The sequence below is a fragment of the Nicotiana tabacum genome, chromosome 19 (genome assembly GCF_000715075.1).
Source record: "Nicotiana tabacum cultivar K326 chromosome 19, ASM71507v2, whole genome shotgun sequence".
NCBI classification, from domain to species: Eukaryota; Viridiplantae; Streptophyta; class Magnoliopsida; order Solanales; family Solanaceae; genus Nicotiana; species Nicotiana tabacum.
The window spans coordinates 4,859,082-4,931,170 of record NC_134098.1 but is presented as its reverse complement, the minus strand read 5'-3'; the positions used below and the strand labels follow the sequence as shown (position 1 = coordinate 4,931,170).

At 36.8% G+C, this 72,089-nt stretch overlaps 1 protein-coding gene, 1 long non-coding RNA gene and 1 pseudogene across 2 annotated transcripts; 1 reads left to right on the top strand and 2 right to left on the bottom strand.

The window, feature by feature from the left end:
* Window positions 1–27,310: 27,310 nt before the first annotated feature.
* Window positions 27,311–33,958, top strand: LOC107761542 (5-methyltetrahydropteroyltriglutamate--homocysteine methyltransferase-like). The gene is made up of 12 exons (XM_075239554.1): window positions 27,311–27,554; window positions 28,556–28,909; window positions 29,023–29,110; window positions 29,887–30,014; window positions 30,111–30,502; window positions 30,953–31,116; window positions 31,271–31,351; window positions 31,446–31,612; window positions 31,873–31,978; window positions 32,061–32,311; window positions 32,398–32,599; window positions 33,376–33,958. The coding sequence occupies exons 1-12, from the start codon at window positions 27,367–27,369 to the stop codon at window positions 33,742–33,744; spliced, it is 2,490 nt and encodes an 829-aa protein (XP_075095655.1). The 5' UTR covers window positions 27,311–27,366; the 3' UTR covers window positions 33,745–33,958.
* On the bottom strand, window positions 33,372–36,683 carry LOC107761543 (uncharacterized; annotated as a pseudogene).
* A 13,329-nt stretch (window positions 36,684–50,012) lies between these two features.
* Window positions 50,013–52,621, bottom strand: LOC107798906 (uncharacterized). Its single transcript, XR_001651019.2, has 2 exons — window positions 52,461–52,621; window positions 50,013–50,595 (listed from the first exon to the last, which is right to left on the bottom strand). It is a non-coding gene; the product is annotated as an uncharacterized LOC107798906 (long non-coding RNA).
* Between the last annotated feature and the right edge of the window lie 19,468 nt (window positions 52,622–72,089).

The following is a 72,089-nucleotide window of genomic DNA, read 5'->3' as shown; positions in this document are numbered from 1 at the left end:
CAAACCTCCCTTAGAGGTGAGTTGTAGTATTTATCCAACTATGCACAAGTACATTATTATGCATAATCTTTATCATATATATATTTTCACATTCACTTTCAGGAATGAGTATGCAATCTCAATGTTTATCACAAGTCACATTCTCTTCAAAGAATTTCTCCCTTTTTATAATTACTATAGTGATAACTATTATTATTTTGGCCTTTCGCACGCCCACATTCATTGGTCAACCACTTGTCTTTATTTAGACTTATCATGCACTGCTATCACATTCACTTCAAGAATGGAGCAAAATTAAGTGGGACAAGCTTCATGCTTTTTCATAAAAATTACATTATATTTTCTTTAGTTATTATTATTATCAATATGGTGCATTATGACTCAAACCCAATGTCTTACCCATATAAAGACATGCTAGGCCATAATGCGTTGGAACTTGAATCCAATGTCTTTTCATCAACATAATGCGTTGGGATTTGAACCCATTGTCTTACCCTCAGACTTGGCATAATAGGCCAAAATTCACTAGGACTCGCACTCGAGCCTTTAAAATATTATTATTTCATAATTATAGGCATAAGTAAATTAACTTTCAAGAAGACATATATAACTATTTCAATCTTGAAACAGTTCCTCTGCAACAAAAATGCTAGTTAGGATATATGCCATTTTATTTTCAAATGATACAATCACTTTTACATTTTAATAAATTAATTAGGGAAAAGGTGCAGATAACCTATAACCACTTATATTTCAAAGACTATAAGAACTTCACCAAAAAAATCCAATACGGAGGAATGAGCCTTATGTTTCCAGCAAAAATATTTAAGGCTTAATGCATAACTGTGACTATTATAAATTATAACTATAATGAGTTTATATTGATTGTATATTCGAATGTCAAATTTGCAAGGTACTGTAAAATCGCCTACATATTTGATAATTTTGCTTTCAATGAAATACATCACGTGATGGTAAAAATATTATTACTAAATTACCTTAATAATTATCTATCATAATATGTAAAAGGTCAGAACATATATATACGTTAGAATATTATCTTTGTCCTATAAGAGATGTAGCAAATAAAGACATACCTTTTCAGTTCTTTATTTCACTGGATACAATTGAAAAAAATATTTTTACTAAACACTGCACATAAAGTTAATGCAAAGATATGAAAATATGAATGGGTTTAGATGGATGTAAAACTTATCTTTGTATTATCATCCAAGATATTTTTCATTGTACTTGATCTCATTGCCTGCTTATAACTTACATAGTCTTGACATAGAAGATTATGAAATGAGCAATTCGTGCTGATAACGTGTTATAAAATAAAAGCAACTTAGTAAAATATGAAAAAGACATGTTGTTATGAAATAAAAGCAATTTAGTAAAACATGAACAAGAAATGGAGATAGAGAGAAGGAAGAGATTTTCTTCTTCAATTGTGTGTATTTTCCTATCTATTACAAGGTCTTTATATAGGCATGAAAAGTGAAGAAAAATATGTCATTGAATATGTCATTAAGCATAGAAATATGTCATTGAATATGTCATTAAGCATTTGAGAAGATCATGGAGGAAGAGTAGACATCTACCATAATTTGATTTTTCTTATAACACATCTGTTCCTTTTTAAAAATCATATTTCATTGATTTATTGAAAAATTCAAGATACAAAGAAGAGAAAAAGCTTTGTGTAATTAAAATGACAACTGCCCAATCACTTTTCTGAAAATATTTGAAACGAAGAGCTAATGTTCATTGAGTTCAAAACCCATTTTGTTTTTATTTAATTCTTAAAGAAATATGTTTACAACATTAATTATTAGAAGAAAGATAATACTAAAAGGGCAAATTAGGCAAGATAATAACCTTTTACATTAATAATAAATATGTTAATGAAAGTGTTACGCAAAAATCGGGAGGTAAGCATAATATTGTAAACCAGAAGGAAGGTAAGTGTGATGGAGTGAAACCTAGAGGGAGGTCTCTGGAATTATCTCTTTTTAAAATCCCTTTTCACTGATTTATTGGAAAATTCAAGATACAAAGAAGAGAAAAAGCTTTGTGTAATTAAAATGACAATTGCCCAATCACTTTTCTGAAAATATTTGAAACGAAGAGCTAATGTTCATTGAGTTCAAAACCCATTTTGTTTTTATTTAAATTTTAAAGAAATATGTTTACAACATTAATTAATAGAAGAAAGATAATACTAAAAGGGCAAATTAGTCAAGTTAATAACTTTTTACATTAATAATAAACATGTTAATGAAAGTGTTACACAAAAATCATAACAAAGGAGGTAAGCGTAATATTGTAAACCATAAGGGAGGTAAGTGTGATGGAGTGAAACCTAGAGGGAGGTCTCTGGAATTATCTCTAAAATTTATTATCAGTTTTACTACGCTAAAGGGCATTACATTACAATTTAGGGCACAACATAACACTAAAGGGCACTAAACAACAGTAAAGTCACATATTAATATACGTACAATATTTAAATCACATATAACATTAATTATTCATAAAATAATAATTTATCTTTTTTACTAATTTTTTAGCACATAAATAATCTAATCCGGATAAAAAATAACAAATTAATTAAATCACAAAACGATCACAAAAGACATAGACCACAGTAAAAAACAACTACTAAGCGCATATGGGGTTTTGGGTGTGCTGCTGGTTTCTGATCGGGGAAGGAGATGACCCGTTTTTTTAAGTAGGTATAGCGCATATATAGGAGGCGCTATAATATAGCACCTCCTACATATGCGCTATACCTCACGCCAATTGTGAGTTCAAATATAGCGCGGTTATTCACTGCGCTATACCTTAACGGACAAACGTGTAGTTAATTCACCGCGCTATATATAAAATAATAGTCAATTTTTCTTGACTTATTTTTGTCGTTTGATTCCAAAAGAACCACACTTTGATTCCGGACTCAGTGTCCTAGTCCCGATAACTAAACAACCCCTTATATGTTTCTAACAATTTAAATTTATTTGGCCTTCCAAGCATATGAATTATTAGGGGTGATTGTACGGGCTCGTTTGGTCATAAAAAAGTTTTTTTTTTTACTATTTTTATTTTTATTTTTCTAAAATTAGTGTTTGGCCATGAAATTTTCGATTATCACTTGAAAATGAATTTCGAGAAAGTCATGGACGAGAAAGTCACAAATAAAAATAGTTGGGCAAGGATTGCTGAAACCTTGGAATCTAGAGTTCGATTTTAGTAAAGAGCGTCTTACTCATAAAGGAAGGGGAGCCTTGGTGCAATTGACAAAGTTGCTGGCAAGTGATCAGGAGGTCACGAGTTCGAACTGTGAAAATAACCTCTTGCAGAAATGCAAGGTAAAGCTGCATACAATAAACTTTTATGGTGCAGCCCTTTCCCGGACCCCGCACATAGCGGGAGCTTAATACACCGATCGAGGCGGACCCACATTGGTTCAAGGGGGTTCAACTGAACCCGCTTCGTAAATATTTGTTTACTATTTATGTGTAGAAATTATTTGTTGAATAAAAAATATGCTATAAATATAAAGCAGTTGAACCCGCTTAACCTAAGATGTGCCTTGGTCGGATGGTTCCAGTGGGATTAGCTTCTGCAATTGATCGCGTGTTCGAACATAAACTTCAGCATTATTTAGGTTCTTTTCACTTTTTCAAGCTCGTTATCAGCACTTCTTCTTAGTCTTCTTTTTTGTTAAATCATGTTTATTTGTTAATTCAATATCTCTTTTACTGTCGATTATTTTTAAGGTATGAACCCGTTTGTATACCGTCGATTATTTTTAAGGTCCGAACCCGCTAGAAATGAATGCCACAAAAGCTCTACTTAATGAAATATATGATAGAAAATGGCTTATGAATAGAAACAAGAGTATTGTGAAAAGTACAAACAAGTAGGCTATACTTGTGCTATGCAAGGAAGACCAAAAAAAAGTAATTTGTTGAGCAGCCCCTAGAGGAAATGAAGTAAAGAAGCCCTGAGCTAGATCTGGAAACTTCCCTATGTTGGAATCTGCCTAACCTAGGAAATCTATTCCAGTCAGGAATTTGGATGGTATGGCATAGAAACCACTATGAAGTTAATATGGTATATTTGGATGCTCAACTTATCCATTATGAGATAAAAGGGAGAACAAACAATTTGGAACGTGCAATAACAGTGATGTATGGGTTCAATACCGTTGAGCAAATGAGAACTGTATGAGAGAAGTTGGATGTGATCTCTCACATGCTTGCTAAGTCATGGCTAGTGTATACCCTGCATTTGGCTGTCTAGTGTGTACCCGTACCCTTAAGTATCGGTACCGGTATCGGACCGTACCGCTCTGGTTGGGGTAGGAGTGGGGGATTTGGGTGAAGGGTATGGGTAAAGGTAGGGTACCCGAAATAGTATCCTTAGTACCGGTACCTAATTTATTTTTTTTTTGAATTTAAAATCTGGTCGTTTTTGCACCGTTAGCCATCGTCTATTTTTGACTCCCTGGCCCACCAACATCCCCTACCTCCTAATTTATGTTTTTAACCCTAAGTTTGTTCAAATACACTTTGGCCCTGTTTTAAAACTATAAATACCTCATTTCATTTCTTCAATTTTCATTAAAAAACTCTCATATCTACCGGAGACAGTGGGGACGCAGAAGAACAAGTGCTATCAATTTCAAGCGAAGAACCAATAGAAATTATTGAAATATTTCGTAAATTATTAAAAAATATATGTAATTTTATTTTTATAAGTATTGAAATAAAAGTATTGAATTCTTTTAATTGCCCAAATATAGGCAGCCGACACGCCTTTTGCCTATCTCCAGAGAACTTCTCTAGGAACCTTGTCATACGCTTTCTCTAAATCAATAAATACCATGTGCAGATCCTTCTTTCTTTCCCTGTACCATTCCACTAACCTCGTAATAAGGTGTATAGCTTCCGTAGTAGAACGATCCGGTATGAACCTGAACTGGTTGTCGGATATAGACATCGTCCTCCTCACTCTCGCTTCAACCACCCTCTCCCAAACTTTCATGGTATGACTCAGTAATTTGATACCCCTATAATTGTTACAACTCTGGATATCACATTTGTTCTTATACAATAGAACCACCGTACTCCACCTCCACTCTTCTGGTATCATCTTCGTCCTAAAAATAACATTAAACAGCCCAGTCATCCACTCCAAGCCTGCTCTACCCACACACTTCCAAAATTCAATCGGAATTTTCCCTGACCCGGTCGCTCTGCCCCTACTCATCTTACGCATAACTCCCACGACCTCCTCAACCTCGATACGTCTGCAGTCCCCAAAGTCACGGTGACTCTCGAAATGCTCCAGTTCACCTGATATAGATGTTTGTGATGCATATTTCTATAAGAAGACTTGACATATAACCAAAGAGGAAGTGATTGTAGTAGCAAAGTAGTTCTTCAAAATAGAAAAGCTATACAGAGACATAATCTGCAGTGCTATAACACCAGTGCCAAAAACTAAGGATCTAGTGAAAATGAATGAATATAGACCTATTACATATTGTACAATTCTCTATAAGATTGTTTCTTGCATCTATGTTGCAAAAGGTGATTTCATTAGTGATAAGTAAGGGACAAACAAGATTTATCCCTGAGAGAAAGATATCTGATATTATCATATTGGCTCATGAGTCGGTGAAGGATTACCCAAGAAAACATATATCTCCTAGGTGCATAATAAAAATTGACTTGCAAAAAGCCTATGATTCTGTAGAGTGGATTTATATAGAGAAAATCGTGGAAGAAGTGGAATTTTTAAGGAGGTTTATTGATTGGATACTTGAAGGTGTGAAGACATTTAACTATACCATCTTGATTAGTGGTAAACCAATAGAACCTTTCAATGCAGCTAGAGGATTGAGACAAGGAGACCTCATGTCTCCTTTTCCTTTTGCATTGGCCACGGAATACTTGAGTAGAAAGTTAAATAAGCCAAAAAAGTAAAATAACTTTAAATATCATCCTAGATGCAATAAATTGGGGGTGACATACTTGTTTTTTGCAGATGACTTGTTGTTATTTGCAAGAGGAGATTTGCTCTCGTGATTTATCTTAATCAATGTTCCATAGAATTTTCAGCTGTATCGGGCAGCAATAGAACTTGGGAAAAAGTTTAGTAGACTTTGGCGGTGTTAACCTGAGTGAAAGAGAGAAGATACTACAACATGAGCCCCTTTACTAGGTTGGGAAAAGTCTAGCGCGCAACGGCTGATGAACAACCAACAAGGTGTGCATGGGGTGAGAAACCTTTCAAATATCTAGGTATCCCCTTGTCCAGAGGCGGATCTAAAATTTCTAGAACATGGGTACACCACTAAAGAAAGAAGGAGGAAAAAGTATAAAGTTGGAATTGATATGTGTTTCTTTGAGTACATAATTAAGTATTTAACCAAGTGCACTATTTAACCTTTTTGGAGCATAGGTACCAATACATAATATTGGACTAATTTTAGGAAATACATATATAAAATACCTAGTTTATGACGGAAGGACCATGGGTACACGTGCCCCATAATTAAGGCTATAGAACCACCCCTGCCCTTGTCTACGAAGAATATATCACTATTACAATTATAACCAATAATCAGTAAGATTGTCTCTAAAATATCCTCTTGGACTACCAAAAAACTGCAAGTTCTATTAGGTATACAGTTTTACTAGTCCAGTTGCTCCTGATCCCTACCAAGGTCATATTTTAAAAGTTACCTTTAGTTAGGTGAAAATGTGATACAAAAAGGTCTTTTCTGGCTTGGGATAAGGTTTGCATACCTAAATCAGCAGAAGGTATAAGGTTGATTAATTTAGTGCTATGGAACCAAGCAGGCATACCTAAAACCCTAGTGGGGTTTTGCACATAAGGAAGATAAACTATGGATCAAATGGATTCATATCTACTACTTTAAGAGGCAACATATTGAAGAAGCTGTAATATCACAACAAGCTAGCTGGATGGTTAGAAAAATCATTGGAATGAGAGATCAACTAGTTTTGGTTCATGATAGTCAACCTAAATCAGGAAGCTTGATCAGACAGTTTTACATAAAGCTAATTGGAGACTACCGTAGAATATCATGGAAGCACTAATATTCACAGTGGAAAATTGAGATCAACATTTAAATTAGGCAATCAACAATGCTAAGGGGAAAACCAAAGAAGCATAAAGATTCAATATGGTATACATTGAAGTTATAAATAAGAATCAGAGACTGTTTGAGAAGAAGATCAAGAAGATAAATAGAATCTAAATAGCTTATGTTTGCAATGTTAGAGCAACTGCCAAGACTAAGAGCATAATTCTGAAGTTTTTTTTTCTAGATCAATTGGTTGGTAGTGTAGGAAAAGTATTTGTATAATTTAGATAGCTTATTGAGTTTTATTTAAGCTATAACTTTATAAAGATTTGCTCTTGATGATTAATAAAAGTTGTTAGTTACAAAAAAAAGGGATAATAATATTTTTAGTCCCTCGATTTTCTTTTTTGAATTTTGATCCCTGAGATATAGTAGAAATTATGTTACATTTTAGAAGTATACAGTTAAACCTCTCTATAACAGCCTCGTTTGTTCCGAATATTTTTGGATGTTATAGCGAAGTGCTGTTATAGAGAACATATATTATAACATAACATGTAAATTGATTCCCAAAAAGCTTTGGTTAACTGGATGACTATATATATATATATATATATATATATATATATATATATATATATATATATATATAAGCAACCAGGCATAGGTACATTATTTTCAAGGGGATATGAATTATGGGTTAGGATCAAGAGTATTAATATTACAGTCCAAAATAAGATGTCTGCCCAAAAAGCTTCATTTTCAAATACTGGAGGAACTGTTGTTCTACCAAAAAGATTTTTCTTTGCACCCTCATTTGCCATCAAATCAGCTACTTTGTTCATCACCATGTAGTTGTACTTCACCAACACGTCTCCTAATCTGAGGATGATTGACCAGTATTCAAAAATAATTGAGTCAAAGACATGGTTACTTGAATTAAGCATTCTTATTACCTCTGTTGAATCTGTGTTGATTTCCACGGGGATGAGTCTTCTTTGCTCTGCAATTTGTAACCCATGCAACACTGCAAGTAGTTTAGCTTGGGTGTTTGTGGTGTGAGGCAGACTTTCCATAAATCTCATTACCCAGTTGCCACTGGAGTTTCTGAAAACTCCCCCCACACCACCCTTCCCAGGATTCACTAAAGTATCCCCGCCGGTGTTGAGCTTGTAATGACTTGTTAACGGGGGAACCTATTTGAACCAAATGGTCTTTTATTTTGTAGGTGTTTGACTAACTAAGATTCTGATATACTCAGTAGCCTTAGACAATACAACAGAAGTAGGGACACAATCCTTTTTATTGTTGAAGAGGTTGTTATTCCTAGTAATCTACAACTGTCAGAAGTTAAAGGGGAAAAAGCCTTCCCAACTAAGAATGTTGTTGAATGGTATTCTTCTAAGGGTTGACCAAGTGCTAGACCAGGAACTACTTGTGAAGGTAGGGGATTGACTCTGGGTTGTTGTAGTGCTTTGGGAGGTTAGTTGATACCAGAATGATGTTGCATTAGGGCACTCAAAGAAGATGTGGCAGATGTCTCAATAGCATTAGAGTAGAAGCAGCACATTGGGCTACAGTGAACCCTAATTTTTTAGAGATAGGCCCCTGCGGGAAGCCTTCCATGGTATAAAAATCATATGAATGTTTTGATCTTATTAGGCACCTTCAATTCCAAATCCACATGTAGCTATTATTTTCCTCTTCCACTTTCTTGGGAGTTTTGTTAGCAAGAAGGCTATAGGTTGATTTAGTGCTGAAGAGGCCATTGCTAGTTCTGCCCCAAATCATTTTGTCCTCCTTTATGGGATTGGAAGGAATGGAGAAAGTCGAGAGATGGTCTTTGATGTTAGGAGGGATGCTCAAGGATATGGAGGAGGTGTCCCAAGTCCCATTGTTATAAATGATAGCTACTTTGGCTGAATGGTCAGTTTGTGTAAGGAGGCCCTCAATAATATTCCTTATTGGTGGGTGGTTGGGGAACCAGAAGTCATCAATGCAGTTGACTCTTTCATTTTTGTGCACCATCCATTTTATGGCTTTCCTGCATGTGTCCCATCCTTTTAGAATACACTACCATTTAGAGGATTTGGCTTTCTTGGGAAGGGGGAGGGGGGAAAGGGTGAGCCTAGTTACAGTGCTTGATAATCAGAGTCTTTGTCTAAAGATAGAAGGTGTTATGAAAGAGTCTCCATGTAAGGCCCGATTGAATAACTTTGTTTTTAAACTCAGCCTTTTGTATTCCCAATCCTTCCTGGTTTTTAGGCTTGGCAATAGTATCCCAACCTACTAGGTGCATTTTTTTCTTGTTGGTTGTTGTACCCCAGATGATGTTCCTCTGGATTTATTAATTTCTTTAGTGGTTTTTTACGGAAGCTTGATGAATTGCATGACATGGCTTGGTATGCTATTCATGGAGGATTTTCCTAGGATAATTCTCTCAGTCATGTTTAGGAAGCTCGTTTTCCATCCAGCCAATTTAAAGTGCATGTTGTCAATGATAAATTGGAAGTCACTATTGTCACGACCCGCCTTCGGGATCGTGATGACGCCTAACATTTTCCTTGCTAGGCAAGCCAACGTTAGAACATAATTAGCCATTTTAACAAAATTTTAAAATTTATTGATAAGAAAGAAACAAATGCGGAAATAAAATCTGAAATAAGGTGAATAATCTATAATAATCGCGATATCTAAATACCATCCCGGAACTGGAGTCACAAGTGCACGAGCTTCTAGAATAATACAAATAAGGGTCTGAATAAAATAAAGCTGTCTGAAAGGAAACACACAGCTAAAATAAAGTAGACGGGGACTTCAGAACTGCGGATGTTGTGCAGTTATACCTCAAGTCTCCTTTGGGTAGCTGAAATCCGAGCAAGTCTATAATACGCCAATGAGATCAACTCCGAAATTTGCACAAGAAGTGCAGAGTATAGTATCAGTACAACCGACCCCATGTACTGGTAAGTGTCGAGCCTAACCTCGACGAAATAGTGACGAGGCTAAGGCAAGTCACTTACATTAACTTGTACGCAATCATAGTAATAACAACAATAATAGAAATAAAATAATTATCTCATTTCAACATTTGTAACCAACTCGGCAGTCATAATCAATTATTATTTCAATTAATTTTTATTGCGGCGTGCAACCCGTTCCAACAATATAATTATTCAATAAATTTCTATTGCGGCGTGCAACCCGCTCCAACAATATAAACTTAAAAATAAATCCATTGCGGCGTGCAACCCGCTCCAACAATATAATTAAACAACTCTTAAATGTAAAAATACTCCAATAAATACCACATTTAATAAGAAATTATTAGGCAACAAAGCATACAATTATTATGATTTATTTAGAAAATAAGTAATGACAAGTAGCAATTAATTATAGAAATTAAGGATGAATTAGGCATTTTTTATATTTAATATGCTAAATTTTAAGTAGCAATTAAGACACATAAATCAAATAAGCATGTAACAATTATTGCATGAAATAAAAAATTGATATTTGACAAGGAATATGAGAGAAACGATTATTATAACAATTAATTCGTGTCTTAAAATAATTTATGATATTTAAATAATTATGCAAACGATTAATTTGACGACGTATGGACACTCATCACCTCACCTATACGCCGTTCACATGAATTTGACATAATAAATAATTCAAGAATTTTATTCCCTCAAGTCAAGGTTAACCACAACATTTACCTCGCTTTGCAACCAAATTCAAGAATCCAATAAACCTTTACATCGTGAATTCGTGTTCGAAATCCTCAAATCTAGTCATAAACAATTCAATATACTCAATATAGATCGTAGGAATTAATAATATATGAATTTACTAATTTTCCAGATTAAATCCGAAATTTATCTCAAAAATCATCAGTGTGGCTCACGACTCGAATCCCGGAAAAACTTATGAAATCCGAACACCCATTCCGAGACGAATCCAACCATACATAAATTATCAAATTCCGATGTCAAATGGACCTTCAAATTTTAAATTTTCGTTTTTGGAAAGTTTTACAAAAAAATCAATTTCTTCCATCTAAATCCGAAATAAATGATGAATATAGATATGGATTTATGAAATATAATTACTTTTAGTTATAGAACACTTACCCAATTCAAAGTCGTGAAAAATCCCCTTGGAATCGCCTAAATCCGAGAATCAAAACTCTAAAATGAGTAAAAATGGCTAACTTCCGAATTTATGGGTTCTGTCCAAGCCTTACTGCATCTGCGGACACTTGACCGTATCTGCGGAAATAGGGCCTCTTCTGCGGGCGGTCACGCTTCTGCGGGCTGGCACGCTTCTGTGGACAAGAGTCCGCTTTTGCGAAGTGGTGTCCGCTTCTGCGCAAGGCTGCCCCTTCCCCCTTTCCCGCTTCTGCGACGTGTGGGTCGCTTCTGCGGCCTCGCTTTTGCGATAGCCCGTCCGCTTCTGCTAGGCATGGCTCGCTTCTGCGAGCTCGCACCTGCGGTCAAAAATCCGCAGGTTCGATTGCACTAGAAGGCCAAAATTTTCACATTTCCTTAAGTCCAAATTTTGATCCGTTAACCATCCGGAATCCACCGAGGCCCCCGGGACCTCTACCAAATACACCAACAGGTCCTAAAACATCATACGAACTTAGTCGAGATCTCAAATCACTTCAAACAACATCAAAATTACAATTCACACCCCGATTCAAACTTTTGAGTTTCACACTTTTTAATTTACAAAACTTGTGCCAAAACATGTTAAATGAATCCGGAATTAGTTCAAATTTGGCACACAAGTCATAAATGAAATAACGGACCTATTTAAATTTCCAGAATTTGATTCTGACGCCGGTATCAAAAAGTCAAATCCGTGGTCAAACTTTAAAAATCTTTAGCCTTTAAATTTCTAGTTTCCGTCTAATAGCCATAACTTGAGTTAGGGACCTCCAAATTAAATTTCGGACATACGCGCAAGTCCCAAATCACGATACGGACCTAGCGGAACTGTCAAAATACTGATCCGGGTTCATTTGCTAAAAATGTTGACCAAAGTTAACTTAATTAATTTTTAAAGCTCTATTTCATATTTTAATCCATTTTTCACATAAAAACTTTCTGGAAAAATTTACTGACTGTGCACGCAAGTCGAGAAATAATGAACAGTGCTTTTGAGGTTTTAGAACACAGAAATAATTATTAAATTTAAAGATGACATTTTGGGTCATCACATTCTCTACCTCTAAAACAAATGTTCGTCCTCGAACGAAATTAGAAAAGTACCTGAGCTGGTGAAAAAGTATGGATATTTACTCTGCTGTCTCAATTGATTGACCTCTCCATTGCACCCGAACTGAAGGATAACTCTTAGATCTCAACTATCGAACCTGCCGGGCTAGAATAGCCACCGACTCCTCCTCGTAAGTCAAATCCTTGTCCAATTGGACTGAGCGAAAATCTAAAACATGGGACAGATCACCATGATATTTCCAAAGCATAGACACATGGAATACCGGATGAACTTCTGATAAACTAGGTGGTAATGCAAGCCTGTAGGCTACTTCGCCCACCCTTTCAAGAATTTTGAAGGGTACAATATACCTAGGACTCAACTTGCCCCTCTTTCCGAATTTCATTACACCCTTCATAGGTGAAACTCGGAGCAATACTCTCTCTCCCACCATGAATGCAATGTCATGGACTTTACGGTCGACATAACTCTTTTTCCTAGATTGAGCTGTGCGAAGTCGATCCTGAATAATTTTGACTTTATCCAAGGCATCCTGTACCAAATCGGTACCCAACAATCGAGCCTCTCCCGGTTCAAACCAGCCAATTGGCAAACGACATTGCCTTCCATATAATGCCTCATATGGATCCATCTGAATGCTCGACTGGTAGATGTTATTATAGGCAAACTCTGCAAGTGGCAAGAACTGATCCCAAGAACCTCCAAAGTCTATAACACAAGCGCAAAGCATATCTTCCAATATATGAATAGTGCGCTCTGCCTGTCCGTCTGTCTGTGGATGAAATGTTGTATTCAACTCAACCCGCGTGCCTAACTCATATTGTACATCCCTTCAGAAGTGTGAGATAAACTGCGTACCTCGATTTGAAATAATAGACACGGGCACACCGTGAAGGCACATAATCTCAAGAATGGAAATTTCAGCTAAAAGCTCTCAAGAATAGGTAACTGCCACTGGAATGAAATGTGCTGACTTGGTCAACCTGTCCACAATGACCTAAACTGCGTCAAATTTTCTTTGAGTCCGTGGGAGCCCAACAACAAAATCCATAGTAATACGCTCCCACTTCCACTCAGGAATCTCTAACTTCTAAAGCAAACCACTAGGTCTCTGATGTTCGTACTTGACTTGTTGACAATTTAGACACCGAGCTACATATGCAAATATATCCTTCTTCATTCTCCTCCACCAATAATGTTGCCGTAAATCTTGATACATTGTGGCTGCATCTGGATGAATAGAATACCTAGAACTGTGTGCTTCTTTAAGAATTAATTCACAAAGCCCATCAACATTAGGCACACAAATATGACCCTGCATTCGCAGAACTCCATCTTCCCCCACAGCAACCTGTTTGGCATCATCGTACCGCACCATGTCCTTTAGGACAAGTAAATGAGGATCATCATACTGCCGCTCTCTGATGCGCTCATATAAAGAAGACCGAGCGACTGTGCAAGCTAGAACTGGACTAGGCTCAGAAACATCTAGCCTCACGAACTAATTAGACAAAGTTTGAACATCTGCAGCTAACAGCCTCTCACCAACCGGAATATACGCAAGACTGCCCATACTCACAACCTTTCTACTCAAAGCATCGGCCACCACATTGACCTTTTCGGGGTGATACAAAATAGTGATATCATAGTCCTTCAACAACTCCAACCATATTCTCTGTCTCAAATTGAGATCCTTTTATTTGAACAGATATTGTAAGCTATGATGATCAGTAAATACCTCGCACGAGACACCGTAAAGGTAATGCCTCCAAATCTTCAGCGCATGAACGATGGCTGCAAATTCTAAGTCATGAACAAGATAATTCTTCTCGTGAACTTTCAACTTCCGCGACGCATATGCAATCACCCTGCCATCTTGCATCAATACTGCACCAAGCCCAATACGAGATGCATCACAATACACTGTATAGGATCCTGAACATGCGGGTAATACCAACACTGGCGCCGTAGTCAAAGCAGTCTTGAGCTTCTGAACACTCAACTCACACTCGTCTGACCATCTGAATGGGACACCCTTCTCTGTCAATTTGGTCAATAGAGATGCTATAGATGAAAACCCCTCCACAAACCGGCAATAATAACCTGCCAAACCCAGGAAACTCCGGATCTCTATCGCTGAAGTAGGTCTAGGCCAATTCTGAACAACCTCAATCTTCTTAGGATCCACCTTTATACCTTCTGCCGATACAACATGCCCCAAAAAGGCAATTGAGTCTAACCAAAATTCACATTTTGAAAATTTTGCATATAATTGATTATTTTTCAAAGTTTGAAGCACAATCCGAAGATGCTGCTCATGCTCCTCTCGATTGCTGGAGTAAATAATGAACGCAACCACAAAAGAATCAAAGTAAGGTTTGAATACCCGGTTCATTAAATCCATAAATGTTTATGGGGCATTTATCAGCCCGAATGACATCACTAGGAATTCGTAAAGCCCATACCGAGTCCGAAAAGTTGTCTTAGGGACATCGGATGCCCTAATCCTCAACTGATGGTAGCCAGATCTCAAATCAATCTTCGAAAATACCTTGGCACACTGAAGCTGATTAAATAAGTCATCAATCCTTGACAATGGATACTTGTTCTTGATGGTGACTTTGTTCAACTACCGATAATCTATGCACATCCTCATCGATCCATCCTTCTTCTTCACGAACAACACAGGTGCACCCCAAGGCGAGACACTAGGTCTAATGAATCTCTTATCAAGCAAATCATGCAACTGCTCCTTCAATTCCTTCAACTATGGCGGGGCCATACGGTATGGCAGAATGGAAATGGGATGAGTGCCCGGAGCCAAATCAATACAGAAATCAATATCCCTGTCGGGTGGCATCCCTCAGAAGGTCTGCAGAAAACACCTCTGGAAACTAACGAACAACTAGTACGGGATCCATGGAAAGAACCCCTGCACTAGAATCATGAACATAAGCCAAATAAGCTAGACACCCCTTCTCGACCATGCGTTGAGCCTTCATATAAGAGATAACCTTGCTGGTAGAATGGCCAGGAGTCCCTTTCCACTCTAAGTGAGGCAACCCCGGCATGGCTAAGGTCATTATTTTGGCGTGACAATCTAATATAGCATGATAAGGTGACAACCAATCCATACCTAAGATAACATCAAAATCTACCATATCAAGAAGTAGAAGATCCACGCTAGTCTCAAGACTCCCAATAGTAACCACACACAAATGATAGACATGATTTACCATAATAGAATCTCCTACCGGTGTGGACACACATACAGAAGCACTCAAAGAATCACGAGGCACAACAAAATATGAAGCAAAATAAGAGGACACATAGGAATAAGTAGATCCTGGATCAAATATGACTGAGGCATCTCTATGGCAAACTGGAACAATGCGTGTGATCACTGCATCAGATGACTCGGCCTGATGCCTAGCTGGAAAAGCATAAAATCGGGGCTGGGCCCAACTACTCTGAACCGCGTTGCTGGGACGACCTCTAACTGGCTGGCCTCCACCTCTAACTGCCTGACCTCCACCTCTAGCTGTCTGATCCCTACCTCTAGCTGGCTGAGCAGGTGGTGATGCAACCGGTGCCGGTATGATGGCATGAGAATCCTGCTGATATCTGTCGCTCGACAACCTAGGGCAATACCTCATGATGTGACCAATGTTCCCACACTCATAACACTTATCTTCCTGTCGTGGCTGCTAAAGCTGAAGCTAACCCAAACGGGCCGGATAACCGCTGTAGTGACTCTGGAGTGGTAGTGCACTGATAGGAGCTGAATGTACACTAAATGTTGGCTGCCCAGAGTAAGGCATAATAGGACCGTGACTCCCTGAAGCATCGTGAGATGCCTGAAGTGCTGAATGAAACGGTCTAGGAGGATGATCCCTACCAAAATTACCCCTGCCTCTAGACGAGGCACCACTGAACCCACTGAACTAACGAGGCCTCTTATAAGACCCTTGCCCTCTCTCTTGTGCAAGAACCATCTCGATCCTCCTCGCAACATTAGCAGCCGCCCGAAAGGAAATCTTACTCCCGGTCTCCTTAGCCATCTGAAGTCTGATAGGGTGAGTGAGACCCTCAATAAACCTCCTCCTCTCTCTCTCTCTCTCTCTCTCTCTCTCTCTCCCTCAGTAGGTAGTAAAAGGAGATCATGACGGGCTAGATCCACAAAATGGTTCTCGTACTGAGTAACAGTCATACTGCCCTGCTGTAGATGCTCAAATTGCCTGCGGTAATCCTCTCTCAATGTGATAGGAAGGAACTTCTCTAGAAATAGCCGTGAGAACTGTTCCCAAGTCAATGCTGGCGACCCAACTGGTCTGGTCAACATATAATCTTTCCATCATCTCTTGGCAGAACCTGTCATCTGAAATACAACAAAATCCACCTCATTGGTCTCAACTATACCTATGTTCCGCAACACCTCATGGCAGCGGTCAAGATAATCATGTGGGTCCTCAGAAGGTGTACCACTGAAGTAAATTGGAAAGAGCTTAGTAAACTTATCCAGTCTCAATAAGTCCTCAGAAGACATGGCGGGCATATCACCAGCTTTTGCTGCAATAACTGGCTGAACTACCCCAACTGGCGGGGCTGCTGGAACCTGATAATGGGGAGCCATCTGCTCCGGAGCAGGAATAGTGGGAGTCTGTGCTCCTCCCCCAGCCTGTGAGATGGCTAGTGCCACTGGAAATGTACCATTCTGGGCCACGCCCCATAAGACTCACCAGACGGACTAGAGCGTCCTAAAGCACTGGAGTAGCTATGAATCTTTCCGAAACCTGAACATGTCCAACGAGCACAGTCTGAACTGGAACCTACTCCTGAAGGTCTACCTGAGGTTCTACAACGGGTGCTGCTGCTTGAGCTCTAAACTGAGCTCTACCTCTGCCTCGGCCTCTAGTACGACCTCGGCCTCGACCTTTACCCCTGGTCATAGTTGCCACTGGGGACTCTAGTCCCTGTCCGTCAGTAGATGTATTACGTGTCCTCACCATCTGCAAGAGAATAAGAATGGAATGGTTCAATCATCGATGATAGAATAAAATCGCATGACAGAGTAAGAAATAAGTGATATTGTTCCTAAACTTCATAGCCTTTAAAAGATATGTACAAACGTCTCTGTACCGATCCTTCAGACTGTACTAATTTTGCTCGTGACTCGTGAGACCTAAGTAACCTAGTGCTCTGATACCAACTTGTCACGACCTAAAATTCTCACCTTCGGGACCGTGATAGCGCCTATCATTTCCCTTGCTAGGCAAGCCAACGTTAGAACATAATTAGCCATTTTAACAAAATTTTAAAATTTATTGATAACAAAGAAACAAATGCGAAAATAAAGTATGAAATAAGGTGAATAATCCATAATAATCGCGATGTCTAAATACCATCCCAGAACTGGAGTCACAAGTGCACGAGCTTCTAAAATAATACAAATAAGGGTCTGAATAAAATAAAGTTGTCTCAAAGAAAACACACAGCTAAAATAAAGTAGACGGGGACTTCAGAACTACGGACGCTGTGTAGTTATACCTCAAGTCTCCTCTGGGTAGCTGAAATCCGAGCAAGTCTATAATACGCCAATGAGATCAACTCCGAAATCAGCACAAGAAGTGCAGAATATAGTATCAGTACAACCGACCCTATGTACTGATAAGTGCCGAGCCTAACCTCGACGAAGTAGTGACGAGGCTAAGGCAAGTCGCTTACATTAACTTGTACGCAATCATAGTAATAACAACAATAATAGAAATACAACAATTATCTCATTTCAACATTTGAAACCAACTCGGCAGTCATCATCAATTATTATTTCAATTAAATTCCATTGCGGCGTGCAACCCGTTCCAACAATATAAAATTAAAAATAAATTCATTGCGGCATTCAACCCGCTCCAACAATATAGTTAAACAACTCTTCAATGTAAAAATACTCCAATAAATACCACATTTAATAAGAAATTATTAGGCAACAAAGCATACAATTATTATGATTTATTTAGGAAACAAGTAATGACAAGTAGCAATTAATAGTGGAAATTAAGGATGAATTAGGCATTCTACATATTTAATATGCTAAATTTCAAGTAGCAATTAAGACTCATAAATCAAATAAGCATGTAACAATTATTGCATGAAATAAAGAATTAATATTTGACAAGAAATATGAGAGAAATGATTATTATAACAATTAATTTGTGTCTTAAAATAATTTATGATGTTTAAATAATTATGCAAACGATTAATTTGATGACGTATGGACAGTCATCACCTCACCTATACGTCGTTCACATGAATTTGACATAATAAACAATTCAAGGGTTTTATTCCCTCAAGTCAAGGTTAACCACAACACTTACCTCGCTTGTAACCAAATTCAAGAATCCAACAAACCTTTGCCTGTGAATTCGTGTTCGAAATCCTCAAATCTAGTCATAAATAATTCAATATACTCAATACAGATCGTATGAATTAATTCCATATGAATTTACTAATTTTCCAGATTAAATCCGAAATTTATCTCAAAAAATCATCAGTGGGAATCACGTCTCGAATCTCGGAAAAAATATACGAAATCCGAACACCCATTCCGAGATGAATCCAACCATACAAAAATTATCAAATTCCGATGTCAAATGGACCTTCAAATCTTAAATTTTCGTTTTTGGAAAGTTTTACAAAAATTTTAATTTCGTCCATCTAAATCCGAAATAGATGATGAATATAGATATGGATTTATGAAATATAATTACTTTTGGTTATAGAACACTTACCCAATTCAAAGTCGTGAAAAATTCTCTTGGAATCGCCTAAATCTGAGAATCAAAACTCAAAAATGAGTAAAAATGGCTAACTTCCGATTTTATGGGTTCTGTCCAGGCCTTTCCGCATCTGCGGACACTTGACCGCATATGCAGATTCCGCTTCTACGGAAATAGGGCCGCATCTACGGGCTGGCACGCTTCTGCGGATAAGAGTCCGCTTCTGCGAAGTGGTGTCCGCTTCTGCGCAAGGCTGCCCCTTCCCCATTTCCCGTTTCAGCGACGCGTGGGCTGCTTCTGCGGCCGTGCTTTTGCGATAGCCCGTCTACTTCTGCGAGTCATGGCTCACTTCTGCGAGCTCGCACCTGCGGTCAAAAATCCGCATGTGCAATTGCACCAGAAGGCCAAAAATTTCAGATTTCCTTAAGTCCAAATTTTGACTCGTTAATCATCCGGAATCCACCCGAGGCCCCCGGTACCTCAACCAAATACACCAACAGGTCCTAAAACATCATACGAACTTAGTCGAGACCTCAAATCATATCAAACAACATCAAAATTATAATTCACACCCCGATTCGAATTTTTGAGTTTCAAACTTTTCAATTTACAAAACTTGTGCTGAAACATGTAAAATAAATCTGGAATGACTTCAGATTTGGCACACAAGTTACAAATGACATAACAGGCCTATTCAAATTTCCAGAATTAGATTCCGACCCCGATATCAAAAAGTCAAATCCGTGGTCAAACTTTAAAAATCTTTAGCCTTTAAATTTCTAGTTTCCGTCAAATAGCCATAACTTGAGTTAGGGACCTCCAAATATAATTTCGGGCATAGGTCCAAGTCCCAAATCACGATACGGACCTACCAAAATTGTCAAAATAGTAATCCAAGTTTGTCTGCTAAAAATGTTGACCAAAGTCAACTTAATTGAGTTTTAAAACTCTATTTCATATTTTAATCCATTTTTCACATAAAAACTTTTCGGAAAAATTTACGTACTGTGCACGCAAGTCGAGAAATAATGAATAGTAGTTTTTAAGATCTTAGAACACATAAATATTTATTAAATTTAAAGATGACATTTTAGATCATCACAATTATTAACTTGCCTTTTATGGAATATGGGGAAGCCCAGATATTTGCCAAAGGTAGATAAGGCTTGGATGGATAAGCTGGTAGAGTTAGCCTCCATCTGGTGGGGTTGGCAGTTGGCATAGAAGAAAACTCTTCACTTTGTGAGGTTAATTTTTTGGCTTGAAGCATGATTAAAAGAATTTAAAGTATTGATTATTGTGGAATAATTTTTGGGTCAGCCCTGGCAAACAAAGTTAAGTCATCGGCATAGAACAAATGAGAGAAATTTGGGCTAGACCTGATGATGCTGATTGGGCACCACTCCTTAGTGTGAACAGCTTCATCAATTAGCCTAAAAAGTCTTTCCATACACATGATGAACAGATAAGGAGATAGAGGGTCTCCTTGTCTTATGCTTCTTGATGGTTTGAAAGAAGGGGTTTGGTCTCTATTAACCAGAATTGAGATGGGGGAAGAGCTTATGCAGGATAAGATGAAGTTGATAATATCAGTGTGGAAGTTGAAATCATGGAGAGTGTCCCTGATAAAGGACCACTCAATCATGTCAAAAGTCTTTTCAAGGTCAATCTTTAGGATCATGTGAGGTTCTTGCCTCTCATTTCCCAAAGTGGGTGATATATTCCTGGACAATAATAGCATTCTAAGAAGTTCTCCTGTTGGATATGAAGCTGCATGACTAGGACCAATTATATGAGTCAGGTACAACTTGATTCTGTTCACTAGGATTTTGGTCACAGTTTTGTAGACAGTGTTGCAGAGACCTATTGTCCGAAAATTTGTTAGCATGGAGGCCTGGGGGAATTTTGATATGAGTCATAAGACGGTCTCATTCATTTTGGGGTGAATTATTTTGGATGAGAAGCAATCTTTGTAGAACTGGATAACATCCTTACTCACAATGTCCCAGTACTTTTGGTAAAAGAAGGGGTGCAATCCATTAGGACCTGGAGCTTTAAAGAGCTTGAAGTATTTTGGATGAGAAGCAATCTTTGTAAAACTGGATAACATCCTTACTCACAATGTCCCAGTACTTTTGGTAAAAGAAGGGGTGCAATCCATTAGGACTTGGAGCTTTAAAGGGCTTGAAGGAGAAGCTTGCTCTTTTGATCTCACTGTCTCTGAGAGGAAGTGCCAGACTGGCCTTTTGAATTATAGACAATGTATGACTCTGTGAGTTTGGACTAGAGGTAGGGATGGGAGATTGGGTGTGTGAATAGGTGTGGAGAGCACTGAAGAATTTGATAATGGATTCTTTGATTTCATGGGGCACATGCTGCCAGTTATCAGCCTCATCTTTGAGTGAGAGAATCCTATTTCTCTTCCTTCTGTTTAAAGTAGAAATATGAAAAAATCTGGTATTCGCATCACTATCAGAGCCAATTGATTCTGGATTTCAACTTCCAGAAATCCTCTTTATTTTTTAGGATTGATTCTAGTTCCTCGATTAAGGTATTTTCTAAGTTCAGGAGGAATTGACTAAACTGGTAGTTTGGAGATTTTTGGATACTGGCAATCCTAGTCAACAACCTCTTCTTCTTATGGTATATGTTACCGAAGATGTGTTTGTTCCAAATAGTGACATTAGTTCTGAACCTTTGAGATGAGGGAAGTAAAGTGGAGTTAAGTGGGAAGGAGTCCTGAATGAGGCTAGGGAAAGTAGGGTGACTGCACCACATTGACTCAAATTAAAAAGGCCTTGTGTTAACATTTTGGGGGCCATTTTTTTAGCTTAACTAGAAGGGGAAGTGATCAGAGTGGTTCCTAGGTAGGTGGGTTACTGAGGCTTTAGGAAATTCAGAAATCTAATAGTTATTAGCAAAACACCTATCAATTCTTTCAAGGATTAGGTTTGTCCTATTCCTATATCTTGTTTGTCCAGGTGTATTTACTACCTTTCTAACCTAGGTCAACTAATCTACACTGGTTAATGCAGTTCCAGAATAAGTTGCTTCTTCTTGTGTTAATGCAATTTCTACCAAACTTGTCTCTTGCTTTTAAAACTTCATTAAAATCCCCACCTATAAACCAACTATCATTTATGCTATTTGAAATATCTATCAGGTTTCCCCCAAAGAGTTTTCCTATCCTTTAGATTATTACTTGCATAAATATTGGAGAATAACCAACGGATGTTAGAGGGTAGTACCTTGACCATTGCATGGATACCTTGGGGTGTGACTGATACTTCATCCACCTGGAGGATATTTTCTTTCCACATGATGACGATTCCTCCAGAGTGACCCACTGCTGAGAACTGGATATGCGTGCCATATTTTATTTCATCTGTTAGCTTCTTGTGGTCTGCCATCTTTCTATCCAAAAACACCAACATAGCTAGCTTATGCATTTTGATCATCTCTAAGTAGTGTCTCCTGAATTCCACACTATTGTCCCTCTAACATTCTATATGATAAAGTTCATTAGGGGGTTGTAGTTTGTTTGTGGAGCCATTACCGATGCCTTTTCCTTCCCCTGGGTAGGCATCATTTCCTTTCTCGTTGTTGTTGGTATCTATGATCTCATCATTTGAGTCAACGTCAGCAATGGTTTCAGCACTCCATGGCTCTGATGAGAACCCAGGCTCAATCCAATGCCCTCACTGCCTCCAGCCATATGGAGTCTGTCCTTAGTGGACAATAGGAGCTCTGGTTTGCCACCTCTTTGTTGGATTCCTCTCCTTTGAGTATCTCTAGTGCCTTTGTGATCTTCCCCCGAGATATTCCCCAGTGGTGGTGATTGTTGTTCCTCCGGTGCTGAAGACGAAGGTTCCTGCTGAGGCCATGGTTCTATCACTGAGAAATATGGCGTCGCCGCTCGGTCTGGTGCTGGTGGGTCTGGGAAGAAGGGGATCAAGTTGAAGATTTATTGCATTTGGTTGTGCACTCATGGAGCATCACTGGTTGGCTGCAGTGGATTGAAGCTGCTCTACATAATCATCGATTGCCAAAGTTGGGTTCCAAATTTAACCAAACCCCTGTTTAGAGCCTCCATTGTTACCCTTTCTAGATGATTCGGGTTTTGGATGATGAGGGTGATTGGATGATTTTCCAACTGAAAATTGTAGCACTGTCCCCGAGTGCCACTTCTAGTCAAGACGTCTGTGAGTGGTCTGGTGGCGGCGGGGTAGAAGTCAAGATGATCGGGGGTTTGGTGGGTTGGTCCATTTTTGAATTTTTTTTTCTTTTCCCTTTTTTGGACTAGTATTAATTAGAGGGGTTTGAGGGTAATTAAGGGTCATCACTAGTATCAGAGTTTAATCATCACCCGTGCTTTGGGTTTTGGAAACTGTGTCTAATACCTGAGATATTGAATTAAATGTGTATCCGGTTGAGTTGACGAAAAATGTCAAATCACCTGAGCTTTGGTGGTTTCTCATACACGGCACTTGAGTATCCATAGAGGGTTTTTTTGCAGAATTGTTTGGTAGGGGTGGTGTAGCTCTGTAGGGGCATCATTGGTAATGGGGTTATCCAAGTAGGTATGGACCCTTGTGAGGGAAGGGGTAATTGGATTTTGGTGGGTCGTGCTTTGTTGACTTGACAGGCCCCCACTTGTTTCCTTTGGGCCTGCTGCTCTATTTTCCCTGGGGGGGAGGGCCATTTGAACTAGATCTTTTGAGTTTGTAGGTCCCTTTTCTTTGATGAGAGTTGGGTCTTCACCTGCTGGGGCCTGGTTTTCTCTTTGTGCTTGTGTTGTGTTGTTCCCGCATGGGCTGTTCTCGGGTGGGCTGGCTCATTGAGAGTGGGGTATTCATCTTTGGGTTGTGATTTGTGTTAGTAGGGCGTTCAAAATTGGCATGTATGGAGTTAGTCTTAGATTTGTATCGATATGTCTTAGTTTCAAGAAGCTTACCGGAACTTGCATAGAACATTTTGACTTGAATCCCCCTAGTTGGGGTGGAATTTTTCCTATTTTTTCATGTGGCTTTGAGGTCTGGCCTTATGGTGGAGGGTGTCCCTAGTCCCTTCTTCTGGGGAAGATAATTGTTTTTCATTCCTCTCCTTCATAAGCATTGGCTCTTGAAGATGAGCATTCAGGTTGGTCCTGGGTTGGAGGAGGGGACCTTGTTTGTGGGTACACAATTTAGGGTGTGTCCCATCCTTCCATAACATGTGCATAGGATACTTTTCCCTTCGTATACCACTGTTTGTTTGTGGTCCCCAATAGTGATGGATGTTTCTACTGGTGTTTCCAGTGGTACTTGTTTACAAATTCGCGCGTATCTGCCCCTTAATGTAGCTGATGTGCACGTATCAATTTTGAGTAGTTTTCCTAGCTTTCTCCCAACCTTCTCAAGTATCTCTTTGTCGTAAAATTTAGTTGGCAGTTATGGCAACCGCACCCATATAACAGTAAATGATAGTGTTGCCTCTTGTTAGACAAATTTTGGTTCCCACCTTTTGATTGAGAGAAAGTATCCCAATAGGAACCATGGTCCTTGGTGTAGTGCCTTTATCAGATTCTCCTCTTTTTTAAATTTGACTATAAAGAAATCCCATCCTAAGTCAATCAAGATTAACTGTTCGGAGGCGTTCCATAGGTCAATTGGTTTGGATCGAAGGAGATGATGTGACATTCTTCTACCAAAGATTTTGATAATAATTGAGAAACATCATGGTTCATATAATCGAGTTGTATCATCTTGGGAGAGAATGATTGGGCTTAGATTTTCCTTGCCTTTTTCATCTCTTTCTGTTGTGCCAAGCTAATTTGTATAGTATTCAACTTGGGTTGTGTCCTTCTCTTCTAGAAGCATTTCCCTATAGGAATGCGCTGAGTTAGCGTCTTCCTTCATGAGGTTAATGTCCGGTGGTTCCGGGGGTATGTTGGGTGGTTTGATTGTATTCTCTATTCTATGTGTAGTGAGATGTGAGAGTTTCTCTCTTTACTCATCTAAAATGTAGGAGAATGTATATTACCTTTATATATGGCATAACAATACAAAATTAACATCACACATTGATACTTAAATGATATAATGGTTGATAATCTATTAAATTTGTGAAGATTCACGAGTAGAGGAATTAAAATGGTAATTTTATTAAATTAAAGGTTAAATCTACTCAATCAAATATCACTGAGTCAAAATCAAAATTTGTCCGGACTAAAAGCACAAATTTCTAAAAACAATATTCTATCTTTTGACCATTTGGTCCCCTGATACTATATTGTGAAATAATATTTGCGCGCTAAATTATGGGTAAGGGTAGAATTTTTACACTATTAGCTAGAGATTTCTAATTTGAACGTTGAGAATAAAAAATATTGATAGGAAACACTTATTCTTTAATGGGCTTTACATGGTTGGAATACGAATTAATTGGGACCTAGATACCAGACATCGGTTGGAAACAAAAAAAAGTTAGGAAAAATTACTCGACACAATAAATATATATACTGTATTTATCATTTATAGCCATACTTTTAAAAAATTACCATTCGTAGCTATATTTGAATTTTATAGCAAATCCACCTGAAAGTATTGAAACAAGAGATCAGTTATTTTGAACTGAAATATGAGAGCAACAAGCCCTTGTAGCTTAGTTGGTTACATCACTCGCTTAGTAAGTGGATGTCTTGAGTTCGACTCTCAATAAGAGCATTTTATTTTTCTGTTTTTTTGTATTTTGCCTTGCTCAAAGGAATACGGCAAATTATAGTTACGTATGCTAATTAGACTCTAAACTATAGTGCACATGTTGTATCTTCTATATAAACCCCTATAATTAGGCAAATTATAGTTACATATGGTAATAGACTCTAAACCAAGGGTGGCAAGTGGGCCGGTTGTTTGGCCTGATTTTAGTGGGCCTGGGCCGGTCTCGTGGGGCGATCCTATGATTTGGGCCCGCCAGGCCCGGGACCATTTAGCCCGCCAGGGACCAGGACCGGACCGGTCCCTTAGCAGGCCAAACGATCCCAACGGCTATATATATTTATTTTTTTAAATATAGCCGTTGGCTATTTATAAAAAAGTCATTTAACCCCTCCCCAACCTTGTTTTAACCTCAAACTTTTTATACATTTAATATATATACTATACTATACTATATATACATCTTATATATAGTATATATATCGATATACTATATATACATCTTATATATAGTATATAAGATGTATATATAGCTTATCGAATATAGCTTATTACTTATATCGATATATATATATATATATATATATACTTTGTTTTAATCCCAAACTTTTTATACATTTAATATATATACTATACTATACTATATATACATCTTATATACTAATACATCTTATATATAGTATATATATATATATATATATATATATATATTTATATATATATATATATATATATATATATATATATATATATATATATATATCTATCTTATATCGATATACTATATATACATCTTATATACTATATATATTCGATATTAAATATTAAATATTAAAATTTAGGTCAGTAAAATCCCACTAATGGGGTCTGTGGAGGATAGTGTGTTCGCAGACCTTACCCCTACACCAAAGGAGTAGAGAGGCTGTTTCCGAAAGACCCTCGGCTCAAAAAAAAATAAAAAGACAAAATGACAAAATGACAAAAAGAAAAAAATATTAGTATCACAACAATATTAAATATTGAATATTAAAATTTAGGTCACAATTCTATAATAAAATTTACAAAGTATTGTCTTAGATATTTTTTTTTAACATCCTTTTGTCTCTAATATCTATTTAAATTTTTTTAAAAAAATATATATATTGGGCCCACTTAGCCCGTTTAGCCCGTAGGCCGGGACCGTTTAGCCCGGGACCAAACGGTTCCGATCCCGGTCCCGGGCCGTTCCCTACAAAAAGCCCGTTTGACCCATTTAATTTGAGACCGTCCCGGGGCCGGAACCGTTTGGACCGGCCCATTTGGCCCGTTTAGGCCCGGGACCGGCCCACTTGCCAGCCCTACTCTAAACTATAGTGTTTTATGAAAATTACTCAAAAGATTACCAAAAAAAAAACATTTGGTGCTATATTGTGAAAACATAAAACAAGAGGGGTCAAAAGAAAAGAAAAAAAGATAAAACAAAAAACAGCAGCAGTAGTAGTAGGTCTAACAAATAGTAGTATATAGAATCTTGAATGTGGACATGTTAACTACTGCTAAGAAATTAAGTTCAGTATATATGAAACAAATTTCACTGGTGTTTTCTAAACCTTCTTCTTCCTTCATTTCTTCATCACCTTTTTTATCATTTGGTTCCTCAATTTCTATATTCACTATCCCCTCCACCAATCCAGGTGGCACTCAATTCTTGAATTTGAACTTTCAGTTCAGGTTTGTGTTCTGCTCATTTCTTTTATATATTCTTTGTTCCAAATTTTCATTTTTATTTCAGTTTAAGATTTTTGCATATTATCAATTTATCATGTGTTTATTTCGGCACCTTTTATGTGTATTTTGTTCAAAGTTTTCATTTTTGGTTGTGGGTATTCAAGCTTTTAGCTCATAATTAATTTATCATGTGTTTTTTTTCGTTCAAGTTTTTCAGTTTTGCTGATTATCAGTTTATCATGTGTATTTCCCATTTCTTTAACTTGTTTTGTTCAGAGTGTTGATTTTTGGTTGTGGTATTTATTTATTTATTTATTTTTTTGCGAAGAAGCTTGAGCCTTGACATAACTGGTAAAGTTGTTGTCATGTGATCACGAGATCACAGGTTCAAGCTGTTGAAATAGCCTTTTGCAGAAATATAGGTAAGACTACAAATGACCCATGTGGTCCAGCTCTTCCCGGATACCGCGTATAGCGGGAGCGTAGTGCACTGGGCTACCTTTTTTTGCATATTATCAACTAATTCATGTGTTTGTTTTGGCACTTTTTCTGTGTATTTTGTTGCAGAGGTAAGCAAATGAATAAAAAGTCTACTCCTGTTTAGTGGTTTAAATTTTTGGATGAAGCGGTTTATGTAATTTAACATGGTACCAGTGTAAGCATGGGTTCGAATCCGAGCAGCACTGTCCGATGTATATCTAATACAAATAACTCATTGAATCACCTAACACGTGAAGTGGAGTGTTGCAAACTTAAATAAATAATGAGAAGTAACTCTGCTCGAGCAATTTAGAGGTTTAGATGAGATGGTTTGCACAATTTAACTTGTTTTATCATTTGGTGCAGTTTTAAACCATCCGTTTCATGATGTTAGGCATTTTTTTAGACGTAGAATGACTGTTATGCGATCCTTTGCGTGAAAATGCAGATGGATGTATAAACTTTAGAGGCTGTTGAAGGGTCCAAATTTAATTTACTTTTACTTGTAATGGATAAAAAAACAGAACAATGGCATCTCACGTTGTTGGATATCCTCGTATGGGGCCCAAAAGAGAGCTTAAGTTTGCGTTGGAATCTTTTTGGGATGGGAAGAACAGTTCCGAGGATTTGGAAAAGGTGGCAGCTGATCTTAGGTCATCCATTTGGAAGCAGATGGCTGAAGCTGGTGTTAAATATATTCCGAGCAACACGTTCTCATATTATGACCAGGTCTTGGACACGACTGCTATGTTAGGTGCAGTTCCACCAAGATATAGTTGGAATGGTAGTGAGATTGGTTTTGATGTATACTTCCCGATGGCTAGGGGAAACGCCTCTGTACCTGCCATGGAAATGACAAAGTGGTTTGACACCAACTAGTAAGTGACAACCGTTTCATTCAAGTGTTTTTTACAACTTAGTGAACTCTGAAATCTGTTGCATATCACTGTGTAGTTGAAGGTTAATATGAGATTCTTGTTCTCGGATGCAGCCACTACATTGTTCCTGAATTGGGACCAGATGTTAAGTTCTGCTATGCATCTCACAAGGCAGTTAATGAATACAAGGAGGCTAAATCCGTAAGTTTATGCCTCATACTAAACGTTTTGACTTTCTTTCTTGTTGCAAACTATGTTGCTCGGACTCTATGAAAAATGTGTGCATGTTGGATCCTCCAAAAGTAGTGCATTTTTGGAGGATCTGACACGGGTGCAGCTACATTTTCGGAGAGCCCGAGCAATATAGCCAAAGGTATATCTATATAAATGGTACAAGATGTTATATAAGGGGTTCTCAGCCTCACAAGCATCAAATATGCCATTGCAATGAGATCACTTTATGGGTGGTTCTTTTTATTTTTTATTTTATATAATCGTGGTATCCGGGCCAGCTTACACGCACCTCGACTAATTCCACGGGATACCTACTATCTCCCACCAACAACAAGTACCAGGTAATTTTGTTCACCAAGGTTTGGCAGATGAGAAGAAATCATCTAGTGTTTTTCTGTCTCCGCTGGGATTTGAGCCTGAGACCACAATTTTCAGGATTATTTACATATTAAGATAGGAAAACCAAAAAGACTGTGATGCATAATTCGAGGATATACCGAAAAGGGCAACTCTGCTTAGAGGTCCGATGAGCACTTTGTATCATCGGTATCAGAGTAGAATTGCACTTAGTAACCCCTATTTTGTTGTCTTGATTGAAAACCATCTTGATATGGTATTGACTCGTATTTTCCTAGTATAACTGATAGCTACATGTCAGTTGTTTTAGTTTGTTCCTCCAATTAACTGAATCTTTAGGAATTATTTGATGTGCCGATATTGGTTTCAACCTTTTTTTTCCGCAGCTAGGTGTTGACACCGTCCCTGTCCTTGTCGGTCCAGTTTCCTTCCTCCTGTTATCAAAAGCAGCAAAAGGTGTTGAAAAGTCGTTTCCTCTTCTCTCACTGATTGACAAGATTCTTCCTGTTTACAAGTAAGATCAAACAAATTCCCCTTATTTATTATTTATTCCTGTATATCTATCTCAAAATGTTCACCACAACTGCCTTATATCGTGCTGCTCATTTAGGGAAGTCATTACTGAACTGAAGGCAGCTGGTGCGAGTTGGATTCAGTTTGATGAGCCTACTCTTGTTAAAGATCTTGATTCTCATCAATTACGGGAATTTTCTCATGCCTACTCAGAATTAGAGTCATCACTTTCTGGTTTAAACGTCCTCATCGAGACGTACTTTGCCGATGTTCCTGCTGAAGCTTTCAAAACAGTGACCGCTTTAAAAGGTGTGACTGCATTGGGGTTTGATCTAGTTCGTGGATCGAAGACTCTTGATTTGATCAAGAGCAGTTTTCCTTCGGAAAAGTATCTTTTCGCCGGAGTAGTTGATGGGAGGAATATATGGGCTAACGATCTTGCTTCTTCTCTCAGCACCTTGCAAGCTCTTGAGAACATAGTTGGAAAAGGTAATTCGTTATAACTGCACTTTTATAGGTTGAATCGTGAAATCTGAGTCCACGTGATTTCCTTTTTGTTCTCTAGCTTTTCATTAGGGAATTTAACGGCATAGAATAGGCACCAAAAGATCTGTTTCAAAATTTGAAGTATTGCAGTCGAGCAATTTCGGCTGTTTGGTTATTCCATTATCCTTTGTTATCACCACATTTATCTATACAACGTTAGTCTTCCAAAATTTGGAAGACTTTCTACACTTTTGGTCTGCATGTTGATTTTTAGACGTGTACCAGTAAAGTGAATCCTTGGTTTGCTCTTTGCTTTATCTCGAAATAAGGAAATAAATGAAATTAGTGAAATCTTTGCAACTATATATAACTATTTCTATAAGTGAAAATGATCTTAGTCCATGCATTATTGGAAGCATATGAGTGATGTTTTTGGGCATTTCTTTTCCTCAGACAAGCTTGTGGTCTCCACGTCCTGCTCGCTTCTCCACACTGCAGTTGATTTAGTGAATGAGACTAAGTTGGATGAAGAAATTAAGTCATGGCTTGCATTTGCTGCACAAAAATTGGTGGAAGTCAATGCATTGGCAAAGGCATTAGCTGGCCAAAGAGACGAGGTATTTTACATATTTATGTTAATTATCTACATGGAAGATTTATCATCATTCTGGATTAGGCAAAGATAAATCTAGAACATAATCGGATTTAAATAGTAATGAATCTTTAAATCGTAATATTGGTCATATTTTACAATGAAGTTTCTGTCTGCAGGCGTTCTTCTCTGCTAATGCTGCAGCTCGCACTTCCAGAAAATCCTCTCCTAGAGTGACAAACGAGGCTGTTCAGAAGGCTGTAAGTATATTTAGGTGTTCTATAATTTATATCGATTTTATTATAGTTTAAGCTGTTTGGAATTATCGACTCATAATTCGCATCTCATGTTCAGGCTGCTTCTTTGAAGGGCTCTGATCATCGCCGAGCCACAAATGTCAGTGTAAGGTTGGAAGCTCAACAGAAGAAGCTGAATCTTCCCGTTCTTCCAACCACTACTATTGGTTCTTTCCCTCAGACGTTAGAGCTAAGAAAAGTTCGCCGAGAATACAAGGCTAACAAGTTAGCTATTTACTTGTGCAGTTACTCTTTTTAATATTGTTATGGTTTATGTCTGCATGTTAAATTTTTGGGCTGCCGTAAAAGATAATAGCGGGCAAATGTATGTGTTTTGTATATTAAGTATAATATACATAAATATACATATAATATACATAATCAGTGTATATGTTTTGTATATTTGGGCTAGCGCCCACAATTAATTTCTGCCGACGGGCCAAAAATAAAAAACCCCTAAAAAAATTTTCCTCTGACTATTGAAGGATCTCGGGGGAAGGATATGTCAAGTATATAACAGAGGAAATCAGCAAAGTAGTCAAACTCCAGGAAGAGCTAGACATTGATGTTCTTGTGCATGGAGAGCCGGAGGTGAGATATAGAAGTCAAGTAATTGTCTATATGCTTATGTCAAAGAAGCTGAGAACATTTAAATTTCATCATCAAAATGCAGAGAAACGATATGGTTGAGTATTTTGGGGAGCAATTATCTGGCTTTGCTTTTACAGCCAATGGATGGGTTCAATCATATGGATCCCGCTGTGTTAAGCCACCAATTATCTACGGTGATGTTAGTCGCCCGAAACCAATGACCGTCTTTTGGTCTTCACTGGCACAGAGCATGAGTAAGCGCCCGATGAAGGGAATGCTTACCGGTCCTGTTACTATTTTAAACTGGTCTTTTGTTAGAGATGACCAGCCGAGGTTCGAACTCTTAAGCTTGAACACAATAGTCTATCTTTCTTTCCCGCCGCACTTTTAGTTTAACTGATTCGTTGTTGTTTTTTTAGGTTTGAGACTTGCTATCAAATTGCTTTGGCTATTAAGGATGAGGTTGAAGATCTTGAAAAGGCTGGTATTAATGTCATTCAGATTGATGAAGCTGCTTTGAGAGAGGGTTTGCCTCTTAGAAAATCCGAGGAAGCTTTCTACTTGAACTGGGCTGTACATTCATTCAGGATAACCAACTGTGGTGTTCAAGACACTACACAGGTCCATATTCACTCTAAGTTTTCATTATAAATATAATTATAAGTATGTGCAAAAGTATCTTATGTTAGCTTCTTCTTCAAAAGTTCTCTTCCTACATCAAAATATCTATCCTGGATAGTCTATGTATTATCCTACTAAACTAGCTCCCGAAATTCATGCACCCCTTCACTCACAGACAGGGGCGGAGCTAGCATGTGGGATACGGGTTCGGCCGAACCCAAGTAGCTTTGGTCCAAATCTTGTATTTGTCTTAAGAAATTCATTGAATATGTACAAAGTAACACTTCCTCAAATCCTTGCTTCGCCTCTCCTCACAGAGCAGGAAGAAAAAGGATAAGAATATTAGAAAAGTTTAAGGAACATAATGTTTCCCATGTCCAACGGTATTGAAACAAGGGGATGGAAAGACTCATAAGCAAATCCATATGTGTGAAATTGGTGCTTTTTTCCCAATAATTGTCTGATAAAGCTAAGAGCTCGGTAGAGCCGGGAGGTGTTTTGTGTTATTAGGGAAGTTTTTTTCTTTATGGTAGTAATTTTCTTCTTTACCTCAAAGCTTTGTTGCAGTAGTTAAAGCGTAGCACATGATGTGTGGGTTAGGCGCATGTCACGAGTTCAATGATTTTTAAGTAGAGAAGGGTAGAGGGGTAGGTTATTAGCCACCGAGTTTCAGACCATACGCCAGCTAGCCTTGCTGGTTTATTAGTAAAAAAAGGTGTGTAGAATTTTATCTTCTTTTATATGATTCTGATCATTGTTGCCATTTGTTGTGACAGATTCACACCCACATGTGCTATTCAAACTTCAATGACATCATCCATTCAATTATCGACATGGACGCTGACGTGATCACGATCGAGAACTCCAGGTCAGATGAGAAGCTTCTTTCTGTTTTCCGTGAAGGAGTGAAGTATGGTGCTGGCATTGGCCCTGGAGTATACGACATCCATTCGCCAAGGATTCCATCGGCAGAAGAAATTGCTGATAGAATCAGCAAAATGCTTGCAGTTCTTGATACCAACATCCTCTGGGTTAACCCTGATTGTGGCCTCAAGACGCGCAAGTATACTGAAGTTAATCCCGCTCTCAGCAACATGGTAGCCGCTGCTAAGCTTCTCCGCGCACAGTTGGCCAGCACCAAGTGAGATAGTCGATCCAAAGATAAGTCCTCTTTGAAATTACAAGAGCAGTTTTACTTTTATGTGCAAGAATCAGGGAGAACACTATTCTCCAAGAAATAATATGTAGGCTTAGTTCTGGCAAATTGATATTTGCTATATCGGCTTCTTTAATATATGCGCTTTGTATGTTCTTCATAACATATTTTCTCTCCTTTATATGATCCTAAAACTTAACACACGTATGTACTTGATTTTTCCCTTCAAACGGGTATATAGATATCTATCAATCAATCGATCAATGAATCAAATCCATAAGTTAAGATTTTTAGTTTAAAATTTCGGATATAAATAACATCCTTGAGAATGACTATCTGTGCACTTGCCTCGATTTTCATTGACATATAAATCTCCAACCAAAGTAAAGATATTTCCGCTAAATATGAGACCTAATGTAAGTTTAAGAAGAATAACCATACCTTAATCTCAACTAACTATTATAACCTGTATGGATCCTTTACTTTGTTTGTTGTATTTTCCAATAAGTGTTGTAAGCTAAACCTATTTTATTTTTCAAGTAATTAGTATCACCTTTTATGGACGATTAGTTACATTATTTTTTGGTGACTCAACGGTAAAAATTCAATTATTAGCAGTATAGTAAGAGTGGCACGTGTATGACATTATCGACTCCAGGGACCATGCCAGCACCACATTGCACTCCCTCATGGAACACAGAAAGAAGCTTCTCATATGGCATGAAGTTGTTATTGATATTCAAAAACTTAGAAAATGATAACACCTGAAGATGACTAAATACCACTGAAAATGATAATCCTAGACTTATAATGTGCACACATAAGGAAACTCGTGTTACTTCTCATATTAAGAGTGCAATAAAATATGATTCAGAACAAAAAGCAGAGCGGCAAAAGAATTAAAAATCAGAACAGGTGTACCTCTTAAATAAGCTAGCTTGGAAAGCTTAAGCAATGTTCTAATTGTGGTGCTTTCACCTTCTGCCATTCCATTGGATGCGATTTCTTTGGCCAAGGTAAAAGGAAATTACATCATATTGATAACAAGTGAAATAAATACTCACTTCTAACTTCCCGAGTGAAATTGTGGTATCATATTAAGCAAAGAAGGATCCTTTGCTGAAACGTCTATTAGTAACTCTACAGTACTTGCATCAAACGAGAAGTCCCTTCCACTCATTTCCTTCAAAAAAGTGTTCATTTCACTAATTTTGCCACACTTGAGAAATCCTTGCACAATAACATTGTAAGTGCAGTTGATTGGCGAACAACCATTGTGCTCCATTTTTCTTAGCATATCTTTAGCTTCATCTAACAACCCTTCTAGACATAGTCCATTAATTATTGTAGTGTATGTAATCACATTGGGAAACAATCCAATCAAAGAAAGCTTCTCAAAAATAGCATGAGCTTTTTCGAGCCGACCATTTTTGCACAATCCGTCAATAATAACAGTGTAAAGTTCAATATCAATATCTTCTCTCTTTTTTTCCAACTCATGAAATAGCAACATAGCTTTCTCAACAAGTCCATTCAGAAAATAACCACGGAGCAAAATGCGATTAGTGCATAAATTAGGTTTGAGCCTTGTAGATTGCATCTCAACAAAGAATTTTTGCGCAAAGTCAGTTCTTCCAACATCAAATAGACCTTGCAAGATAGTATTGTAGGTGAAAATGTCAGGTCTCAATCCATTTTGAGAAATTTCATGAAACAAATGCAAGGCCTCATCCAATTTCTTTTTCTTACAGTATCCATTTATTAATATGTTATAGCTAAAAATGTTAGGCTCAATGCTCTTGTCAATCATGGAATCAAAAATTCTCCTTGCTCTATCCATTTGACCGCGTAAGCAATATCCATCAATTATCACACTGTAGGTGACCACATCTGGCTCTACACCTTTTTCGATCATGTGTCTCATTACCTCCTCGGCATCTTCAACTTTCCCTTCTTTGCATAGTCCATCGGTCACTATGGTCAAGGTTTGCACATTAGGATAAATATTAATATTTACCATTTCAGAGAACAAAGTCCTAACCTTTTCCCACTGACCAAACTTACAGAAACCATCAATCAATGAACTATATGTGACAACATCTGGAGGAATGCCTTTTTGTTTCATTTCGCTCAAAAGGCTAATAGCAGCATCCATCATTCTATCCTTGCAAAGAGCATCTATAACAACGTTATAGATTCTAGTGTCTGGCTTGATGCTTCATTGTTCCATTACTCTTAGCAAATCGAAAGTTTTTTTAGTATGGCCCCTTTTGCTAAGCCCATTCATGACTGTCAAATACGTGACTTCATCAGGCTCACAAATATTCTCTCTCACCAACTTTTTGAACAAGTTAACCGCATCTTTGATTTTATTTTCAGTAAAGAGTCCCCTTAGTAAGGTGTTAAATGTGATAACATCAAATGGAATGTCATTCTTCAAGTAAATGGCTAGTACTGAAAATCCGCAGTCAGAACAATGCATTAGGCAATAACTGTTAATCACTATATTTAAGATGAAATCATTAATTGGGATGCCTAATTTCCGCATTTCTCGAAAAAGGGAAACAACGGCAGAGTAATGCTTCGTATTTACCATAGTCTTTAATAATTTGGAGAAGTCGAAAACAGAAGGAAGAGGCTGCGTTCTGACCATTTGACGAAAGAGACTCGGAGCATCATCTAAACACTTGACATTCTCAATATTGCTATGAAAAGAAGAATAATCTCTGATTATAAATTCCGAACTCGAACGGGAAATAGCAAAAGATGAGCTAAAGGAAATACCATTGCAAGAGTAACGCAGCAGAGGAATTCTCGTCATCTTCAATTTGGCCGATGGTGCTCTGCTCTATCTCGGTGTGCCCTAATTTTGCGTAATCTATGTATGTTTGATTATCATTATAACATTTTAAATTTTAAATTATTTATATGAACATAGCGGGCAAGAAAGACTTTTGTGGATATATGAGAATAATTTACAAATTGAACTATAAAAACATATTTCTTATTGTTGCTTTTTACTGTAAGAATGAGAAAAAGCAGTTACTAGCTTTTGCATCAATACCCGATTTTTGGGTCACAATTGAATCTATACTCACTTTACAAAAAAGTTTGCAAACATACCCACATTACGATCAACTTCAGACTTATCGGGTCTGAAGTTAAAAAAAAATTAGTCTAAAGTGATATTGCACTTCAAATGCACTTAAGGCCAAATAGGTTTGAAGTGCAACCGATGGTTTCATGCACTTAAATGCTAATAAGTCTGAAGTGAAAAATTGCACTTCATATGCACTTAAGGCCAATAAGTCTGAAGTAAAAAATTGCACTTCAAATGCACTTAAGGCCAAAAAGTTTGAAGTGCAACAAACGTTTTCATTCACTTAATGCCAATAAGTCTGAAATGAAAATTTGTACTTCAGATGCACTTAAGGCCAAATAGGTATGAAGGGTAACCAATGGTTTCATGCACTTAATGCCAATAAGTCTGAAGTGAAAAATTACACTTCAGATGCACTTAAGTCCAAAAGGTCTAAAGTGCAACAAACGTTTTGCTACACTTAAGGTCAATAAGTCTGAAGTGAAAAATTGCACTTCAGATACACTTAAGGCCAAAAGGTCTGAAGTGCAACAAACATTTTGCTACACTTAAGGCCAATAAGTCTGAAGTGAAAATTACATTTTAGATGCACTTAAGGCCAAAAGGCACGAAGTGCAAATTGCCCAGAAACAGAAATTTGTTCGTCGAATTATAACAATCCAATATATGATTTAATACCTAAATCTACTCCAATTGAGCTCAAATTTGAAACATAACCTCCAAATATCATCAGGAACAAACCTCAATCATCAATTTGTCAAAATAACAATAAATCTAATTAACCCATTTTGCAATTAAGAAAAAGAAGAAGAAGAAGAAACCTTAAGCAATAGTATAAACAATAAAGTGTCATAACAGCTCACCATTGTAAAATATCATAAACTATATTAAAATATGTTTACAACTACCATATAAAATCATTGTCACAAGAAGAAGAAGAAGAAGAAGAAGGAGGAGGAGAAGCAGGAGGAGGAGGAGAAAACGAAGGAGGGGGAGAAAGAGAAGGAGGAGAAGAAGAAGCAGATGAAGAAGGAGAAAGAGGAGGAGAAAATGAAGGAGGAGAAAGGGGCCTCAAGTTATTTAAAAGGTGGGTACATGTTAAAACTTTTTTAAAAAGTAAGTATAGGTTAAATGAGGGTGACCAAATAGGGCGCCCCGTGTAATTTTTACCAGTCAGGGACAAAGCTATATTGGCCCAAGGGTGGTCAACTGACCACCCTTAGCCGAAAATTATACTACGTATAAGGTAAAATATTACTTATTATTGATTAAAAATAAAGTCTGAACACCCTTACATAACCCACTAACAATAGTCTGAACACCTTATTGAATTTTCTGGCTTCGCCACTGCTTGCAGTTTATCTATATGCGCTACCATTCATACACTTACAATTATTCGATTATAACTTTTTTCTATCCTATTCGTCCTTATTTTTCTTCTGTACCTTACCCTTTCTCTGATGATACTAATATATAATTGATCTCGATTAATATATTATTTTTTATTAAAACTAAATGTTTTACCATTATTTAAGAAAAGATGAATCAAATTGATACGAGTAAATTTATCTCGTATTTATTTCATTATGATAATTAATGCATGCCTAGTTTAAACGGGTTCTTTTTCATATATTTGTTCTCCATTGAAAACTAAACTCGAATTACTCTTGGACACACATTTAAGTAAAATATCTATTTTTTCAATTCAATTGAAGCAGCATTGTAATTACATAAAAGTCCCAAGCCCCAACTACAAGGTTGCATGCTTGATTAATTCCTCTATATAATAATTATGCCCTACGATTTGCACTCTTTTTATTAGAAGTCAATTTTAATTCTTAGAAGTTTGTGTCACAAACTAAGAGGCTCATTTGATATGCTGAACTTTTTATCATGTTAATTTATTTATCATACTAAGGCTTGATATTTCTATAAACTCTTTTAAGTGTGTATAAGAATAAATATTTTATAATTGAGTACTCAAAACTCAAAAGTTCCCATTTTAACGGACTCTTTAACTCCACTCCAAAAATTATTATAATTCATATGTTAATTGGTTCGATGATGCCCCCTAACTCTTTTATTATTTCCTTCTCCCTTAAATAAATTAATTCTCCTTGTATATTGTAAATAGTTAATGGTGTCATCTTAATTAAAATTTCTAAATTTTAAAAAAATTTATATGCTACTTTTTATGAACCTATAATTAAATTATTATATACCTTATTATAAATTATAACTTAAGTTTATTAAAATTATAAATAGAATGGTCCTTTTAAAAATTAATCACAAAGTTTATTATTTCTGTTATAATATAATATGTATTAAGTATATATTTAAGTTACATTTTATAAGCGGTAAATAATCTTTTAGGAGTTTTTTTTTTGTTTTTTTGCTGAACGACAAAATATTATTAATACTTAATTAGTGACATTACATGAGAGTGATGTCTCAATAGGATTACAAATACTATTAAGGTTTTCAAGTTCAGCCAAACTATTTAATACATTAGTAGATACTAGTCTAATACTAAGTGCTCTAGTTCTGTCTTCATGAAGTAGTTTATAAAATGCGTTAGGCGGGTAGATTATTATTGATAGGGGAGTGGTGCTTGACTGCTTGGATTCTTCTGTAGCCAAAACATGTGCAACTTTATTTCCTTCTCGAAAGTTATGCCAGATCATTGGATTCCCCATTTTCTTCGGTAGTAACCTGCATTCATTAACAATGTTAGTGTAGAAGGAATAGTTGTTATAGCAAAGCAATTGAAGTATCTGTAACATCAGTTTCAATTTTCAAGCTATGAAAATTATTTGTTTGTGCAATATGAAGGCCATTCTTTAGTGCAAAAAGTTCCATGTAGGTTGAGGTGTAGCCATAAGCGGGGATATGATAGCCTAGAACCCAGTCCCCAGAGTTATTCCGAAAAATGTTACCAATCCTACCTTTTTATAACTACCTTTGAACACCTCATCAATGTTGAGTTTTATGGGGGGGGGGGGGCACTTTACAGCTATTTGGGTGACATTGTTGTTTTGGTTTGGTGAGTTAGTGGAGTATTTGTATTTCATGCAATGCATGGCGACAAAAATTAAGGGTGAGTAGGTTACAGAAGCTATTGTAGTGGTTGTTATTCCTATTGAGCTATAGGTGCCAAACGGCGAAAGAGAAGAATTCATTCCAGGTGAGATTTAAGTGGTCAATATTAATAGGCAAGTCTTTGAGATTAATGAGTCAGTGGTCAGAGTTGAGGTCTAGAGTTTGGTTTTGTGAGATTATTTCTTTCCAAAAGGATTGGGCTATTGGACATTTGAAGAGTATATGGATTATGGATTCATTAGTTCCCTTACATATTGAACAAACCGTACCAATATCTAAGCCTATATAATGAAGATATGATTTAGTATGTAGGCGGTTATGAGAGCATTGTTAAGTTTTTAAACTTAAATGTAGCTTAAAAGAGGGTGAATGGAAAATGATGAGAAATTGAAAATACTTGAGTTTTCCCCCTTGACAAAGGGACATGGTCCCATATTGGAAGAGGAAAAAGTTTTTGATGGGTATATATATAACTGCTCTTCTTCTAGCTCTTAAAGAATTAAGAAGAAGGCAAGTCTCGCGTCTTTCCAAAAGGATTGGGCTATTGGACATTTGAAGAGTATATGGATTATGGATTCATTGGTTCCCTTACATATTTAACAAACTATATCAATATCTAAGCCTATATGATGAAGATATGATTTAGTAGGTAGGCGGTTATGAGAGCATTATTGGGTTTTTAAGCTTAAATATAGCTTAAAAGAGGGTGAATGAGAAATAGAGGAAAATTGAAAATATTTGAGTTTCCCTCCTTGACAAAGGGACATAGTCCCATATTGGAAGAGGAAAAAGATTTTGATAAGTATATATACAATTTCTCTTCTTCTAGCTCTTAAAGAGTTAAGAAGAAGGCAAGCCTCGTACCGTCGTCGTCGTCGCTCGCTCGGCTTCGACTTCGGATTTGGTCAATTGACTGATTAATTTTTTGGACCAAATTTATTTGTTAATAGTAAATATTAACAGAAATATTGTTAAATATCCGTTTTTTTGTAAACGAAAAATTAATATTAAATCCAACGGAACAATATATGCCCTTCGCTTTTTGTAAAAGCCATTTACGTTATTGCCTTTTTTTTACACAAACAACCCTTCTAAAGAGTTGCACCTCTTCAGTTTTGAAGAGTTGCACCTTTTCAGTTTGAGCTCAATATTGGCTATAAATACCAGTCCATTCTTTCAGATTTTCCATACGAATTTCTGAGTTCTCCTCATTTCTTCTGTATTGTTTTAACTACAAAGAAAGCAACAGTAAGTGTGATTTGCTACCGATCTTTGTGTTCGCTGAAAGACTGGAGTTTGAACTACCGCTACACCAGTGTGTAATTCGCTCTATCCTAGGAGGAAATAATCCACAACCTTGGGTACTAGGAGGGGAATAGATTCCTTAAGAAAACACTGTAAATTCAGTGAGCTCAGATTAAATCTTGTTTCTTTTACATTTCTCTTTATATGTTATTTTATCTTCTCCAGAATTATTTTAAAAATACAATTTTCTATCAAGCTTAAGGAATTTAATATTTTCTGTACTTGTGTTATACTCACTGCTCTGAAGACTAAAACCTTTGTGGTTTTATACTCCATTTGAGATTAAAATCTACGTGATTTTAACGTTTTTTTGTGTCATTCTTTTACAGAAATGACGAATGACAATGGGAACCAGACTGTTCCTATGGTGACTGCCAATGCATTGACAAGCCGAACAACACCAGCATTTGCACCGGCAGAAAAACTCAAAAACATTCTCGGGATTGATTTCAAGCGGTGGAAGCAAACGACATTCTTCAATTTGACGACTTTAAATCTGCAGAAGTTCATTAAGGAAGATGTTCCTATTCTGCCCGACGAAACTCCAGAAAATGAACGCTTTCTCGTGACTGAGTCGTGGAAGCATTCTGATTTTCTATGCAAGAATTACATTCTTAGCGGACTGGAGGACGATCTGTATAACGTCTATAGTAATGTGGAGACGTCAAAACAACCGTGGATAGCGCTTGAAAGGAAATACAAAACAGAAAATGCCGGGTTAAAGAAATTTATTGCCGCTAAATGTTTGGACTACACAATGGTAGATAGCAAGTCTGTTATTACCCAAGTCCAGGAATTGCAAGTGATTATTCACGATCTCCTTGCTGAAGGTATAAATCAAATTAATACTAATGTTGAAAGTATTAATTATATTATTTTTACTAACAGAATTTTCATTGAAGGTCTTGTAATCAATGAAGCATTCCAAGTTGCAGCGATGATTGAGAAGTTGCCTCCTTTGTGGAAGGACTTCAAAAACTACTTGAAACACAAACGCAAGGAGATGTCCCTTGAAGATCTCACTGTTCGGTTGAGAATCGAAGAGGACAACAAAGCTGCTGAAAAGAAAGGCTGTGGAAACTCAACAATAATGGGAGCAAACATTGTTGAGGATAGAAAGAAGAAGAAGGCTTCTGGACCGAAAAACAACCCAAGCAAGAAGTGGTTCAACGAAAATTGCTACAACTATGGAAAAGCTGGACACAGATCTGCAGATTGTCGTGCTCCAAAGAAAGACAAGAAGAAGGGTCAAGCGAACATAGTCGAAAAGCACTAAGATATTGATGACTTATGTGCTATGCTTTCTGAATGCAACTTGGTGGAAATCCTAAGGAGTGCTGGATTGATTCTGGAGCCACTCGCCATATTTTTGCTGTTAGAAAAGTGTTTGCTACATATGCTCTTGTTGGACCCGAAGAGACGCTTTCTATAGGAAATTCTGCAACAGCCAAAATTGAAGGATGTGGGAAGATATTTATAAAAATGACTTCTGGTAAGGTGGTGACTTTGAACAACGTCCTTCATGTTCCCGAGATTAGAAAGAACTTAGTCTTTGTTGGACTTCTTGTTAAGAACGGGTTTAAGTGTGTTTTTGTATCCGATAAGGTTGTAATAAGTAAGAATGAGATGTTTGTAGGAAAAGGTTACCTCACTGAGGGCTTTTTCAAGCTGAATGTAATGGTTGTTGAGAATAATAATAAAATTTCAGCTTTTTATTACTTACTTGAATCAAAAGAATTATGGCATATACGTTTGGGTCATGTCAATTATAAAACCTTGCAGAAAATAATTAATTTGGAAGTATTGCCTATGTTTGAATACGACAAATCAAAATGTCAAATATGTGTGGAATCTAAGTATGTTAACCATCCTTATAAGTCAGTTGAAAGGAATTCAAATCTTTTAGGCTTAATTCACACGGATATTTGCGACATGAAGTCAATACCATCTCGTGGTGGAAAGAAGTATTTCATAACTTTTATTGACGATAGTACTCGATATTGCTATGTTTACTTACTTAATAGCAAAGATGAAGTAATAGACACATTCCGGCAATACAAAAATGAAGTTGAAACACAACTTAACAAGAAAATCAAAATGATAAGAAGTGATAGGGGTGGTGAATATTAATCTCCTTTTGAAGAAATATGTTTAGAATATGGAATTATGCATCAAACAACGTCCTCCACGCCCAATCTAATGGGATTGCAGAAAGAAAGAGTTGTTCATTAAAGAAGATGATGAACGCATTGTTCATAAGTTCTGGTTTGCCACAGAACTTGTGAGGGGAAGCCGTTCTTACGTCTAACCGGATACTAAATTGAGTACCCCATAGAAAAACACAATTCATTCCATATGAAAAATAGAAAGGAAGGAAGCCCAACTTGAATTATTTTAAAGTGTGGGGGTGTTTGGTAAAAGTGCAAGTTTACTAAACCCAAAAGAGTAAAAATAGGACCGAAAACCGTTGATTGTGTTTTCATAGGATATGCGACCAATAGTAAAGCATATCGATTTTTGGTTCATAAATCAGAAAATCCCAATATTCATAATAATACAGTTATAGAATCAGATAATGCTGAGTTCTTTGAAAATATATATCCGTATAAAAAGAAATGTGTCGATTGTTGAAGGATCTAAACGACCTCGGGAAGAAACAAAATAAAGTACTTTTAATCAGGAGGATCCAAGACGAAGTAAACGTCAAAGAACGTCTACTTCGTTTGGATCAAATTTTGTGACTTTCTTATTGGAAAATGAGCCTCGAACATTTAAAGAAGCTATGACTTCTTCGGAATCATTGTTTTGGAAAGAGGCAGTCAATAGTGAAATAAAATTCATATTGAACAACCATACATGAGAATTGGTTGATCTTCCTCCTGGAAATAAACCTTTGGGTTCAAAATGGATTTTAAGAGGAAAATGAAAGATTATGGCACTATTGATAAATATAAGGCAAAACTTGTAGTCAAAGAGTATAGACAACGAGAAGGTCTTGACTATTTTGATACATACTCTCCAGTTATAAGAATTACGTCCATACGAATGTTAATAACATTAGCTGCAGTTTATGGTCTTGAAATTCATCAAATAGACATTAAGACGGCCTTCTTAAATGGAGATTTGGAGGAAAAATCTACAATGAACAACCTGAAGGGTTTGTGGTTCCTGGTAAAGAAAAGAAGGTTTGTAGACTTGTTAAGTCCTTTTACGAACTAAAACAAGCACCCAAACAATGGCATGCAAAATTTAACCAAATAATATTGTCAAATGGTTTTAAGATAAATGAATGTGATAAATGTGTGTACATAAAAAAATGTTCCAAATCACATAGTCATTGTTTGCTTATATGTGGATGATATGATGATAATGAGTAATGACATTACCAACATAAATGCGACTAAGTATATGCTAACTAGCAAGTTTGATATGAAGGACTTGGGAGTTGCTGATTTAATTCTAGGAATTAAGATCCATAAGACTCCTCAAGGTTTGGCATTGTCACAATCTCATTATATCAAGACAATACTTGGAAAATTCAAGCACTTAGGGTTTAAAGTTGCAAAGACTCCAATTGACATGAATCTTGCATTAGCAAAGAACAAAGGCCAAAGCATATCACAATTGGATTATGCTCATGTGTTGGGATGCTTAGTGTATATCATGAAATGTACACGACCAGATATAGCTTGTGCTATAAGTAAATTGAGTCGATACACGAGCAATCCAGGTCAATCTCATTGGATGGCAATGAAACGAGTTTTGGCATATTTAGAACATACCCAGGACTTTGCTTTGCACTACAGTAAATATCCTGCGGTGATTGAGGGATACTGTGATGCAAATTAGATCATCGGTTCAACTGATTCTAAGTCCACAAGTGGATATATATTCACTATTGATGGAGGGCGGTATCTTGGAAGTCGTCCAAACAAACATGTATTGCCCGCTCTACAATGGAGGCTGAGTTCATAGCCTTAGATAAAGCCGGTGAAGAAGTTGAATGGCTCCGGAATTTCTTAGAAGACATTCCATTTTGGCCCAAACCATTGGCACCAATATACATACATTGCGATAGACTAGCGGAAATTGAAAGGGATGGTAGTGTGATGTATAACGGTAAATCTCGTCATATACGACGAAGACATAAAACTGTTAGGCAATTACTCTCTAGAGGAATTATCACGATTGACTATGTAAAATCAAGCGATAATGTGCCGGATCTACTTACAAAAGGCCTAACTAGAGAGGTAGTTGAGAAATCATCGAGGGAAATAGGACTATGGCCGAAAACAAGTCATTGTGGCGGTAACTCTACCTAGAAGACTGGAGATCCCAAGATCTAGGTTCAAGGATATCAAACAAAGTCATTAATGACGGTTCAACATTGTGAACTAATATTTTGGTCCATTCTCGTGGTGAGACAATGTTCAGTACCAAGTAGGCTTTTTAATGATTTCTAATTTGATACGGGGTATGTCAAATAGTGTATCTACAGGATGACACATTTAGGAATCACCTATGTAAGTGTGAAGCGTTAGCCGCTTCAAGGAGAATTTTGTAAGGCCATTTCTCTACGCACTTATGAAACCAGGCAATGTTCATGGCTGAAACGAACACAACAATGAGAGCCAAAGACGGTTAAGGGTTGGTTGTGTGACTTATGGTTGTCTAGGTATACACCAAAGTTTGACGGTTCAAAGATATCAAATCTACCAATTGACCGAGTATATCCGACATAAGTTCACTATGGAAAGTTCAAAGGAAAACCTACTTATCCAGATGCAATTAATCCTTGCTTGCGAATCACACAGTTTTTCATGCATATTTCTGTGATATAGTCATTCCCCATTCATATGGGGATTTGTTGGGTTTTTAAGCTTAAATGTAGCTTAAAAGAGGGTGAATGGAAAATAGAGGGAAATTGAAAATATTTGAGTTTCCCTCCTTGACAAAGGGACATGGTCCCATATTGGAAGAGGAAAATATATTTGATGGGTATATATACAATTGCTCTTCTTCTAACTCTTAAAGAGTTAAGAAGAAGTCAAGCATCGCGTCGTCGTCATCATCGTCGCTCGCTCGCTCGGCTTCGGTTTCGGATTTGATCAAATGATTGATTGATTAATTTTTTGGACCAAATTTATTTGTTAATAGTAAATATTGATAGAAATATTGTTAAATATTCATTTTTTTGTAAACGAAAAATTAATATTAAATCCAACGGAAAAATATATGCCTTCGCTTTTTGTAAAAGCCATTTGCGTTATATGCCCTTCGCTTTTTGTAAAAGCCATTTACGTTATGGTCTGTTTACACAAACAACCCTTCTGAAGAGTTGTACCTCTTCAGTTTTGAAGAGTTGCACCTTTTCAGTTTGAGCTCAACATTGGCTATAAATACCAGTCCATTCTCTCAGATTTTTCATACGAATTTCTGAGTTCTCCTCCTTTCTTTTGCATTATTTTAACTACAAAGAAAACAACAGTAAGTGTGATTTGCTACCGATCTTTGTGTTCGCTGAAACACTGGAGCTTGAACTGCCGCTACACCAGTGTGTAATTCGTTCTATCCTGAGAGGAAATAATCCACAACCTTGGGTACTAGGAGGGAATTAAAATCCTTAAGAAAATACTGTGAATTCAGTGAGCTCGGATTAAATCCTGTTTCTTTTATATTTTTCTTTATATATTATTTTATCTTCTCCAGAATTATTTTACAAATACAATTTTCTATCAAGCATTGCCATAGGAAAAAACTTAACTCTACTAAGAGTATTTAATTTTCATATCCAGTGGAACCTATAATTGATGTGGGCACGCGGGGAGATGTGTTTATAGGTTGTTTTGGTAGAGAATGAGCCATTAGGAGTAACAACCCAAATTGGTATGTCTTTGGAACCTTGTAAGGTGAAAATACTAATAGAGCGAATTTTTTGGATGACATGGAGGGGTAAATCGTAGGAGATTTTGGAGAGGTCCCAACGATTATTATCCCAAAGATCTTTGACTTTGAGGGAAGAATCTAGTTGGTTTAGAAGTACGTGGATAAGAGAGCTAAGTGGAGAGATGTTAGGGATCCATGCTGAGAACCAACAACTATATAAAATTTGTCTTTGCTTTTAGTATTTATAATATTTTATATTATCTACATTGAATGTTTATAAGGTTCTCACTATTTTTATTCTAGATTGTTTAAATAGATTTTTGAAATTTAATTGCTAATAATAAAATTATTGATAAAAGTAAATTATTTATATTATATTTATTCTGCTCATCCTTTTCATTATTAAACATCGTTAAATTATATGCTTAATTACCATTTTTATTTTTTTCATTTTGAAAATAAAATTTAGTTATTATATTGGTAAGTTTATAGCATAGATATTGAAAAAGAGAAAAATATCGTGATATACTAAGAACATAAAAAATTAAAAACACAAAAGAGATAAATGTTAATACTATAGAGGTTGAAATATGCATTTTAAAAAGTTAATTGAGAAATAAGGGAGAGAATGACAATTATTTAAAGTATAGGGGCAATTTGATTTTTAACAAAGTTTGGAGGTGTAAAACTGTAAATAATTTCCATCCATTCATTTTTTATGTTCACTAATTTCTTGAAAAATAACAACAACAACATACCCAGTATAATCTCACATAGTGGGCTCTGGGAAGGATAGTGTGTACGCAGACCTTACCCCTATCTTTGTGGAGGTAGAGAGACTATTTCCAATAGACCCTCGACTGAGGCAAGCATCGGTACCACAATAATAACAAGAAACAAGACGGGATAAGAGATTATTAGTGGTATTAATCAAAAGAATACAGGGAATAATGCAGTCATCAAACTAGATATGAACAAGGCTTATGATAGAATATCATGGACGTTTCTCTGTGGGGTTATGAGAAAAAATGGGATTTGCAGAACAATGGATACACACTGTGAAACCATATATCCAATGTATGGTACTATATCCTTATTAATGGTAAAAGAGAATGTTTCTTCAAATCAGCTAGGGGTTTAAAGCAAGGAGACTCTTTATCCCCTTCTCTATTTATTATAGTAATTGAGGCTCTTTCTAAATAGGGATGGTAATGGGGCGGTGTAGGTGCGGGGCGGGTTTGAACCTATATGGGGCGGGGCGGGTTTGGGCCTGTGCGAGGCGGGTTGAAATTTTTTTTTTTTATAAAATATTTGCGGGTGCGGGTTCAAATAGTGACACAAACTAAGAAAGACATGAATCTATTCTACACAAATTCTATTATTGTATTGGTGAAAAATCCTATTGCTGGCTATTTTAAAATTCAACCCCTCCCCTCGAACACACCTCACCCCCACCCCCTAGAAGAAACAAAAAGCAAAAGATTAAATGGCAAGTATGCTTTGGCAATGGAACAAGGAAACACCAACAATTTTCTTCTAAAAAAAGTTCTTTTGATTTGTTTTATATTTGTAATTCATCTACATCAATTATTTTCTGCTTCTTTTTTTCATTTTTGGTTCAAGTCTTAATAGCGTAAAAGCATACTCTTAAAGACACGATTGAAGCAACTGAAATGCCTCGCCTTAAATGAAGCCATATTTGAAATCCCAAAAGAAACATTCTATTTGATATATTCCAAAGAAAAAGGAAAATGAATTAGTTTAATGAAAGTAAATATAATTAACTAACTTAAACAGAAGCAGAAAATTCAAAGTTTAAATTAAAAAAAAAATCTTTAGTGGAGTGGGGTGGGGCTGGTGGATGCGGGTGAACATGCTATGCGGGGCAAGGCGGGTGGATGCGGGTGTAGGTATGTGGCGGGTAGATGCGGGTGAACATGCTATGCGGGGCGGGTTGAAATTTTGTGGGTTAAAACATAACCCGCCCTGCCCCATTGCCATCCCTATTTCTAGAGCATTAAACAATCTACATGAAAATCCTGATTTTTTAGGATTTACCATGAATAAGAAGGGACCTCTCGCCTATGCAGATGAATTGATTATTTTCACCTCATGTAACACAAAATCTATTAGACTCGTCAAGCAGATGCTAGCAGAGTATAAGAAAGCTTCAGGTCAACAGGCGAATAACCAAAAGAGTTGCTACCTAGTAAACCATACTTGTCATCAAAATAGCATCAGAATTATTGAAAGGCATCTAAAATTCAGAAGGGAATTTTCCCCTATTGAATATCTAGGATGTTTGATATATACAGGTAGAAAGAAGGTGCAATACTTATCTGGAATGACATTGAAGATTGTTCATAGAATTACTAGCTGGCAGGGTCAACTTTTATCTCTAAGAGGCAAAGCTATTCTTATCAAGCATGTACTGTCTGCCATTCCTATACACTTGTTATCCATTTGTCATCCTCCTAAAACTGTGCTTAAGATGTTGGAAAGATTCTTCGCTAATTTCTTCTGGGGTCAAAAGGATGGAAGCAAGAAATATCACTGGGCCTCTTGGAGAAAGTTATGTTATCCTACTGAAGGAGGAGGAGTGGGTTTTAAAAATTTGAGTGACACCACCAAGGCCTTCACAGCCAAAATCTGGTGGCTTTTCAGAACTAATAAATTTCCACCATTCTTATTGACTAAGTATTGCAGCAGAACTCATCCTGTTCCCAGGAAAAGAAACTCAAAGCAATCCAGCCCATTTAACATGGAGGATAAATTCTTCATTTAACAGAAGTAGAACCACATATAACATGGAGGATCCAAGGAGGAAATTCTTCTTTCTACTGGGACAACTGGACAGGTTTGGATCCTTTATCCAACTTTTGCAGCTGTTCCATTTATAATAAGGATAAGGTATGTAACTTTATTGTTAATAATTCCAGGAATATTCCTAAATTGTCTCAAGCTATTCTAGGCTACTTGGTTGAACATATTAGAGGTATCAAAATAGGTAACTCAAATGTACAAGACCAAGCAATATGGACTGGCTCAACTAATGGTCAGCTCATATGCTTCTCAGCCTGGAATAGCCTGAGACAAAGACAAGGGATTTCTTTTGTGAATAAGTTCTTATGGCATAACGCTATTCCTTTCAAAATCTCTATTTTCGATTGAAAACTTTTGAGAGACAAACTACCCACAAATGATAATATCAGAAAGATGGAAATTCATTTTCCATCAAAATGTGCTTGTTGCATGAAACCAATGAATGAAGATAAGCATCATATTTTCATTGATAGCAACATCAGCAAAGCAGTCTGGAAATGCTTCAGAGACCAATTTGGACTATGATGGTGATATTAGGCACCAGATGATGGTTTGGTGGTTCTCTGAATATCAGAACCCAATCCATAAACTCCTTCAAGCAGCCCCTTTGGTCATCAGTTGGAATATCTGGAAAGAGAAAAATAAGAGTAAATATGATCAACAAAGGTTCTTTGTTCCTAAAATTGTACACCAAATTTGTCATGATGTTACACTGATTATCCATAAGCAGTTCAGGCAGGTTGACTTAGCAATTCCATGGGCACAATTGACTCAGATGATTGTGAAATCTAGATCACAGTTGACTATTATCAAAGTCTTATGGAAATTTCCTCTAGAAAGGACCATTAAATTAAAAAGTGAAGGATGTTCTAGAGGTAATCCCGGTATTAGTGGTGGAGGAGGGGTCATTAGAAGGCACACTGGAGAAATGGTAGGAGCATTTGCAGCATCTTTTGGTACCCAGAGTAATAATGCAGCTGAATCTATGGCTCTAAATATGGGGCTGCAATGGTGCATAGATCAGGGACTCAAAAATATTATTATGGAATTGGATTCACTCTTAGTTATTAACTGGATGCTTGAAAAGTTTAATCCTCCTTGGAGTTTGCTGACTACTATTGAAGAAGCTAAGAGGAAGACTAATTTCTTTAATGAAATATAAGTCATGCACTGCTTCAGGAAAGGAAACAAAGTGGCGGATGCATTAACTAATGAAGGAGCTGAGATAAATGGTGTTAAATGGTTTTACTCTACTCAAGAACTTCCATCTCAGGCCAGGGGACACTTATATACATGGACAATGATCAACTCCCTAATTTTAGAATAAGATACTCCAAAAAGCTATTTTGTATATGATCCACCTGATAACAGTGATGTTACTTTTTGTGCTTTGGTTAATCACTGCAGTTGTGAATAAGGAAAATGGTCCTTTCCAAATGATAGTATCTTCGTTGTATATCCTTCTTCATGAGTCCAGGAATATGCCTTTATTTTCTTTTATTTTTGTGGAGGTTAGGTTTTATGTCACCCTCCTTAATGTGTTTACTTCTGGATTTTAATTTTCAAGGTAGGGTCCATGCCAAACCCCCCGTCACCTAAAGACGGATTTGAGAAAAAAAGAAAGAAAAGAAGACGGGACAACACCGAAAAACCATGTAAAAGCAATACACAACAAGAAAAATGGTATTATATGAAGAAATTGGTAAATGACTTGTTTTAATAAGTTTTAGCCAATATTTCAAAACTATTCAAATTTAGTCACTTTATTGCGAAAATAATTTTTTAACAAAAATATCCTTAGCTAAAGCAGAAAATTTATCAAACTGAACATTTATCACAAATTGTTCCTGATGCTCATTCAACACGACAGATAAAGCAGAACAAGTTATGACATAAGGGGAAATGGGACCAAGAAGCAGAATATCTCTGCATCTCAGGCCTGTAACCGTCAATACAGCAATTAAGAAAGAAGAAGAATACGGGCATGTCATTTAGTCAACTAAAATATGACAAGATTTTGTCAAATCCAAGACATCTGTGACATTTCTTGTAATTAAGAACTGCTAGGACTCCTCAAAAGATGCAGTAACCTTTTCAGCACCAATGGGCTGTTTTGGAGATCTAGAGCCCGTTTGGACATAAAAAAAAATTTAAATTTTTTTCGAAATCAGTGTTTGGTCATAAATTTTTTAATTTTTAGGTGCATTACTCTGCTGTACTCAAGATGAAATCATTAATTGGGATGCCCAATTTCAGCATTTCTCGAAAAAGGGAAAAACAGCAGAGTAATGCTTCATATTTACCATAGTCTTTAATAATTTAGAGAAGCTAAAAACCGAAGGAAGAGGCTGCGGCACTGACCATTCGATGGAAGAGACTCGTAGCATCGTCTAAATACTTGACATTCTCAATATGGCTATGAAATGAAGAATAATATCTAGTCGCCGAAGCAGAAGGTGAAATAGCAGAAAAAGAGATAAAGGGAATAATACCGTTGCAAGAGTAACGCAGCAAAGAAATTCCCGTTATCTGATTGCAATTGCCGAAGAGAAATTCAGTTTGCGATCTCTGTGTGCCCTAATTGAAGAAAAAGCTGAAATGCGACTGTCCAGTTAATTGTTAAGTTCGGTAGTTGACAGTTAGGCCCTCTTTATTTTAGTTATTGTAGGTAGGGGTGTTCATGGTAGGTAGGGGTGTTCATAAAAACTCAAAAACCGAACCAAACCGAAAATAGAACCAAACCGACCAAAAAATCAATATATTTTATGTTTGGTTTGGTTTTGGTTCTGAATTTTAAAAACCGATCAATTTGGTTTGCTTTCAGACATGGCGATTGTTAGGTCAATATTCTCCAACGGATAGTACTCTGAAATCTAACAATCGTCGTGTCTGAAAGCACCTGAAACTGCACACGAGGTGCAGAGTGTAGTATGAGTACAACCAACTCAATAAGTAACAAGACTAACCTATGGGATGAAAGTAGTGACGAGTACATAAATAATGGTGCAGAAATGTAGGCATGCTTTCAAGTTCAATAGTTAAACTCAGTACAAGCAAAATAGATCAATACTGCATGATATGAGAAATATGACATCTCAGTGGAAAGACCTCATGTACTACTGGTCACTAATCATTTGGTCATCCGGTGCTGTTTATGGCCAATCCAGCCCAGGGATATTCCATCCCCCATATATATACACATCGACTAACAATCAGTCACTCAATACCATATAAGGCCAATCCAGCCCTGGGGTAATTTATCCCCAAATGTAAATGATACGGACAAGATCCATGTCCAGGAAAAATTCATCACATTATAAATAAGTATGGCAAGTCCATGCCCTGGGAAGTCCGTCCCAAATATATAATCATCTACGCTTACTGGGGGTGTGTACAGAGGATGGTAGGCTATAATCCAGTGTTTTAGTCGCTTATTACACTCTAATTCACTGCACTTTACTTATGTTGAGCTTTAATTAGGCGTGTTTTGCACTTATTGTGTGTTTTATACCCGACATGAGTGATTTCGAGCTATGTAGATGTTGTGGCATGAATTCATGCTATTTTAGAGCTTTGAAGTCTGAGTAAAATCCCAAAGATTAAGTCGGGATCGAGTGCGGGGATCAACGGATGATAGTGGAACGAAACGAAGAATCGAGTAGGTATATTGCGTAGTGTCTAGTAAAATGTACATAACTTTTCGCTCTGAACTCCGTTTAGGCTCCACAATATATCGTTGGAAATCTATATAAAAGAGATACAACTTCCATGTTTTACACTTTCCCAAATTCCCAACTTATACAATCCAGGTGCGCAGTCGCGCACTGGGCGTGCATTTGGGGCAGAATGGTGTGCAAAGTGCGCGACCACGTGTGCAGTCGCACATGTCTTGTCCGGAAAAAGCCCTATTTCACTAAGAAATGGTAGTTTCGTACGGGATTTGCTTTGGGAGTGGATTAAATACCTCAAAACATCATTTTTGACATATTTTTGACATACCTTAGACCTAGGGAAGCTTTGGAGAAGAAAGAGCACAAGGATTTCATCCTTCCTTCCTCACTCAAATCCGGGTTTAGATTATATTTATGTTTTCCTCTACTTTTATTTTATCTGTGAAGAATTTCTCCATGTCTATGGAGTAGAACCTTTTGGGTTGTGATGGATTTGGTGTATTGATGGTTGTTTGTGGATTATAACTCTATTTTTATGTATTTGAATCATTTTTGGAAGATTTAATTGTTGTATCTATATTCACTTGTTCTTGTAACTGAAAGAGGTATAACTTGTGATATATTTGCACTATATTATTAGTTGAGTTCATAGATTCTTCTAAGTAATCGAAAGAGACTAGTTGAATCCTTGATTAAACCTAATTAGGAGGATAATCGAAAGAGGTTCTCCTAAAGACCAATCCATTACGAATTCTTGCATATCTTCACCGAGCTTAAATTGGTTCATATTGTTAGGTTGAGACTTAATCGAGAGAGAAGTTTGTACTGATAATTAAGTGAATTCGAGAGATTCAGTTGAACATTAGAAGTGAATTATCTAGAGTTAGATCCCGAATAAGTATCTTGCACCTATCTTATCAACCCATATTTTCTCTCATTGATAACTTCCTTGCTTACCTTTATTGCGATTGTCATTAGTCAATTGCTTTAGATTCTTAGTTATTTGTAGTTAGAATTCATATATATCTCAAATGTTGATCCTCCTGGATAGCAATATAGCTACAAACTATGATAATACTGTTTAAATCCAATCCCTGTGGACACGATAATTATACTATACTATTTTTGACTAGCGAGCACAATTTAAGTGTGTGTTTTGCGCTCGTCAACAGACTCCAGAGGGGGTCCTTTAGCCCAAGCGTGATATAAAGACGATATGGCCTACTGCAGGCAGGCAGTCCCGATCCGTATAATAATAAAGCCTATAAGGCTTGCTGCAGGCGGGCAACCCCTATCCATAAAATAGTAAAGCCAATAAGGCTTGCTGCAGGTGGGCAATCCCGATCCAGAACAATAATAATGTAGCCATTCTTGCCTGCTGCAGGCGGGCAACCCTGATCCATTTTATATTTAACAGCAACACGACCCTGTGGGTCCTAAAATATCGTCACATAGCCCAATCATGATCTTTAATACGAGTCTCAACTCAATTTTTTCTAACACGTGGAAAATGTTCGGATAATAACATGATTCTTTAATTTTACAACTCCACAGAATTTATTAAGTCACAATTTCTATGGTGCACGCCCACACGCTCGTCACCTAGCATGTGTGTCACCTTCAAACAATTGATATAACACCAAATTCGGGGATTCATACCCTCAGAACCAAGTTTAGAAGTGTTACTTACCTCAAGCCGTGCAATTCTTTACTCTGCAATGCCTTTCCCTCGCGAATCGGCCTCCAAACGTCTCGAATCTAGTCATAAATAATTCAATTCAGTCAAAACAAATTATAGGAATTAATTCCATATGAAAATATAAATTTTCCATCAAAATCCAAAATTTCACCCAAAAATCGCCTATGGGGCCCACGTCTCGGAACCCGACAAAAATAATAAAATCTAAAATTTCACTCAACCACGAGTCTAACCATATCAATTTTATCAAATTCCGACATCAATTCGACCCTCAAATATTCAAATCTTATTTTGAAATTCTTAGGCCCAAATCCTCTAATTTCACTTCAAAAACATGTAATCTAGTCGAAATACGCAATGACAAACCAATATTGTTGACTAACAATGATCACAAATGACTTACCTCATGATTTCCCGTGAATTCTCTCTGAAAAATCGCCCAAAACCGTGCTTGAAATGTCAAAAATGACAAAAATATCGGAACTCCTCTGTTTTGTACACTGCCCAGTGCTTTCGCACCTGCGGCTCAATTTCTTGCTTCTGTGGCTAAATCTCCGCTTCTGTACACTTACCCCTACTGCCTCTGCTTCTGCGAACCTTGGATCGTATTTGCGCAATCGCAGGTGCGGACCTCACCATTGCACTTGCAGTCTCGTCGCTTCTGCGCTCCCAACGCCGCATCTGCGACCTCGCAGGTATGGACCCAACCTCGCACCTGCGACCTTTCCTCCTTTCCTCCAAACTCCTCACCTGCGTTCCACATGCCGCACATGCGGCATCGCACCTGCGGCCTAGACTCTCGCACGTGCGATCACATTAGAAGACAGAAATTTCCATATTTCTTCTAAGTACGAATTTGATTCGTTAACCATCCGAAACTCACCTGAAACCCTCGGGGCCTTAATTAAATACACTAACAAGTCCTAAAACATCATACGAACTTAGTCAAAGCCTCAAGTCACATAAAAAAAAACCTAGATTCTCCTTCGATTTAAAAGCCGTCAATCGCATGTGCGATGTGTCTAGAGTTTACCTTCGGATCAGACCTCAAAAACAGAAAGAGAAACAAAAAGTGTCTTCGTGGCAACTATGTTATGCCATTCGTGCCCCTCACCAGAGAGTCATTGAACTCGCTTTCAAGAAGAGTCTTTCCTGCTTCCAATTTATAGACTTAAAAAAGGGGATTTTCCACATCATTGAGTAATCTTTAAAAAGGAAGTCAGCCTTCACTATCTTCCAATCTTCAAAGGACAGTGGAATTAGGCTTTATTTTCTGCTCGCGAGGAAAGAAAGAAGAGCGACATGGTTCAGTTCAGATTTGACTGTCTGCAGCATGGGAGCAGATTCCCCAAAAAATCCCTGGGAACAATGAGAAAACGAAAAGAAAGGAAATGGTTCATTCCACAAAATAAAAAGTTTCTTTTTATGAGGTACAAATAGAAATTCCTCTTTATTTGATTTGTTACGAAATCGACCATAGATCAATTCCCTTTTTATCTGGGAGTATTGACTACACCCCAATTCTGAGCTTCATGTTACTCTTTCCAAGTGATATGTCAGGTCCAGGGCATCCCAATTGGATTGACTGGGATGACAGTTTCTCCTTCCGAGTCTGTAAAATCAGAATTTCGATCAAATCACACATCGCAGTATACTAGGCCTTCTAATTCTTTAAGAGGTTTATCTAAAAGATTCGCAATATAACTAGGAAGATGTTTTAAATACCACACATGGGTTACTGAGCATGCGAGTTTGATATAGCCCATTTGATACCTTCGTATCCGAGAATCAACAAATTCGACCCTGCATTGTTCGCAAAATTTCGGGTCTTCTTTTTCATCTCCGATTACTCGATATTTTCACAAGTACCAATTCCGCTGTTTATAGGACCAAAAATTCTTTCACAAAATAATCCACCTTTTTCCGGTTTGTTAGTTTTGTAATGAAAAGTATAGGGTTTTGTTACCTCTCTAACTATCTCTCCATTAGACAGGATTTTAATGGCCCAAGCACTTATTTGTTGAGGAGAAACTGATCCAATTCGGAGTTGTTGATGTTTATATCGATCTATCATAGAAGAAAAATTATTATTCATTCTCATTAAGCTTCCTTCCTATTAATCTGGAAGTTCTTCTCAGATATAAGGAAATGATTCAGTTCTAGAGCTAAAGATCGTAGTTCTCGAACAAGCAATCGAAAAGATTCTGGAGCATCATCGGGATTAGGTATTGTTGCCCCAATGATCGTAGTACCAAGTACTTCCTGGCAAGCTCTAATATGATCCAATTTATAAGTAAGCATCTCTTGTAAAATATGAGCAACCCCAACCCCTTCTAGAACCCAAACCTTCATTTCTCCTACCCGTTGTCCCCGTAATCGGTTTAATAGGTATTTTCGTTTATGATTCATATTCCGAATTGGGTTCATCTCTATAGCAATCGAATGAATTGAGTTGTCAACATAAAAGCGTAAGAACTCAACGGGATTCCCAGCATCTCGTAGAAAAAGAGTATGCAATGTAGATTTTTCAGAAGGGTCTAAATAAGACAAAGGGGTTTTCATAATTTTATTTTTTTTATCATAAATAATCGCTAGCAAGAATTTAGTTCTTGTGAGAGATACGATCGGGAGTAGCTAATTCAAACCCCTCCGGTAAAATAAGAACAACGCCACGTTCAACCCCCTAAATAGGAAGAGGGCCCAATTTTTTATCTCCTTATTTTTCTAATTCATAAAAGTTTTTTTTTCTGTTTTATACTACCGAGATCTGGGGCCTTTCAATAATGATCCTTTTAAACAATTATGGGAGTCCAATGGACTTTACATTAGATTCATGTGGTATATGTCTTGGGCCCCATGTGTTTAATGGGTCACCCGACTAAGCGAGAGTATGTCTCGGGTATTTGCCACAGACTCGTACTGATTATGTTATTATCTCCCTATCTTGTTCGTTCTGGAAACACGTTTTCCTATTCCATCATTTCTCGAATCTCCTTTAACGGAAGAAATAGAAGCTTCAGAAGGAATATCAAAACCTATTTCACTCGCTGAGTCTTTTTGCATCTATGGCTAAATGGTTAAAGCACCTTTCCTAGTAAAGGGACAAATTCGTAGGTTCGATTCCTGCTGGATGTTTTTATAGGATCGGGAAGAAGTTCCTTATTCCGGGGAATATAGATAGATAGATATTTACAGAGATTAGTCTTTTTAATAATAAAGGGACTTTTCCAATTTCTCTAGTTTTGGTGTGTTTTTTGCTTAATTAAAGGGCATCCCCCTTCTACTGTCTCTCCTACCTACCACGAGAAAAGAGGTTGAAGCAACGAATTCTTTCTTTTTATTTTAACCGCTAGGTGGGACAAGAAAATTCCCTTCCTTTCTGATCAAAATCCGATCAATCAATAAAATTTTTACCACGCAGTGCAACAGGCAAGATCGAAGAATTTTATGCCCCCCGCGCCCTCTCTTTCAATTGAGCTAATCACCTCCCTTCGCTAGTTAGAGTTGTCGCTAAAACCACGAATCAAACCTAAATTCTAGTTAAATGAAACTAAAAATTTCCAACTTCTACATTCAACCCCGAAACCTATCAAATCAAGTCCGATTAACCTCAAATTTTGCATACAAGTCATAAATGAAATAACAAAGCTATAAAAAATTTCTGAACTGGATTCCGACTCCGATATCAAAAGGTCAACTCCCGGTCAAGTTTTCAAACTTAAATTTTTATTTTAGCCATTTCAAGCATGATTTAGCTACGGGCTTCCAAATAATTTTTCGGGAATGCTCCTAAGACCAAAATCACCATACAAAGCTATTGGAATCATCAAAACTTTATTCCGGTTTATACATAAGTCGATATCCAGTCACTATTTTAACTTAAACTTTAAACTTTGGAACTAAATATTCCAATTCATTCCAAAACCTCACCGGACCCGAACCAATTACCTCGGCAAGTCACATAACAACTGTAAAGCATAAATTGAGCAGTAAATAGGGGAACGGGGTTGTAATACTCAAAACGACTGGTCGGGTCGTTACAATTCATCACTATTTGATTCAATTATCATCAATATATCTTGGTAAATGATATATTTGTTAATGAGCAATTAGTTTGATAGTGTTACGTTGAAAATGTAGTCGTTGAAATATGTGTTTGGTAGTGTAAGTCTCATATTTAAGAAAAAACTGATAAATAACCGAAAAAATAAAAAAAAAACTGACAAAAACTAAATCGATAAAAAACCGACTTAATTTGTTTGATTTCTTTTTAGGAAAAAAATCCAATCTAAACCGAAGCATGAACGCCCCTAATTATAGGTATTTGTATTCGGATTTTGCCATTTTGGGAGTTACTTGTTAAAATATGCCTAACAAGTACAATTTATGAGTAGGTTATTTAAACACTTTTTTCTTCTTTTCACTTTTCCAATTGAAGTTTCACTAAACAAGTGGTATCTTTATCATTCTTTTTTATGTCGTCCATTAGTTTCTAGAAATAATTAGCAAATTAGACACTTAATTCACGTGAGAACATGTGAAGACTTGAGAGATCATGCTCGGCACTTAGCAAACTTTTACCTACTAAGTAAACCAGTACTTACTTTATTACTTTAATCAACGTAGCTCAAACGAGTACATGTGTAATAAATAAACATAAGTATTTATATCAGCGGAAATAGTGTTTGCATATGAAAAATACGAATACATGTAATAGACCCTACGTGTAATGCACATAACCTATATAACGCCAATATACAATAACATGTACTCCCCGTTTCAAATTAGATGAGGTATTTTCTTTTCCAAAATAAATGATATATTTTTAAATTTGGAAATAATTCAACTTTAAACTTTATTTTACCCTTAATGAGAAGCTTTTATAACCAAACAAATGTCATGATCCCACAAAGTTTTTACCCCTTAAGTTTTTAAGACCACAAATTTTAAAAGTCTTATTTTTTTTTCTTAAACTCCGTGTCGAGTCAATGTACCTCATCTAAATTGAAACGGATGGATTATTACAAAAATACCCACATTTTGTCCTTCAATAGAACAGTTTCAATATTTTTGTATTACAAAAAAATATATTTCTTCCGATTCCAATTCCACATTTCGTCCTTTGTTAGAACACTTTCAATATTTTTGTATAAAAGAAAATAAATATTCCTTCCGTTACAAGTACCCATAATTCAATAAATGAATAAACATCATTCCTTTCATATGTCAACACATTAATTAACCACACTTGCATTAGCCAACCGCTTCGTTTTTGTCGAAAAAGTTGGAATATTTGAAGAGGCACATTGAATTATTTATTGTAGACTAATTCAATAAAAAAAAATGCTTGGGAAAGTTCAAGCAATACCATCCAACTGAAAAGGAGGATATATATAAAGGCAAGAAAATGTTCTATCTCCATCAACTCTATTGGTCTGACGACGTCAAGGACTATTTATAGCAAATCTTTCTCAATTCTTCAAATTACTCTTCTTAATTTCTTATATAAAGAGCTTTAGAAGTCCAGCATATCACTAATTTTAAGGCATCAAACTCTTTATATCACTGTTGTGAAATTTATGCGTGTTTCATTATGTTAGCATATGGAGTAGTGTCTTAGCTTTTGAATTTGAATATTGTACTTATTAGTCAGTTGTACATTCAAATTTATATAAAGACCATATTGATGTATCTTTCGTTTTCTTTTGATGGAACATTTTAGTATTTCTTAAAAGTTCAATGACTATATTATTGATATTCTACTTAATGTATCTATAGTTTATAATATCATGCTTCATCGACACATGTACGACAACAACAAATAAGGCTCAATACCAAACTGTCACAAAATATTGTCGAGTATTCTCTTTCTTTTTAACAGTTGACATATATTGTTTCTGCATTGTGGTTCTTTCAAAGAGCAAGAAGTATGCCAAAAAAGTGTTATCAACCGGGGCAGAGCTAGAGTGCCGGAAACAGGTTTGACCAAACCCAATAGCTTTCAAACTTTATATTTGACCTTATAACTTAAAAAATTAGAATTCTATACCATATGCTTGAAATCCTTACTCTCCCTCTGGCTATCAAGACCAACAACAATCATGTATCTGCAAGGTATCTTATGTATGGACTTAATATAAAAATGAGTGTTGTAGCATGAAAATCTATTTTGTTGGTGGTAGGCTGATAGCATTTAAAAGAAATTCTCTCTATAATCTCTTTCAATTACCTGGCAAGGGAATGAGCCAAATTTGCTCCTCAAAAACTGTCATGACCCAATTTTTCCTCCGTTGGGTATCGTGATAGCACCTAGTCTTAGGGACTAGGTAAACCTAACATTTACTGAATAACAATAATAATTAAATAACATCTAACAATTTTTGAAATGAAAATCTCTATAAAATTTATAATTTTCAAAACTGGTTGTACAAGTCATAAGCTCTACTAAGCAACTAGAAAGGCTAATAAATACAACTGTTTTGAAATAGAGAAAAAACAGTGCAAGTACAATATCAGAAGGTGACTCTGAAGCCTGTGAACGCAGTAACAAATTTACTTTGAGTCTCCACAGCTGTCACGACCCAAAATCTCACTAGTCGTGATGGCACCTAACCCAACCCGTTAGGTAAGTCAATTTTTATCTATCCAATTCCAATGAAATTAATTTAAAAAATATCTAAAACCAATACATCTCCCCAAGAACTGGTAGTACAAATCATGAGCTTCTAAGAATAGAGTATACAAAGCGGAAATGAAATAATACATAGTCTATTTGAATAATACATAAACAGAGCTTTTATAAATCTAAAGCTACCCTAACAAGAGGCAGCTACAACAGGAACGCAGGTACATCTTAAGATCCCGCAACCATCGAGCACAGCAACAACGACAACCAATATATGCACGCAATGTGCAGAAGTATAGTATCAGTACAACCGACCCCATGTACTAAGTAAGTAACAAACCTAGCCGTAGGTTGAAAGTAGTGACGAGCTTCTACCAAGGTCAGAGTCCAACTTTCATAACCAACAATAGTCCATAACAATATTAAACAAGTAATACCAGAAGTAACTCAAGAATAAAGGCTCAGCTAAATCATGACTTCTGAAAATAGTTCTGCCTTTCAAGTACATCAATGAAAACCCGAATCGTATACCGAAGATTACCAAAAATATGAATAAGTTTGAAAACAGTAATTTTTCAAAAATCCTTTCAATGATAAATAAAATATCTCATTTTCTTTCCCAGATAACAAGTGTAAAATAATTGCATCACTATGCCCATCTGTCAACATGTGAGAGAAATCATGAATAATGTGATACCGTACAGCATGAGGAAAACACATCTCTATGCATATATGTCATGTGTGCATGTCAATGCAATGTATCTCAGAGATTGCACTCATGTACTCGCACTCTCAGAGTACTCAATCTCATTCTCTCTCACTGTGCTCAGCACACTCAATCACTCAGCGCTATACAATACCTGATGTGACGTGCAGCTCGATCCCTGTTTATAATCGACTGTGCTCACTGGGGATGTACAGACTCATGAGGGGCTCCTACAGTCCAAGCGCTATAAGCACGGACAACTCACGTGATGCACGGACAACCCATGTGCTATAATACCATATCTGGATCCGCACGGCGAACTCACATGCTATAATAATATCTGGATCCGCACGGCCAACTCACGTGCTATAATAATATCTGGATCCGCACGGCCAACTCACGTACTATAATAATATCTGGATTCGCACGGCCAACTCACGTGCAATAGTATAACATATAGATCCGCGCGGCCAACTCACGTGCAATAGTATAATATATAAATCCGCACGTGCAATAGTATAATATATATAAAGCCAACATGACCTGCTGCGGCGTGCAGCCCCATCCCAAAATATCCTCACAATCAGGCCATCGACCTCTCTCAGTCATCAATCTCTCCAGTCTCTCTTTCATGGTCTCACAATGTCATGAGAATAGCACAAAAATGCTGATATGGTGTATCAATAAATAACAACAGAGACTGAGATATGATATGCAATGAAATGAATATGACTGAGTATAAATTTTTAATTTTAAAATAAAAATTTCACAACAATATGACTTCTGTGGGTCCCAATAATACTGGCACATAGCCTCAACATGATTTTTAATATACTTTTCAGCTCAATTTCTTTAACTCATAAAATCGCATGGAAAATGCCAAGATCATTTAACTACAAAATTTCACATAAATAATTATGTCACAATTTCTATAGTGCACGCCCACACGCTCGTCACCTAGTATGTGCGTCACCTCCCAACAATTCACAAAATACATATGTTTAGGGTTCATACCCTCAACTCCAAGATTAGAAGAGTTACTTACCTCGAACAAGCCAAATTCAATGCCGAGCAAGCTAAACAATGCTCCAGAAATCCTATTATGCGCGTATCAACTTCCAAACGGCTCGAATCTTGTCAAAATAATTTGATTCATCCCACAAAAATTATAGAAATTAATTCCATATCAAAATACTAATATTTTCCAAAAATCCGAAATTGCGCCCCAAAATTTACCCATGGGGCCCACGTCTCGGAATCCGGTAAAAATTACAAAATCCGAACCCCCATTCAACCACGAGTCCAACCATATCAAAATTACTCAAATCCGACCAAAACTCGGCCTTCAAATCCTCAATTTAAATTAAGAGGGTTTTCAAACTTTTCCAACTTAATTCACCAATTAAATGATAAAAATAACCATAGATTAGGGTAATTTAACCAATATTGAGTTAAGAACACTTATCCCGTTGTTTCCCCTGAAAATCGCCAAATAATTGCCTCAACTCGAGCTCCAAATCGTTAAAAATGTTCTGAACTTAAACTTTCTGTCCATGCCTCTCTTCTTCGCGAACGCGACAGGTCCCTCACGTTCGCGAAGCACAACTCGACAGCCCACAAATTTAACTCTCTGCGAACGCGACTGTGGCTTCGCGAACGCGAAGCCTTGCAAATCTTACCCTTCGCGAACACGACCACGGCTTCGCGAACACGAAGCTTTACCACCTCAGACCTTCGCGAACGCGTAGAACAAGAACACGGGGTCCCCAATCACCTCACTCCTCTTTGCGAACGCGACACCTCTCACGCGTTCGCGATGCACACACAGACCATACCTTCGCATTCGTGTCCTCCCCTTCGTGAACGCGAAGAACAAAACCTCTCACTCAGAAAACACTCTTCGCGAACGTGAGGGCCCACTCGCGTACGCGAAAGAGAAAATCAGAAAAATGCACCAACAGATATCAACAATCTCATCAAGGCCAAAAATGATCCGTTAACCCCCCGGAACTCACCCGAGACTCTCGGGACCTCAGCCAAATATACCGACAAGTTCTAAAACATCATACGGACTTAGTCGAACCCTCAAATTATCTCAAACAACGCTAAAACCATGAATTACACCCCAATTCAAGCTTAATGAACTTTGAAATTTCTAGTTTCTACAAACGACTCCGAAACCTATAAATTCACGTCCGATTGACCTCAAATTTTGCACACAAGTCATAAATGACATAACGGAGGTATTCAAATTTTCAGAATCGGATTCCAACCCCGTTATCAAAAAGTCAACCCCCCGGGTCAAACTTCCCAAAAATTCAATTTTCGGCATTTCAAGCCTAATTCCACTACGGACCTCCAAATAATTTTCCGGACACGCTCCTAAGTCCAAAATCAACATACGGAGCTATTGGAATCATCAAAATTAAATTCTGAGGTCGTTTACACATAAGTCAATATCTGGTCAACTATTTCAACTTAAGCTTTAAACCTTGGAACTAAGTATTCCAATTCATTACAAAACCTCACCGGACCAGAACCAATTATCCCGACAAGTCACACAACAATTGTAAAGTCCAATTTGAGCAGTAAATAGGTAAACGGGGTTATAATATTGTAACGACCGGCCGAGTCGTTACAGTATTTTAAAAGGCGCGGGCGTAAGGCGAGATATTTTATAAATGCCTCAGCGGGACGTAAGCCCCGAGGCGCGGTGCGTAAGCCTCATAGGTATTTAATTATTAATATTTTATAAAATAATATAATGACATTTAATATTTATAAACAGGTAAAATTGCATAAAAATTGAAGAAAACTATATATATGTGTGCTCCATCCCCACAAAAAAACTAATCAAAATAATCTATTATACGTTGCTTACAAGTACAAGTAATTTGAGTCTAAAAGAATAAAGTTTTCTATATGGAGGAACAAAAATGATGATTAACCTGCAATTTGAACTTTAAATTTGCTACTATGAAGAAAAATGTAGTTCTCTTTCTATTTTTTTTAAAAATTAAATATTCGTTGCTTTTGGAAGATATTAGCAGACTAGCGGACAAGATAAAAAAATAGAAAAATCATGAATTATGGCTTAAATCAATAAAAAAAAGTCTTTACTTTTAAATTTAATACTTTTGAGTTCCTTTTTAAACCTTTTGAGTAATTACCAACTGACTTTTGAGAATTTGGGTATAATAAGAAGGACTAATTCAAAAAATTTTATTTTAATTTGAAAAAGTCTCTGGGGCTTACTCCTTACTAAAAAAATACTCCATGAACACCCGGCGTACGCCCCAAATTGGGGGGCGTATGCCTCTTGAGACTTTCGCCCCACACCATCGCTCCGGGGCGTTTTTGGTACGCCTCACCCCAGGGCTCGCCCCAGAAACGCCTTTTAAAACAGAGGGTCATTACAACAGCAAGACCCGTACTGCTAGCGATCGGTCAACTGACTCTCCATTACCGGACTCTGCACAAAAATATGCAGAAGTATAGTATGAGTACACCACAGTCGGTACCCAGTAAGTATCAAGACTAGCCTCAGTGGAGTAGTGACGAGGTACAGTCAAGATACTCACTAGTCGAAAACAAATAGCAGTGATAACAACAATAATCCACTAGTGCTATAAACAGTAAGGCAACAAAAATACCATAATTATTACTCAGACAAATAAGAAACACAAGAACAACCAATTAAACAAGTCTTTCACATATAATCTCTTCAAATAAATACCCTCCAAATATATTTCTTTAGTTAAGTATCCTTCGCATATAAAACTCTTCCAAATAAATATCTCATATAGTATACTCATAAAATATGATTCTCGATCCCCTTTTATATTCTCACTATATTTTTACGGTACCTCGTGCCCATATCTCTAATCACAACTGCACGAACAACTCTCGTGCCAAATATTTCAATACATAAAATCCGCACGATTAATTTATTTTCAATAAAGTAAGGTTATAATTTTTAAACCAAGTAAGAATTCAACAAAGAAATGAGTTTATTTTAGAAATAGTTTGAGTAAAGAAAAATGACATTTCAATTTAAATAAAATATCAGATAATCTATTGCTTCGGATGTAAAACTTATTAATTCAAAACATAATAGTAACTTCTTTTATTTAAAACAACTCAGTCATCGAAAATCGGTAAATATCAGGAATATAAATCTTCAAAGTCTCGTACTAAAAAGCCCAAGCCAACACAAAACAACAAGGAATACAAACACATAGTAAAAATCAAATAATACATCACGGCAGATCACAAGGATTGACCTATCACGGAAATACAAAATAACCAAAGACAAGTGCAACCATAGATAGATGTCAACAAAGGGCACACCCGAGATACAGTCTCGTAGTTCCAAAAATAAATGCTCAACAGGGGATCTCCGGAGATACCGTCTCGTAGTTTCAAAAGTAAATATGCAAGACATGGGGATCTCCCGAGCTACCGTCTCGTAGTCCCAAAGTAAATACTCAACAGAGGATCTCTCGAGATACCGTCTCGTAGTCCCAAAAGTAAATATGCAAAACAGGGGGATCTCCCGAGGTACCGCCTCGTAGTCCCAAAGTAAATGCTCAATAGGGGATCTCCCGAGATACTGTCTCGTAGTCCCAAAAGTAAATATGCAAGACAGGGGATCTCCCGAGATATCGCCTCGTAGTCCTAAAGTAAATATACAACAAACAACAATGCCCCCAGGCTATCACAAATCATCACAATTCAATTTCCGACATAGCCCACCTTGTCTGGCCACATGTGCAATAATAAAGTAAATGCTCACCTTGTCTCGCCGCACACACACACTCACACACACACACACACACACACACACACACACACACACACACACACACACACACACACACACACACACACACACACACACACACACACACACACACACACACACACACACACACATATATATATATATATATATATATATATATATATATATATATATATATATATATATATATAGCCCGCCTTGTCACGCCGCATGTGCATAAATCAATAGTAATAATAGCACGGCAGAAACCTCGGGAAAACACCCGAACAAAACTTCCCAATAATATAACGTGCCAATATCACATCTCATAAATTACACTTCAAGTGCTCAAATATTATAACATATCACAGATTTGTACATCAAGTGCTCAAATATTACAATTTATTACATATTGCACATCAAGTGCTCAACTATTACAATTTATCACAGATTGCACATCAAGTACTCAAATATTAGAACTCGCCATAAAATTCAACAATACGTTATTTTCCACAATAAGGAGCACATAGCTCGACCATAATGTGCACAAAATCTTAACAAATATATTCGGGAGTGAACAACTCAACAAAATAATATTTCACATAAAAATTAAGGTGGCAATCACACCAAATCATCATATAACAACAAATCTAATAAAACAAAGATTTAGGCAAGACAATTAAAGAATTTAATAAGTGCCAAAAAAATTCAATTTAATACGTAAGGGCGTCTAAGGATCTTAACCAATGTAATTTGCACATATAACCCAAGTATGTACTCGTCATCTCGCGTACATAGTTTTCAATTACACAAATTGCACATAAGACTCAATGCCTAAGGGGTAATTTCCCCACTCAAGGTTAGGCAAGATACTTACCTTTTTGAAGTTATGTCGATATTCCAAAATTGCCTTCTTGCTTGAATTAACCTCTGGACAGCTCAAATCTATCCAAAATAATTGTACAACTTTATTAAAATTCATCAAAAATAATTTCGGATAATAAAACGTCGACTTAAAATTTTATTCTAAAAAGTCAACCAAAGTTAACGCGGGGATCGCCTCTCGGAACCCGACATAATTTTTACGAAATCCAAGCACCCATTCCAATATGAGTTCAACCATACCAATTTTATCCACCGATAACAACTCGACCTCCATATATTAAATTTCCGTTTTTGAAAAGTTTTTACAAAAATCCAAATTTCCTCCATTAAACTCAAATTAAACGATGAATATAACCATAGATTCATGAAATATGATCACTTTCGGATATAAAATACTTACCCCAACCAAGTTTGTGAAACATCCCTCTAGAATCGCCCAAAACCGAGCTCCAAAAATCCAAAACGAAAATGACGAAATGATCATTTTTGGTCCTTAACATTCTGCCCAGTTTCGCACATGCGGACGAGTCGCCGCATCTGCGGACTCGCTTTTGCGACAGCAAATGCACACCAGTGAAGTGCACTGCCCAGTCGACCCTAGCATCTGCGGAAACATCTCCGCTTCTGCGAGAATCGCTTCTGCGATACTTGTCCGCTTATGCGTCTTCTCTGCCCGCTTATGCGCTCTCGCAAGTGCGGGATATTTTTCTCACCTACGACCACTGCTCAGGCTTGTCCCTTTCGCTTCTACGACCTCGACCTCACTTTTGTGATGGCACATCTGCGATCAATTTCATCGCAGATGCGATGACACGAGTGACAGATTTCCAGCAGTCCCTTCAAGTCCAAAATCCTTCTGTTAACCATATGGAATTCACCCGAGGCTCTCGGGACCTTAACCAGATATACCAACATGTCCCAAAATATAATACGAACTTAGTCGAGGCTTCAAACCACGTCAAACAATGCCGAAATTACGAATCGCGCATCGAATCGAATTATGAGTTTTCAAATCTTCCAACTTCTATATTTTGCGCCGAAACGTATCAAATCAATCCGGAATGGCTTCAAATTTTGCACGCAAGACATAAATGATATAACGAAACTATTTCAATTTTCAGAATCGAATTCCGACCTCGTTATCAAAATTTCAACATTCGGTCGGATTTTTCCAAAAATCTTCTATTTTCCAACTTTCGCCAAAATGCGTCGAATTGGCCTACGGACTTCCAAATCGAAATCCGAACATACGCCCAAGTACTAAATTATCATACGAAGCTATTTCCATCATCGAAATTCCATTCCGGGGTTATTTGCTCAAAAGTCAACTCTCTGGTCAACTCTTTCTATTTAAGCTTCTAAATAAGAATTGTTCTTTTAATTAAATTTCGAATCTTCCGAAAAATCAAACTCGACCACGCCCGCAGGTCATAATACATATTACGAAACTGCTCGAGACCTTTAGTCGTTGAACGGTGCGTTCATTCTTAAAACGACAAGTCGGGTCGTTACAAAAATCAATTGTTGTACTTATATAAGTTATGCACCAATTACCTACTTGACTCGCCATGTAAATATATTATAACTTTCAGGGCATTTTCCCTAACAAGTAGCAGTGCAAAAGAAAATGGGATTTTTATACTATCTTATGGTGGTTATAAATGATATTTGTTTGATCTTAGAAATTTTCATTTGCTCAGTATATATAAAATGAAAACTTGGAAAATCTTTTAGCGAAACCAGTTTTTGCAATTGCTTTATGATTTTACAATCTTATTGGAAGTATATTTCAATTTCAATGTAAAAAATTTCAGTACTAATTATATGACAAATGTACTCATTCCTGTGTTTCTGGCTATATATGTAATGCATTAATTTTTTTTATTTTTTTAAAAAACTTTTTTTCTCTTTATAGATGCATATCATTTTCTTAAAATTTTAAATCAATTAACTTGGGTTTCAAGTGCAACGCACGTGTCCAGAACTAGTACTATATTATAAACGGGAATACCTCAAGTGAAAAGATGAAATACTAAAATATTCTTATAAAGCTATCTGACACTATAAACCTTATATTAAATACTATTGTAAGTCATCTTTTTGGACAAATATGTAAATACTCATTATAATAAATGAACGGTAAAAGTGGGAAGAAGAAGGGGACTTCACTACAAAAAAAGGGGTTAATAGTGGCTGTTTGTTTTTGCATATAGCAGCGGTTTATAACCGCCAGAAAATGCAATAACGCCGGCTTGAGAAAACGCCATAATCCCGTCTGCCAGAAGTATTTTATGGCGGTATTCGTTAAACCGCCGTAATGACTTACAAAAACCGCCACAATATTCATTGTTATTTGCGGCCTTTATTTTTCTTAATGTGGCGGTTAAAAACCGTCGTAATTACGTATAAAAGTACAAAAAAAAATTCATTATTGCGGTTATAACCGCCGTAATTGTCCCAGTCGAACCAATATGCTAAAATTGTAGCTTTTCAAATCATAATTTTCACAATTATGATACATAAAATTTACAATCCTACATAATAATTTTAAAGCAATGTAGACAGTGGCGAAGCCACCTTATAGGAAGGGGTGTCAAATGACACCCCTTCGCAGGAAAATGCACTGTGTAGCTAGGTAAAAAAATAAATTATATAAAAATATATTATGTATTGACTCTCTTTAATTTTCTGATATGTTTACTTTTATATATTTTGACACCCCTTAACGAAAATTTTGGTTCCGCCACTAAATGTAGAAGATTAAAAGCAATATTTTTATAATATAAAACACAAGTATTCCAACATTACATCATCAAAATATTAATGTTTCAAGTATTCTAATACAAGTATCATGCATGAACCCAAATAAAGAGAAAGAGAAGATAAATATTGGAGAAACACACAAAACCCTAACAAAAAGCTTTCGGTACCAAATCTGCGCCCTAACAAAGAGGTTACTGAAGCTGCTCGTGCTAAACAAATTCTGACTATAGAGAGAGTTGGAAACTTACTTGTTCTGATTTGAATTTCTTTTCTTTCAATTAGTCGTAGAAACAGAAATAGAGATTTATGAAAGAGAGAGAGAGAGGAAAGAGGGATTTGGGATTTTGGAGGATGTGAGAGACCCAAATGCGGGAGTTACAAAAATTTGGAGGGAGACCCAAATGCGGGAGTTACAAAAATCTTGAGGGAGACCTAAATATAATGAGTGGGAAATACTAAAATGTATTTGGAAAAAAAAAAATACTTTGAAGAATTAGCGGCGGTTTAAACCGCCGTAATATAGGCTAAACCGTTGTTATAATAATACTAAATAATGGCGACTTAACAAACGCCATTTTATGTTCCATTTTGTGGCGGTTATTGTAAACCGCCGTAATTAACCCGTTTTTTGTAGTGTTTCAAGGTCTATGAACGCCAACAGTTCTACCTCAAGTCTCTGTATGCAATGATCCGAGCTGACGCACCTCATGCACCGCTGGGACCAATACCAGAATCTGCACAAGAAGTGCAGAAGTATAGTATGAGTACAACCGACCCAATGTACTCCATAAGTATGGAGTCTAACCTCGATGAGATAGTGAAGAGGCTATAATAGGACACCAACATAAATAAACATGTACAAGTATATATAAAGCAGCAATAATTATAGACCGGGAGTACATTGGGGAGGGGACATGCAAAAGGGGGCAAATATAAGAGGTGCAATTTATGAGTAGGTTATTTTATTACACTTTTTTCTTTTGTTCAAT

What these genes read in the sequence shown, in the direction of transcription:
- LOC107761542 (XM_075239554.1), top strand. Translation starts at nt 27,367, where the DNA reads ATGTTAACTACTGCTAAGAAATTAAGTTCAGTATATATGAAACAAATT. An exon ending in ACGAGGCTGTTCAGAAGGCT is followed by an intron (nt 31,352 to 31,445) that starts GTAAGTATATTT and finishes TCTCATGTTCAG; the next exon opens with GCTGCTTCTTTGAAGGGCTC. An exon ending in GTTAGAGATGACCAGCCGAG is followed by an intron (nt 32,312 to 32,397) that starts GTTCGAACTCTT and finishes TTGTTTTTTTAG; the next exon opens with GTTTGAGACTTGCTATCAAA.